This window comes from Pinus tabuliformis, chromosome 1_1 (assembly GCF_031772625.1).
Source record: "Pinus tabuliformis cultivar Carrire ecotype Pingquan chromosome 1_1, CPIR1, whole genome shotgun sequence".
In the NCBI taxonomy this organism is placed as follows: Eukaryota; Viridiplantae; Streptophyta; class Pinopsida; order Pinales; family Pinaceae; genus Pinus; species Pinus tabuliformis.
The window spans coordinates 124,410,026-124,482,114 of NC_142297.1; the positions used below are offsets into that span (position 1 = coordinate 124,410,026).

At 39.7% G+C, this 72,089-nt stretch overlaps 1 pseudogene across 1 annotated transcript; it reads left to right on the forward strand.

Annotated features, from left to right (window-relative positions):
* The first annotated feature begins 23,576 nt into the window (after positions 1 to 23,576).
* LOC149211954 (histidine--tRNA ligase, cytoplasmic-like) lies at positions 23,577 to 40,150 on the forward strand (annotated as a pseudogene). Its single transcript, XR_016250012.1, has 5 exons — positions 23,577 to 23,728; positions 24,597 to 26,262; positions 27,988 to 28,167; positions 39,598 to 39,854; positions 39,995 to 40,150. The product of XR_016250012.1 is annotated as a histidine--tRNA ligase, cytoplasmic-like (transcript).
* The last annotated feature ends 31,939 nt before the right edge of the window (positions 40,151 to 72,089 follow it).

The window sequence follows — 72,089 nt, forward strand, 5'->3', positions numbered from 1 at the left end:
TTCAAAAAGCAGAGAGTCAAATTCGGGATAAAAGCAGTTTAAAACAAAGGGAAATATTGCAAGGTAATCTCGTAAGGAGAAGCACATGGGAAATTCCTTATTTGGTTTTAGAAAAAGATGACAATTCAGCTATCCCTCTGTTTTCAGTTCTACCTGCTTTCTCACCTGAGTATTTTATTTAGAAAAAAACACTCAACACCACATGGAGGACAAGCTAAAGGAATTAAGAGAACAATTGGCCATGGTGAGACACATTGGAAGCATTAAAAAAATCCCAGCTACAGGAGGAAAATGCACTGCTGAAAAAACAGTTAGAGCAACACGAAGGCATAGAGGTTTCTACAGGAAGTGAAGGGAAAGAACAACAAAAAGAGAAATCCCCTGAAATGTTGGCAAGGGAGGCAGCAGCTGTGCATGCTGCATTAAGCACACCTACAAAACAAAAAGGAAAAAAGAAAAAGGCAGGCATCCATGTATTTTAAGGCCAGGAAAAGCATAAGAATTCAAACAAGCAGAATAGGAGGAGCAGTGGAAGGACATGGAAAAGAAACACAAGACAGACCACCACAGAAGGAACAAGAAGAATGAGTGAAATGCCAAGCTGCTGAGGCCAAAACTGTGGGAGGAATGAAGGCACAAACACCAAGGGAGAAATGGTTTCAAACACGGGCAGAGAGGACTAAAAATGTCAAAACAAGTAGGGACACACCCAAGGCAACCACAACATAGTCAAGGAGAAGGCACCCTCGGCCAAGCAGGCCAAAACAGTGAAGACTGTTTCTACAGGAAGACAGAAAACAGCCACTACAGGACTTTCTACAGGAAGTTTGGAAAAAGGGCAGCAAAAGGAGAAATCGGCCGAGATTTTAGCTAAGGAGGCAGCACCTGTGTTGGCCACCCTAAGCACATCCATCCCCTCTATGAACATTCATTCTTTTCAGGGTTCGGACACAATTTGGTCATGGCTCAACTTTCTACAGGAAGTTCTGTATTTTTACCAGAAACATCCTGTAGAAGCCTTTGGGTAGGCTAGAATCAATTATGGAGAGGGATTTGAAGATTGAAGACTGTTGAGGAGACATGCAACCACTCTTTTCTTCCATCCTCCACTGGTTTCATCTCCTTTCGCCACCATTGCTGCCATTAGATTGAATATACTTGCACACTCATATCAAGGCTGAGAATTCACTAGGAAAAGGAACAGGCAGTGGGAAGAAGCAAAGAAGCATGGTTTCATGACAGAGAAGAGGGCATCACTTCAGAAGCTTGGCATCACAGGGAAGCCACCAAGGCCATCAAAGATGAGGAGAGAGATTGGTTGCTCAGAGGATGAGCAACACTTTCAGTAGGGGGGTGATGATGAGCCCCAAAAATGGATAATTATTTGGGCTCATTCAACCTCCTAATTCGACTTAATCCACCATTCTCATTGGTTTATTGCATGTTTTTGATTATTTTTATGTTAATAGAGTGAATTTGGTTAGTCATTATGCCAACAAGTCTAATGGGTGCTTTGTGTAGCCTTTTTGGTCAACTTGGAGACAAAATTGAAGGTCTTAATGAGCACTTGGCAGCCAAATTCGTGGGAGAACAAGCTAGAGGATTTGTAGGAAGGTGTCCCCCTCATTTATGGGCCCTTACCTCGAATTCTCCACCATCAGCTCGGAGTTCAAAGGCCACCAAATCAATGAGCACAAGGGCAGCCAAGCAAGTCAAGTTGGACTGCTGTTAACTACAAGTCTTGGGCAGCCAAGTCCCTAAATTTTAGGAGGACTGTTGGGTCCTCAAATTGTATAAATAAGAGGGCTTAAGACCTCATTTCAGTTAGTCATTTTTGGGATTAGTAGTTAGTCAATTTGGTTAGCTAGTTAGTCATTTGGTTTTAGCCATTAGTTAGCTAGTTTGTAGTTCGATTTTTATGTAATAGATTAGCTTTGCTTTCAGCTCATTCTCAAGCTCTCCTTGTGGACAGTTTTGATGTAACTCTTCATTCTTGTTTAATAAAGATGAATCCAGCTTTGCACCAGCTCTAAATCTCTCTTGGGAGGCTGTAGCTCTTGGGGTTGGGCCCATCTCAAGCGCCCAGTACCTCCCTTGTTTATCTTTATGTGTTTTGCTGCATTCTGAGAATAAAATCTGCTATTTTGTTTTGTTATTTAGTTTGTCTTTTTGATGAGTAAAATAGCTTTTCATGTTCAGATTTACTTGATATGTTAATCACAGGGAATATATTCAGAAAAAGGCTACCAAGTACTTTGGATCTCACCTCCCCTTCAGTGGAATCATGAGCTGGGACCAATGTAACCTTGCTGCCCACAAAAACACATTCTTTGCTTCACCATGCAATTAATAGTGTTGGATTTTTAGTGGTCGAACTTGATATCAGTTTTGATTGCATGCTTCAGTTTATGATTGCTTAGTTGTAGAGTCATTTCACGTATTTCATTTCGAATAAACTTCCATCCATTTCCTTTTGCTGTTAGGTCAGATTAGATTAAATTCACTAGGTCATAGGTTTTATATGTGTGTGTTCGTTCAGTTTGGAAAACCATTTGCAGAGTACCTATTACCCTTCCTTACCTGCACATACCCCATCCAACCGACCTGTTTCATCCTTCACTCAGAACCCTTACCTTGCATTTACCTCATTCGCTTACTTTGCCATGATTCTCATCTTTTTGCACAACATTACTCTAGTCTTCTTGGAACAAGTCCAGCCATCCACACCTTCTCCTCAACTCCATCCTCCAAGTCCTAGACCTCTTCACACCCCTATTTCACCCCCATACTCATTCCATCATCTTTTTCCCTCCATCCATGCTCCAAAATCCTCTTTTCAGAACATCCTGTAGAAATCTCTGAACATCCTGTAGAAACCCCTGCAGACATCCTGTAGAAGCCTGCACACTTGGTTGCCGAGCATCTGAACGGTGTAGACTTCTGTGGACTGATGCTAGGGACCCTCTGGGACCTCCCCTAGCCATCCTGACCTTTCCCAAGCTTTCTCTCCCTTCGCACCACCTCTGCACAGCCAAACCCTAATAAGAAACAAAGTCATAATCACTCCATCCACTTAAGCAAAAATACGAAAACAATGTTCTCTTTCATAGAAGTAGTTTGAGTTCATGCATTTCACATCATTAGAGGTAATGGCATCCTTTTTAGACATTTGCACTTTCACTATTGCATCATAGAGGTCAAACTAGTCAAATTAGGGTTTACTAGGATTTCATGTTTTGGTTGGCTTTCAGTTCACTGTTGCAAAGTAGATCAATTTCCCTCGAGATAGCCTTTGTCCATCATTTAGAAAGCTTCTTCTGAAGAGCATATAGAAGTTGGCTTGAGCCCTAGCGAACTTGTGCCAGTTGACCAAGTGACAGCTGCGACAAGAGCTAGTACTTGTGCATACAGCACCGTCGCTTCCAAGTTTGTTACGGACTACCGGGTTGATAAAATTAAAGAAGGGAGTTCCAGGAGTTGTAGCATTATTGCTACAATACTGGGGCCCACCAGCCATATTGAAGATGTACAGCTCTGCCGCTAAGCTGAGTGAAGTGGTGGTGTGTCTCTGTTGGAAGATATCATCCTGATTATAGGTTATATATATATATATAAATAGGAAGAGAAGGAGAGTTATATGTTGATGAAGGAAGCTTGAAAACAGTTCTTGAAAGAAACTCATCATATATTTTCATGGGGTTTGTCGCCGCCCGATGTTGGATATACGTGAAGGAAGAAGTAGTGGATGAATGCTCTTTAAGTCTCCGTTGGTCTGCCTCCCTCTACTCATGGTGCTCCGCTCCCAAAACACCATATCTTCTGGAGGAGGCACTGGGCGGGCCTGTTCGTCACCTTTCCTTTTGGTAACTTCAGATTCAGATGCTAAAAGTCTCCGAGATTAGCAGCGGAGAAGCTTGTTTCAAGGAAGTTTTGACAAAATTTTGATAAAACCCATAAAGATTTTTATAAATCTAAGTTAAAGTCAAATATCTTATACTCTATTTTAAAATAGATAATATTTATTAATATTATTATATATACACCTTTTTTTTAAAGAATTTTAACTAGTAATTTATATAATAAATGCATTAGCTTAAGGGTTAGTTTAGCTGGTAGAATTTTCGTTGCTAAGTATTTCCCTAGTTGGGAGGTCACTAAGTCAAATCTCTTGGATGCCTTTGGGTTAGGCCTTACAAGTTGATCTCCAAGCATTTTTCGTGAATGTAGTGCCCTGGTTAGATCAACCTGAATCCCTTCAGGTTCATCTGCTTGGATTGCGGACATGTTAGATCCCTTCAAGTTGATCTGCTTAGATTGCAGACATGTTAGATCCCTTCAGGTTGATCTGCTAGGATTTTCCATGAATGTAGTGGCCAGGTTAGATCCATAGTGGTTAGGTTAGATCCCTTCAGGTTGATCTGCTTGGATTGCGGATAGGTTAGATCCCTTCAGGTTGATCTATTTGGATTACAGACAACTTAGATCTAGGATTTTCTGTGAATGTAGTGGCGAGGCTAGATCCCTTGAGGTTGATTTGCTTGGATTGCAAACAGATTAGATCCCTTTAGGTTGATCTGCTAGGATTTTCCGTGAATGTAGTGGCTAGGGTAGATCCCTTCAGGTTGATTTGCTTGGGTTGTAGACATGTTAGATCCCTTCAGGTTGATCTGCCTGTTTGCGGATATGTTAGATCCCTTTAGGTTGATCTCCTTGGATTGAAGACAGGTTTGATCCCTTCATATTGATCTGCGAGGATTTTCCAGTGAATATAGTAGCTAGGTTAGATCCCTTGAAGTTGATCTGCTTGGATTGCAGAAATGTTAGATCCCTTTAGGTTGACCTACTAGAATTTTCCCGTAAATATAGCAGCCACCAAGTATCCATAAACCACCCCTGAAAAAATAAAAATAATACATTAAAAATACAATCATAAGCATCATTTTTAATTTTATTCAAATATTTAATTAATTAACAATTTAAACAATTAAATATACAATCAAAAACCTCATAAACATCATTTTAATTCTATTTAAATATTTAATTAATTAATAATTTAAACAATTAAATATAAAATCATTTTTATTTGATTATTTTAAAATTAATTATCTTAATTAAATATAATAAAAAAATAACATAATTTTCCATTAAAAAATTATAATTCAATGTTTTTTTATTTTATTTTTACTGGGTTCCCTATTATTAAAATATTTTCCTCGTACCTATTACTTGAAAGATTTTGTTCATACTTATTGCCTGAAAGATTTTGTTCATACCTATTGCCTTTGAAATAATGACATAATTAGTTTAACCGCCATTTATGATTGCCTTTGAAATAATAACATAATTAGTTTAACCACCATTGATATATATCAATCCTAGAGGCAAATTCTAACAAGCAAAACTAAAGATAATAATAAAATTGCTTTACATGACTGGAATTCCTATCTTAAAAAGCTTTATGAATCTCCAAATGTCATGGATAACTTTGAAACCCTCCTCACAGTGAAAGAAGTTATCTCATTAAAAGACATTGATTTTGGGGTTAATTGCTTGGCTAATGGGAAAGCTAAGGACATTGAACATTACCAGGCGGAAATCTTAAAAATTGGAGGTCCTGTCCTCATCCTCCACATTGACAAGCTTTTCAATCAAGTGGTCAAGCAAGGGTTCCCTAAACCATGGGCTCAAAGCCTCATTATCCCTATTTTTAAAAGTGGGGATACAAATAACCCCTCTTATTATTGGACAATTATGATCAGCCTCTCCTAGCCAAGTTATATGGTATTATTTTGGAAAGGAAGTTGAGCATATGGTTTGAAAGTGAAGGTAAGCGGGCTAAAGGCCAAGCGGGTTATAGAAAGCAGCACTCAACAACATACCACCTCGTTACGCTTAGGATGATTGTGGAGGAATGCCGCAATGATAAATCCAATCTCTTTTGTTGCTTTGTGGACTTTAGAAAGGCTTTCAATACGGTTCCTAGAAACAACATTTGGAACAGATTAGAAGAGCTAAAGGTTCCTTTTGAGTTGAGAGATGCCGCTATAAGTTTATACAAGAATGTAATTGCCTTGTCAAGTTAAAGAGCAATGAGGGGTGGTCGAAATATATTAAGTGTAATATCGGAGTTAAACAAGGTTTCCTCCTCTCCCCTACCCTATTTTTCATTTACATCGACAAGCTAGAAGGTTGCCTAGAGGAAGCAGGATGTGTTGGCACGATCTTAGCTGGGATAGTCACCATCCTTCTTCTCTACGCTGACGATATTGTTCTTCTTGCAAGGTGCCCATCTGATCTTGATAAGAAACTTAGACTTCTTAAGGATTTCTACTCTACCATGGGTATGATTGTTAACAGTGACAAAACAAAAGTTATGATTATCAAATCCAAGAAGGACACTTATGCTAATTTTATGTATAACAATAGTAACTTGGAGGAAGTGTCTTCCTACAAGTACTTAGGAATTGATATTCATCACAAGCTCAACTGGAACTATAGCATTGAGAAAAGGATTAATAGGGGATGGAAATCTTATTTTGGTCTTGAAAATAATTGTAAAACGGAAAACCTCGTAATGTGGGCTAGAAAGAAGTTCCTCTTTGAAACTTTAGTCACTCTAGTTATCTTATATGGATGTGAGGTTTGGGGTTGTAGCATCTCTAGAGAATTTTGGAGAAAGATTGAGCAAATCCAGAAGCATTTTATAATGTATAACCTCAAAATTAAAAGCAACACACCCTATCCTATTCTCCTTATAGAAGTGGCTCTTTCCCCTATCGAGAGCCTAGCTATGACTAGGCTTCTGTTGTACAAGTACAAACTCAATAACATAGGAGACCATAGACTTCCTAAGCCAGCCTTAAATTCCAGCCAAAACCACCTAAGGCTCAAACGAGGTTGGTATAAAAACACCTGGGCCTGGTTATACCTTTGGGATATCGACGAGAATGTTGCATTGCAAAACATTAATAACATTAAAAATATTGTTACTTCTAAGTTCAAAGGAAAAAAGTTGCGTGAGAAAGATTTAGCAACTAAAATAAATTTAAGATATTATAAGGAGGTCATCAACCCCACCCTAGAAGATCAAAAGTATCTCTCTGTTTTAACTAGCTTAAAGAAGAAAATTAATATAGCCAAGATTAGAACAAACTCTCATGAGCTCCATAGTGAAACAGGTCGTTGAGCAGTTCCTAAAACACCATGGATGGAAAGGTTCTGCCATCTCTGTGAGAATACGAACATCGAGGATGAAAATCACTTGCTCTTAGAGTGCCCAGTGTACAACCACATTAGATCTTAGTTTCAAAATCTTTGTTGCAATACTGACCTTCCTAGCCTTTTACGATGTCAAAATTACAATGAGCCCGGGAGGTTTCTCTCCAAGCTTTTTGAGCATAGGAATAAAATCTTAAATCAAAGTAAATAATTCGTTTCTTTAGGTCCGATAGACCAAAGTTTGGTCTTAGTGGACGTTAACCATCATCATCATCAAAGTTAAAAAATTATAATTTTATTCAAATTTTTAATGATGGTAAAAATAATATATGAATTATATATATATATATATATATATATATATATATATATATATATATATATATATATGAATTATATATATATATATATATATATATATATATATTAAAAAATTATGTAATAAGATATTATATAATTAAAAAAATTATAATTATATTTTAAAAAATAAGAAAATTAATAAATGATTTAAATATATATACATTTAAAAAAACATATAACAAGATTTTTAACATGTAAATAAGATTTTTAGAACACTGTGGTTTATCAATACCACATACCCAAAAAGTCATAATTTATTTCATATGAATTTGTTATCAATAGGTATGCATATTATAAATAAAACTTCTAAGAGTTTAATTTAATTACCAATAATTAAATTTTAGGTGGGAGGTAGAGAATTAACCTCGTTCTTAGTAGTATTCACAAATAAAAAAGTTGAGATTTATTAACATATGAACATGAACATGAATTATTTTTTGAGCATGTGGTATTATTAAGCCATGGTATTGGCACATAATATTATAATAAAGTCTATTTACATCTTAAGAATCTCCATGGTAAAGTAGGGGTGAATCTCCAAGATTAAAATCTTGTTACATGTGTTTTTAAATCTATATGTTTAATTCATATATTAATTCATTTATAATTAATAATAATAATTTAAAATAAAGTTATTATTATTATCATCATTATAATCTTTGATAACGTGAGATATATTATGAGGTAAGTATTTTGATGCCTATAGGCATTTAACAACCATTTAATATATGGATGCATTAGTAGAATACTACTTCCATAATTTTAGTTTAATTATAAATTATTATTGGGGTTTTCTAATTATTATGGGTTTTGGAATTTTGGCTAGAATTTGACTAAACAATTTTTGGCCAAGTCTCTACCTTTTGTTGTTTAAAATGCATTTTTGTAAATATCGAGTAAATAACAAAGACATGCATAAAGCTACAACAATATAAATTTAAAACACCCATGCACTATCAAAAAATTAAATAAACTAGGGAAAAATGCTAAGCTATTTTATTAATAATGCTAAGAATAGAACAATAGATATTAGGATTTCCATTGCATGCATGCAAAAAGCAGGCGAAATGAAGTGGACCCAAAGTGATGGAAACTGGCCAAATAATTAAATTGCACTGCCCATAAATTATGTTGATGATGCTGAAGATGAACTAGTGTTTCTTCCTCGAACAATGCTCCAATTATTCTAAAAATTTGACCCAGAGCTCCTTATACCAAAACCATAAAAACCCATAAATGGTTTGGAAAGATCAAGCCCACCAAGTGGTGTGGATTACCTAGTTTACCAATGAAACACACTGCTAAAGGAATGTTTATTTGTAGCCTGAATAATGCCACTAAAATTATGAAATTTTAACCATAAACTCCTCTCACAAAACCTAGAAAAACCTAGAAAAATATTGAGTAGATTCTAGTTGATCCCTAATTTAGTGCGAGTTTCTGAGTTTGCCCAACTTTGTGTACTGCATGAGGAATATTGCTGGAATTAGCACAAATCTTTCGCCAAATTTCTTATGAAATCCCTCCAAAAACACCTCGAAGATAGCTTATTTCTCCATGCCCAAACTCCAGCAATCACTTCGACAATCTCTACAACCCAAAACCCATACACAACTCCTACCCAATGACCCCTCTACAATCCAAGAAATTGAAGACTTCGACCCAGTAAAAACACCCAGTTCTAGTTCTGCAAAATAACATCAATCTCTTCCTTTTTCCTAAAGGAAAACACCTACAAATACTCCTATGGAAGCCTTGAAGTTGACTCCCCAAAGTCTCACTAGGGAGACACTCGAAGTTCTTCGAAATGAGGGTTTCACTTGAAACCTTAGTGGTAACCAACACTTCTCTTCTTGTGCTCAACAACTCCAAGAGAGAACTCGATTTCATAATTTAAATGGACAAAAAGTGCTAAATGGTGGTCTCCTTGTTCTATTTATAATTATTGGTCATTCTCCCTCCAAGTAATTCAAATTCCTCCTTTGGGGGGTCCCACATTCCACTAACAACATGATTTTCCTCCCTTTTCTCTAATGTGTATAGTCTCTTATTTCTCCAAAAATTAAGTGGGGGTCAACTCACCCAGTTTTCCTAAGTCTTAACACACCAAAATATTTTCCTAACAACATAATTGTGCTATTATTATGTGTTCATGTGATGGCTTGGTTTGCTTATTACTTGTTGTTCACATATTCAATATGTTGGTCATTATTTGTGTAAGTTGCTCATGTAATGTTTCAAGAAAAGAATATTAATGTCAAGTTTTCATCAAATTGCAAAAATAAGAGTTTACTTAGAAACATTAAATTTAGTGTACAACTTTCTTGTCCTCAACCAACTGTAATGATGGATGCTGTAACACTTGTTCACCCTCCCATGTAGTGTCCTTCTTTGGAAAATCCTTCCATCATATTAGGAACTCCCTGATAATCATGTTTTTGAGCTTCCTCTCTCTAACCTCCAAAATAACCTCCAGAACCAAGGCTAATGGTCCCTCATCATCCAAAGGGGGCAACGCTAGGGTAGCTATAACCTGTTGTCCCAAGTCCTTTTTCAGGTAAGACACTTGGAACACACTGTGCACCTTGCTTCGAGGTGGGAGCTCCAACTCATACACTACCTCTCCAACATGCCCGGTCATCCTGTATGGCCCGTAGAAATGAGGCTCGAGCTTCTTGTCTGCCTTTTGCATGAGCGTAGAGTGTTTGTACGTTTGGAGGCATATGAAGACTAAGTCCCGAACCTAAAAACACCTCTCAACTTGGTGTTTATCTACATACATTTTCTGCTGGTTTTGAGATGTCTGCAGGTTTTTCTTGAGGGCTCTAAGGATCTCCTAGCTCTCTTGTATATAATCTTTGGCCTTAGGGGTCTAACTATCTCCAAAAACCATGTGAGAAAAAGATAAAGGATCATAACCATAAACTACATGAAAATGCGACATACATATGGACATATGGTAGGTGGTGTTGTAACAATACTCCCCGAGATGAAACCACTTCACCCATGTGTGTTGTTGCCCTTTGACATAGTTACTCAAGTAGCCTTCTAGCCACTTCTTCACTATCCCTTTTTGGTTGTCGATCTGCGGATGATAACTAGCACTAGGTGTGAGCTTAGTCCCCACCAAACGAAAAATATCCTACCAAAAAACTCCCATAAACTTGCTATCCCTATCACTGATGATGGTCTTAGGGAGATAATGCAGTTTAAAAACCTCCCAAAAATATAGCTCGACCACTTGAGAACCTAAATATCTAGCCAAAATAGTGAAGAAGTGGGAAAATTTGATCAATCTGCCCACCACCACTTAGATGCAACCACATCCATGTATTTCTGGAAGCTTGATAATGAAGTCCATTGAAATTCCCTCCCATTTCCTCTCGGGAATAAGGAGAGACTAAAGCAACCTAGCTAGATGTGTTTTCTCACTGTTGTTCCTTTGACAAGTACTACACTCCTGAACATGCCTCAAGACATCCTCCTTGAGGCCTCTCCAAGTGAAGCACCCGCTCATAGTCTTGTACATCTTAAGGAACCCCTGATGTCTTGTAATAGGTGAGTCATGGGATACATGCAAGAAATTCTTCCGTAGCTATGATCCCGACACTAAATAAATCCAGTCTTTGTAATAGATCACTTCATCTATCACTCGATACTGTCATCCCCAAAAGTGCCATCCAAGATCTTGCATTCCTACTACTTCTTGGAGTACTCTACCAATCACTGCGCCCTCCAATCCTGAGTAATGTCCATGAGTGGGAGTGTCGCAGGCCTCCTAGATATTGTTTCTACCACTACATTATGCTTTCGCTTAACATGCTTGATCTCAAAATTGTAGTCCTAGCTCTTACTGACCCACTTCTACGTCTCTCATTGAGATCCTTCTGCTTAAGGAAAATTTCAAGATTGTTATGATCAGTCTTCACCTGAAACCTGTTTCCCACCAAATACCATCAGAACTTGGCCGGGGCATGCCTAATGTACAACATTTTTTGTCGTATATATAATGCAACCTCTCATAATCCCAAATTTTCAGACTCTCATAAGCTATAGGATGTCCTCCCTTCATCAACACTACCCCAATTCCCTCTCCAGATGCATCACACTCCAAAATAAAAGGTTGCATATAATCAGGTAAAGATAACACTAGACACCTGCTCATATCCCTCATAAGTGTCCTATGCCATTGACATAATGTAAGGGCACAATAATAACAATAGTGGGCTTCTATGGGGCACAATATTAACAATATGGGAACTACATGGGTACATCAATATGATAAGTGGGTTGTACTAATAACAATAAGGGGTTACACTAGTAGTATAGGGGCTTAACATGCCCCTCTCCTTCAAAAAGCGTTGTCCTCAACGCTTGAGTAGTTCTTGATGCTTCTATATAAAATTCTTGTCCTCCCATGTGGAATCTTCAGCGGGTAAGTTCTTCCATTGTGGTCGCCAGCGGGTAAGTTCTTCCACTTGATGAGATACTCTGAAATTGATCAATTTCGTAGCTGTCGGGTTCTTGTTTTTGTGACTACTCCAGGTTCCAATATGATTTTTCCTTCCTCTTCAATTTATGGTAATATTATTTGAATTGAGATCTTTTGCAACTTTTGAATAAGTGGCCATACTTCTTCGTCCTTCTTCCATTCATCCCTTGCTTCGTTTATCCAATCTGGTTGGATAATAGAAATAGCACAAAACAATGCTTCCACATCCTCATCCTTGAAGAGTCTTCCCATTCGGTAAGGTTGCCATTTTTTAAGTGCATGTAGTATTTCCAACAGTTCCTTCTCATAAATAGCTTGCTTGAGATGTAGTAGTAAAAAATACCCAATCAAAACATTTTTCACTACGATGTTGATTTACTTGTTGTTTCGTTTGATTTTGCACCAAAGTGGCGTTATCCTTTAAAATTTGGAAAACTTGTTGTTGATGCTTGATGTGATATTTCACTGCTTGAACCTTTTTCTTCTTGATATGTCCTTCTATCTCTAGAGTTTGAGGAGTGGTAATTTCTTCCAATCCTTTACAAGATATGGTCGGATTCATTTCTTGATGCTCGATGTGATCTTTCACTTCTTGAACATTTTTCTTCTTGATATGTCCTTCTATCTTGATAGTTTGAGGAGTGGTAATTTTGACCAATGAATTACAAGATATGGTTGGATTCATTTCTTCTTTCTCGATGTGATATTTCACTTCTTGCACCTTTTTCTTCTTGATATGTCCTTCTATCTTAAGAGTTTGAGGAGTGGTAATTCTTGCCAATGCTTTACAAGATATGGTCAGATTCATTTATTCTTTCTCTGGGGTTGGGTCCTGGCATATATCCTTTTCTTTTGATGTTTCTTGATCCTTTTCTTCCTCCTCTTCATACTCTATGTAAAATAATTTCTTCTCAGCACACTTATGACCTTTAGTGCATTTGCTATCACAATTGTAACAAAGCCTTTTTTCTCTTTTTTCTTGCAATTGTTGTGGTGTAATCGTTGTAGGTTGTGGAAGGCTAGGGGAAACAACACTTCCATCTTTATTGTGAGGGGTAGACTTCCTTGTTGCCATAATTTTACTTTCCAATATGTCACAAAGCCCTTTTACTCTTTCCAATTGTTGTGGTGTTGCTCTAAAGAAGGTGTTTCTCTTTGTATCCTCATAATGTGCTATCATTTTCTCTGTGAGAATTGACCACGTAACAAGTTGTTTACGAGAACAAAACCCTTTTTACCATAAAAATTGATCTGGTTCTAAATATGAAGATGCAATACATACCTTTTGTAACAGTGGTACACCATGTAGATCAAAATATTGATCCATTGAAGCATCTAATTTACCGGATCCTTGCCATCAATCTTCCTTATCTTGCTTTTTCTTGATTTTAGGACCTCAATCTTGAAACAACTGTAACTCTGTACTTTCAAATATTTAAGTTTTGAATCGCTACATGTATTATCCCTTTGTGTCCTCTTTCCAATGCCACCAGTCTGATCCAAATTAGATTCTCCAAGAAAGAGTTATGCACAATCTCCCACAGTGACCTACTTATAGACTAGTTCAATAGAGCGAACTTGTACGACATGCCACGAGTCACTTTTTCAACCTTTGGCTCTAAAAAAATATATGCAAGAAACTACAGTCCGTCCTATTTCTGCACCTTCTGACGAAATTTCAATCCGATGCTCAGAGAGAAAGTTATGACGATTTTCCCCAGGTCACTTGTTTGGAATGTAATTCAGGAGTTTGCAAAAAGACCAACTTCCTCAGATCATATCTCCGCAAATATAGTGCTAAAAGCTCTGAAATTTGGACCCAAGATTCAGCGCAATTTCTTCGCAAATGGTTTTTTTTAGCTTCTGAAACGTCACAGAAAAAAGTTATAGCGAAAATGCCACGATGACCTGTTTGGAGCAGTGAAACCCTAGAATCCAAAGCTCTGATACCAAATGTTATGAAACTAGCTCAAGAAAAGATAGATCAATGCCTTAGAATTCAGCCTCTTCGAGGGGGCAACCTCTTTTACATTACATAAATGAACAATTCTTGGATGATACAAATGAAAAGACCTCCTTTTTATATATAGGAGTATAAGGGGTCATAACATAATTAGAGCCGACATAACAATAATAATGTAAGGGCACAATAATAACAATAGTGGGCTTCTATGGGGCACAATAGTAACAATATCAACACTACATAGGTACATCAATATAATAAGTGGGTTGTACTAATAACAATAAGGGGTTACACTAGTAGTATAAGGGCCTAACATATCATCTGAAGAGCAACAAAAGTGGGTCACAAAGATGTTGGGTTATGACTTTGAAATCATCTACAAAAAGGGAAGCAAAATGTGGTGGCATATGCACTCTCAAGAAAGGATGAGGATGTGGAAGCATTGTTGTGCGCCATGTCTATTATCCAACTAGATTGGATAAACGAACCAAGGGAGGAATGGAAGAATGATGAAGAAGTGTGGGCACTTATTCAAAAGTTACAACAAGATTCCAGTACATCTGATACATTTAGCTGGCAAAATGATTCGTTATGGTACAAAGATCGCTTATGCCTCTGTAAGAATTCCCAACTCAAACAAAAGTTTCTTATGGAATTGCACACATCTCCCTTAGGAGGGCACTCAAGATTTTTAAAAACTTACCACAGGGTTAAGAAGGAATTTTTTTGGGATGACCTTAAATCAAATATACAAAAGTTTGTGGCTGAATGTTTGGTTTTCCAACAAAATAAAGTTGAAACAATTAAGACCTCGGGTCTATTACAAGCTTTATCCATTCCAAGCCAACGTTGGGAGGAGGTTTCAATGGATTTTATCACAGGTTTACCCAAGTCTGAGGGAAAGAGTGTCATCATGGTGGTAGTTGATAGACTTACCAAGTATGCACACTCTTGTGCATTATCACATCCATTTAAAGCCAATACAGTTTCTATTACATTTATGGAAACAATTCTAAAGCTACACAGAAACCCAAAGATTATTGTAAGTGACAGAGATTCCATTTTCACCGGAAATTTTTGGACAGAATTATTTTCTTGTCTCGGTACTCAGTTAGCTCATAGCTCATCTTATCATCCTCAATTTGATGGCCAAATTGAGATAGTAAACAAATGTTTGGAAGGATATCTTCATTGCTTTGTATCTGATAAATAGACACAATGGGTCAAATGGTTGCCTCTGGCTGAATGGTGGTATAACACTTCCTTCCATACAACAACAAAAATGACCCCATTTATGACACTTTATGGATATCAGCCACCATCCATCACATCATATTTAACAGAAAATTATAAGGTTCAAGCAGTGGAAAATCACATCGAGCATCAACAACAAGTCCTCCAACTCTTGAAGGATAACCTCGTGTTGGCGCATAATATAATGAAAAAATAGGCAGATCAACATCGCAGTGAAAGAAGTTTTGATGTAGGTGATTGGGTATTCCTACGACTACAACCATATAAACAAATGTTCCTCAAGCAAGCTAAGAAGGATTGTTACGAAACCAGCTCAAGAAAAGATAGAAAAGATAGATCAACGCCTTAGAATTCAGCCTCTTCGAGGGGCAACCTCTTTTACATTACATAAATGAACAATTCTTAGATGATACAAATGAAAAGACCTCCTTTTTATATATAGGAGTATAAGGGGTCATAACATAATCAGAGCCGACATAACAATAATAATGTAAGGGCACAATAATAACAATAGTGGGCTTCTATGGGGCACAATAGTAACAATATGGGCACTACATGGGTACATCAATATAATAAGTGGGTTGTACTAATAACAATAAGGGGTCACACTAGTAGTATAGGGGCCTAACAAGGATAATAAATTATCACCAAAGTCTTATGGTCTGTATAAGGTGTTGCAAAATATTGGTACGATGGCATATAAATTGGAGTTTCCTGCGGCTTCTTGAGTGCACCCAGTTTTCCATGTTTCATGTTTAAAGAAGGTTATAGGCGACAAGCTCCCAGTTCAAACAATATTGCCAGAACTTGACGAGGAAGGAAAAATTATATTGGAACCGGAAGCAGTCACAGAAACAAGAACTCGATAGCTATGAAATCGATCAATTTTGGAGTATCTCATCAAGTGAAAGAACTTATCGGCTGAAGATTCCACATGGGAGGATGAGAATTTTATACAAAAGCATCCAGAACTACTCAAGCGTTGAGGACAACACTTTTTTGAAGGAGAGGGGCATGTTAGGTCCCTATAATACTAGTGATTACCCCATTACTATTGTAGTTGTATCCCTTATTAATATTGTTATGCACTTATTGCCCCCATATTGTTATTCCTGTGCCCCATAAAATCCCTATATTGTTATTTTTGTGGCTTTATATTATTATTGTTAGGTCGGCTGAGTTATATTGTGACTCCTTATACTCCTATATATAGAAAGGAGGTTTTGTCATTTGAATCATCCAAGAATTGTTCATTTATGTAATGTAAAGGAGATTGCCCCCTTGAAGAGGCTGAATTCTAAGGCGTTGATCTATCTTTTCTATCTTCTCTTGAGCTGGTTTGGATTCTAGGGTTTCGCTGCTCCAAATAGGTCATCATGGCATTTTCGCTATAACTTTTTTTCTGCAACGTTTCAGAAGCTAAAAAAAAACCCATTTGAGAAGAAATCGCGCTGAACCTCAGGTCTGAATTTCAAAACTTTTTGCGCTATATTTGTGGAGATATGATCTGAGGAAGTTGGTCTTTTTGTAGTGAGCTGGTTTCATAACAAACCAACTCAACCTTGGAGTCAGCGCATACATCCTTGAGTTCAGCCCAAGTGGGTTTATGCACCTGCAGGCCTTTTTAAGGCAGATTTTGTCCATGAAGGACATTAGAGTGGAATTTCAGTTTTCATGTGTAGGTTCTGGAGGTTAGAGGCAGATTTTGTTTTCTAATTTGCGGGAGCATCGAGAGTCGGATTTGAAAACCGTAAGCGGTGTTGGAAAGCTGGTTTAGAGAGCTAACTGATGGCAGAGGTCAGAATTGCTTGTGTGTAAGTTTAGTCTGACCAAATCACTGTGTAATCCACTTCTTCTTTCTCATTCCTGATAAAACGGTCGCCCATCTTAAAAGCGGACCCAGAGACGCAGTCCATTAGGGACGAACTCCGTAATCAATATCGCTGTCTGGTATATCTGTGGTTTCGCTGTTTATGCTTTTATTTTGCATCTTTCTTATGGTTTATCAGTTGTCATAAAGTGTTTTGCTCCAACAATTTTCCTCGTTTTCTGTGCTTTTGGTTTTCATTCAATTCACTAATGGCTAATCAACTCTACATCAGTATTTAGTATATGATCATATCAGATCATCTGGGTATGTTTGACTTCGGACACCCTCATCGAGTTCACCTGGGAGCGTCTAGATCTGTTCCAGATGCAGTCATCTAGTTCTGCAGAGAGCATCCAGAATTGCTATAGATGCTTGCACAACTCCTCCTCCCTGTGTCCAAGACTCAAAGATGAGATTTCAATATTTCGAAGATTCTGCTCAATGACAACAATGTTCAACAATATCCAACAGTTGACTACAGTTAGTGACAACACATTACAACCATCAGAATGAGGGTTTTGATTATAAGCATGATTAGATCTATTTCATGGATATCATAGTTGTCTTGTTGCATAGATAAAGTTATGGATCATTGTACTCTCTTTTGCTGAATCATTTGATGACGATCTAAGAAGAAAAAGGTTTACAAGGGTTTTCCCCAATAGTGGGTTTTGCCCGGGTCTCGGACCAATCTTGGTGCCTCTATGTGTGCATGCTTTTCTTCTATTGTTCCTTTATGTTCAGCTGCATTGATAATGATGATGTTGTTCTTTCTATATAGTTGCATATGCTGAAGAATAATGGAGTAGCCTTGAATAATGTAATGATGATATGAGGTGAACTTAATGTGTTAATGAAACAAAACAATTATCAAAGCAAAGAACAATGCAGCCCTATGAAAAAATAACATTCCTCGGACATAAGAAAACAGGTTAATGACCCAAGACCCAAAAGCATCTGGCATGAGTGAAAGTTTGACCCCTTTTGGACCACCAATGTGTTATTCCAGGGGGTGTGATTTTTCCTTAAATAACGGTAATAAGTTAACCTTCATTTGCAGTTAACAGCGAGAGATAAGTGTCCTCATTGCTCGTTTGACCACTAAATTATGATAAATTTTCTTACCTTCAAAAAATCTCTAAATATTAAAATATGTTTAAGTTTTTCCCTTCTTTCCAATAATTATTTAATCCCTTAACTTATTAAATGCTTTATAAATCAAAAAAAACAAAAATAAATAAATAAAAGGAAAAAAAATAAAATAAGAAAAATACCCAACCATAGAATCAAATACTTCGTACAAGAACGTGTGGGCTCGTTACAACGATCCAACAAATTAGGGCGTGGACCGTAAACACATCCTCAACCTGCCAAGCAACATTTAAAACTATATGACTAAATGATTATCGCTTAACTTAATCGAATATACTGTGCCAAAAGCTTCAAAATCTTCCCCTCGCTTGCAATAGTTTCACTTGCAATTTAACTATTCACTGATTTTTTTTTTAATGAGTTCACCTTGTCTCACAATTATTTTGTTCACCCACAGTAACATTTTTCGCTGGAGCTTGCGCATATAGTTACAGGTTCTAGTGTGGGCAACTTCGAAAAGCAGTGTTAGTTTGCCATTGATTGTCACAGTTTGCAGTCCGGGCAACCTCGAAAGACGGGGTTCTATTTTTTCATCAATGGCGACCGTTGTCGTGTTGAAAATATAATTTCAACGCAGCCGTACTGCGCTCTCCAAAACCGCCAGACTGAAAACCACAAAACCGCTCAGACCTCATCGCACCGCCTTCCCATGAAAAGTTGTTTCCGTATGTTGAGCTCTGATGCGATTTGGAGGCGACGCGTGTCACCCGCATGACATCAGCAAACGAAACCCATCGGAAGCTAAAGCTCGGTGACAAACTGCCCTCCGATGTCATCTCCGCCGTCCGATTGTCCTCTTCGTCCTCCATCGTGGATCTTCGAAGCTGCTCCCCGCCTGCATCAAATCAAATTTTTTGCGTGAAGTAAAAGTCAAGTTTTGGGTTGACCGCTGTCAAGTAATTAAGACTATTTACTCCGGTTGGCAAAGCATTTAAGTTTTTTTTATACGGCCTATATTATAATCGTTTTGTCATGTTAACATAGGTAAGGTGTATGTAATATGTTTTTGTGTGCGTTGACCATATTTTTTTTGTAAAACGAGAGCGCGCGGAGGTTGTATAAAGAACAAGAAAAAATGTGGAGTGTGTGGTAACATTTGAGCACACGAGAAGAAAAAGAACCTGGTTCGCTGCAGCGAAAAACAACCAGAGGAACAAAAAAAGGATGAGTGCATATGGTTGAAGTAAGTTTTTTTATGTTGACTAGTGTATTTCATATAACGCACAGTGCAACAAAAGGAACCAGGGAAGTGTAAAATTATTTTTACAGAAGGATGTGTAAAATTTTATTACACCATTAAATGAAAAAGGGAGCGCACGTGAAGCAGGTGAAGGCATTGCACACCAGTGCATAGATCAGTTTTTTTTTGTATTGGATTTGCATTGAAATGCAAAAGAAAAAGAAAAGAGTGCACAAGTTGTTTTTAATAGGAATGTAATGTAAAGTTTACTGTATGTGTAAAATATTTTTACAGCAGTATGTGTAAAAATAGTTTTACACCAGCAAATGTAAAAATGGGTTTTACTGCAGTAAACCCAGCACAGTAATTTCTCAGGTGAAAACAGAGTTTTGGTTGAATGTAAGTTTTTGGTAGATCCCTCTCAGCAAAGAGGATGAATGTTTGTATGAGGCTTCATATTTTAAGCAATAGAAATGTTTTTATGCTGTGTAATGGACTGTTGTGAGTCATTTGGTTTTATTAGCTTCGCTGTGCAAAGGTCCTGGAAGAAATGAAACAGAGCATTGGCTCTGTGGTATTTGCATGATTGGTTTTGGTATTTCCCATTGAAAAATGCCCAACAGTGGTATCAGAGCTAGTCCAGGCTCTTTGAAGACTCAAAGAAGCTGAAGGAAGGTGTTGCAGCAGCAGTAAAGCTTCTCCAGCAGTGTGAAGTTTCAGCCAAAGGGATTCAGGTATTTCTCAAGTTTTTGAGTTATTATTAAAGACAGTCAGTTGTTTCAAAAAAAAAACACAGTCAAGTATTTGAAGCCTAGATAAGAATGGCAAGGTCAAAGAAGAAAGCCTCCAAGCCTGTTAAAAATGTGTCCCCCCCCTCTACTAAATCAGAAGGCAATCCATTAGAATACATTCTATTTGAAACCCCAAAGTTTGATGGAAACTTTGATGTATGGGAAATAAAGATGAGGGTTTTTCTAATGTCTGAGGGGATTGAAGTCTGGGAGTCAGTGATTGATGACAGCCAGAAGGATAAATAATCCATGGAGTATGATGCACAAGCAGCAAAGACTATCTTGGATGGTCTCCCTGATTCAGTGAAGAAGAATCTAGGGAAATACACATCAGCAAAGGATATATGGGACAGACTGCATGACCTTCATGCAAAGGGAGCACTGACCATGACAATGAGTCAAGAAGAAAGTCATGAACCCATCATAGAAGCTGAGAATGAAAAGCTTGACCTCATCAAGCTTCAAGTAAGAGAAAGGGATGAAGAGCTTACCAAGCTGAAGAAGGAGCTTGATCAATGCAAGAGGAAACATCATGAAGAAGTCATATCCATGACAAATCAGCTGAATGAAGCAAAGAAGCAGGCAGATGCCTTGACAAGTCAACTTGAACAAAGACACAAGAGAGTGAATAAGCTTGTGGAAGAGATTGGACAGTACAAGGTGGAGGTCTCCTCCCTTAAGTCTGAACTACAAGAAGCCAGGAAGCAGGCACAAGAAGCTGAGAAGAAAATGGAGAGCAGTCAAGCAGAAATCTCCAAAATGAAGACAGACTTTATCTCCTTTAAAATAGCAGCAGCTGAAGCTACTCGTAGCAAGGAAGAAACTGAGGGACAGCTTGCAAAGAAAAATAATGAATGTGAAAAGTTAGAAGAAGAGATTGTTCTCCTCAGGAAGAAGGTTGAAGGGATGAACAAGATCATGAAGAGCTCTCAAGCTCTGGATGACATGCTCAGCTATCACAGATCTCCATTTGACAAATCAGGACTTGGGTATGTAGGTGAACCCTCAAACAAGGATGAGGATGCTTTAAGCAAAGGAGATGTGAAGAAGCCAGAAAGAAGTTGTGAAGCTCCTAGTTCCAGCAAAGGCAAGGAGAAAAATGAAGGTTGCAATAGAAGAAATCCCACTCCAAGAAGAAATCCAGCTCCAAGAAGAAATGTAGCTGATGGCAAAAAGGCAAGAGGCAATGGTGATCATCAAAGGATCTCAAGGCAGCAAGGCTTCAGAAGTACATCAAGGAAACCTCCATCTCACAGGTACCAAAGTTCATTTTATGGTTACTGTTATGCTTGTTCCTACTTTGGTCATATGGCAAAAGACTGTAGAGCATTTCATAGAGATAGATGTTATGGTGTCAGACAATCTCCAAGAAATAATTTTGCAAGAAGAAATCATGAGATCTTATTCATGAACAATGTAGAATGCTTTAAGTGTCATAACATTGGGCATATGGCACGAGATTGTAACTTGACATGGGCTCTTACACAAGCTAGACCCATGCAAAGGAAGAAAGTTACACAAGTATGGAGAAGGAAGGAAAGGCAATCTGAAAACCCCTTGAACTCCCCAACTGATCTAAATTTATTTTGAGAAGAGTCTGCCAAAAGAAGACAAGCACACATTAAAGGGGAGCTTGTAATTTTTGTTTGTTGAACTGTATTAACAGTCATTTGTTGATGGAGGATGTATTGCAACGCAGCAGTTGCAAATGAAATCTTTGTTAATCCCTCTAAAAGGTAATATGCAGTAGTGATGAAATCAACAATGTTTTTGCTTTGTGTTTATGCAATATGCACAGAAATGCATAAAGAAGAAAAGATGGCAGCGCTGAAATGTAAAGAGCAGCAGCGCAAGAAGAAAAGTATGCAGAGCTTGGAGACCCTCACAGCAGTGGGAGGACAAAACATAAAACAGCAGTTTGAAATTTTTTTATGGAGTACATGCATTGAAATGCATAGCAATGGAATGTAGCTTTCCTTCTATGTAATATGAAAGAACATACTCACAGCAGAGTGAGTATAATACACAGCAGTGAAAAATGTAATGTTTTTCTTCATATGCAATGCAGCATGCAAAGAAATACATAAAGAAAAACAAGGACAGCAGATTTTTAATGCACACTGGATGTATAAGAATGTGTGTGGCAGCAGAAGGCCAAAAGGAATTGCACAGTAGTGCATTGTGTAAAAAAAAATGAAGACTAAGATTGTGTGAAGCAAGGGTGCATGAGAAAAGGCAGCAGCCTGTGTTATTTTTTTTGTGTGGAGAATGAAGTGCCAAGACTATGGGCACAGCAGTATGATGAAACAAAAGGCAGCGACAGTGCAAATTGCAGAAGCAACGCAGCAGCAAATAAAACCCAGGGATGACAGTCTATGGTTATGGGTATGGACAACAGTGAATATAAAAAAAATTGCAGCAGCAAGTGTATGGACAGCAGCAGCTTGAAGAAAAGTTTTCCCATTGTGAAGAAGGGAAGCACGCATAAGTGCGCAAGTAAAGAATTCTCACACAACAGTGTGAATGTGAGAAAGGGAAGGCACAGCAATGCAGAGTTTGCAAAGAAAAGTAAGTGAAGTGCAGCAACACAACAGCAAGTGTAGACACAGCAGTGTGGAGTAGACGCAGTAAAGAAGATGGCACAACAGTGCAGCAGAGAATATGCATCAGCATAAGAGAACATTGTAATGAGTTTGCACACACAGCAGTGCAATGATTGTTTGTTTTGGAACTGCATTTGAAGCAGTCATTTGGTCAATCCCTCTATCAAGAGGATGATGCTTTTCAGCATAGTCATTGGTGAATCCCTCCGTGAGAGGAAGATGCTCTTTAGCATAGTTTGGTAAATCCCTCTGTCATGAGGAAGGTGCTCTTCAGCACATTGTAATGGTGAATCCCTCTGTCATGAGGAAGGTGCTCTTAAGCACAGTTTTAGGTGAATCCCTCTATTAAGAGGAAGACAACTTTGTTTGTTTATGAACTGCAGCAGAAGCAGTTGGTGAATCCCTCTATGCGAGGAAGATTGGTGAACCCCTCTATGTGAGGAAGATATTCTTGTAACAGCAGTTAGTGAATCCCTCCATGTGAGGAAGTGCTTGGGTAAGATTGAATGCCCAGCAGTTGAAATTAAAGGGGAGTGTTGAAAATATAATTTCAACGCAGCCGTACTGCGCTCTCCAAAACCGCCAGACTGAAAACCACAAAACCGCTCAGACCTCATCGCACCGCCTTCCCATGAAAAGTTGTTTCCGTATGTTGAGCTCCGATGCGATTTGGAGGCGACGCGTGTCACCCGCATGACATCAGCAAACGAAACCCATCGGAAGCTAAAGCTCGGTGACAAACTGCCCTCCGATGTCATCTCCGCCGTCCGATTGTCCTCTTCGTCCTCCATCGTGGATCTTCGAAGCTGCTCCCCGCCTGCATCAAATCAAATTTTTTGCGTGAAGTAAAAGTCAAGTTTTGGGTTGACCGCTGTCAAGTAATTAAGACTATTTACTCCGGTTGGCAAAGCATTTAAGTTTTTTTTATACGGCCTATATTATAATCGTTTTGTCATGTTAACATAGGTAAGGTGTATGTAATATGTTTTTGTGTGCGTTGACCACATTTTTTTTAAAAACGAGAGCGGGCGGAGGTTGTACAAAAAAAATGTGGAGAGTGTGGTAACATTTGAGCACACGAGAAGAAAAAGAACCTGGTTCGCTGCAGCGAAAAACAACCAGAGGAACAAAAAAAAGGATGAGTGCATATGGTTGAAGTAAGTTTTTTTTATGTTGACTAGTGTATTTCATATAACGCACAGTGCAACAAAAGGAACCAGGGAAGTGTAAAATTATTTTTACAGAAGGATGTGTAAAATTTTATTACACCATTAAATGAAAAAGGGAGCGCACGTGAAGCAGGTGAAGGCATTGCACACCAGTTCATAGATCAGTTTTTTTTGTATTGGATTTGCATTGAAATGCAAAAGAAAAAGAAAAGAGTGCACAAGTTGTTTTTAATAGGAATGTAATGTAAAGTTTACTGTATGTGTAAAATATTTTTACAGCAGTATGTGTAAAAATAGTTTTACACCAGCAAATGTAAAAATGGGTTTTACTGCAGTAAACCCAGCACAGTAATTTCTCAGGTGAAAACAGAGTTTTGGTTGAATGTAAGTTTTTGGTAGATCCCTCTCAGCAAAGAGGATGAATGTTTGTATGAGGCTTCATATTTTAAGCAATAGAAATGTTTTTATGCTGTGTAATGGACTGTTGTGAGTCATTTGGTTTTATTAGCTTCGTTGTGCAAAGGTCCTGGAAGAAATGAAACAGAGCATTGGCTCTGTGGTATTTGCATGATTGGTTTTGGTATTTCCCATTGAAAAATGCCCAACATGTCGTTGGCAGCAAGGGCTCGGCTTTGTCTGCAGAAGCGATTTACAGTGTCGCACACGAACTCTCTAAGCTACAGATAGATTCGTCCGCCCTGGAGAGACTCTTTCAACTATCAGGTAATTATTCTTCTAAATCAATCGCTCCTACATATGTATATTCAAGCGAGAATCTCACTGAAAATGCGAACGGAAACGGCCCGTATTTAACCTGCGTGGAAGCCAGAGCTGCACTCGTTGTGCTTGTAAACAAGCTGCTGCAAGCCAAGGCTCGAATCCGTCCAGTTATTCCACTCTTTATTGAATATATGTTGAATAATAACGATAATAAAGCTCTGGATTTGCCCCAGTCGGATTCTGAAATTGTCCACGCGGTTGTGGAAGCAATTTACAGATTTAAAGATGATCTCAGGGTCGAGTCTTTTACGAGAATTTCAAAGGAGGATTTCTTTGCCACGGCAGAGGAAATTGAGGTCATGGAGGCTTGTTTTCCGGCTACCATTGGAATTAGCGCGCTCGCCATTTATACTTCGTCAGCCTTGTGTGTAACTGTAGACGCTGTTGCGGGTTTGTCCTGTGAAGCAGTGCAAATTAACACGCAGGCTTTTGATCTAGAGGTTTCAAGCGAGGGCTTTTCAAACAAAGCAGACAACGACGTCGCCAGTGATATGCGCACGCTTTTATTCTGCTCGAAACTGGCAAACCCTAAGAATTTACGGTTTGATGGAGATTCTGCATTTTTTGCTATCCCTTACAATCACGGATGCCTCAGAGAAAATGTTAAATTGTCGCAGAACAAGATTAGGATTGAAGTTAACAGCACAGTATACGGTAAGAAGAAATCCGGCAGTACGCAGGGTTCAGGTGAAGCCGTGCAGCTTCAGGATTTAAAGCAGGCAGTTTTGTCACTTGCCGTTTCGTTGCAAGCGGTCGGAGTGAATAGTTTCAGCAGGGCTGAGCGCAGTGTCAGTGTTTTTAACAGCCTTGACAATGATGTGAAGCTGGATGACCATTTTCTTCGGCAGTATGAGTACTCAGATGCCTTAAATCATAAAGTGCAATCGATTTTCTCGAAGGTTGTTTCCGAACGTGAGTCGGATGGAGTTCTAGTGGCCAGTGACGTTCTTGCCTTGTTGCAAGAGACGAGACGAATTCTGGCTTGCGAGGCAGTTTGCGCACTCTCTTTGCTCAGTTTGCGTGAAAAGCTTATTGCAGGTGGAATTGCAGAGAAAAGCTTCCCGGGCGAAATTGTTGCCCAGGATGTTGCTGTTAAAGGGAGCCGCAATGAAGGGGGAAGCGTAGAGGAAAATGATATGAAGGCACATGAAACTAAGGGGAAGCCGAGAGGTGAAAAGAAGAAGAAAGGGAGCCAAGAAATTGGTTTGGGGAAGGGAACTGCTATTGTCAGGCAGATCATTGTTCAAATTATTCAAAAGAGATTACACCTAGGTAATACACCTACTTGGGTTTATTTGTCACCGGATGAATGGGCAAAGGAACTGGATTTGTTACTCGATCTAAAAGACTCAGAACTTCAGATGCTATTAGAGACTATGAAGACAATTTTAGAAAGCAATGAAACTAGAAGATTACCTAAAATTCCCAAGGTTTGTGACTGTTGTTTTTGTTTGATAAGTAAATATTTTTCTATCGACAAAGTATACGGAGCTATATAACTGTGCAACATATGAAGTTTTCCTCAGAAATCTCGATATTTGATCCTCACAGTCTCTGTCATTAAGACCAATAGTTACATGAAATCATTGAATCTGCTTGTTTTAGTTCATGGCAAATCTCTAGCCTATTCTGTCATCAAATTAAAATGCTGGCTTTCCAGTTTCCACTAGTAAGGAGGAGGTTCTTAAAATGCTAGCCTGACTATTAATGTTTTTATAAGCAAAGTCATGAAATATAAAACCATAATACTTATCTAGATTGGTCATGAAGTCAGTTGATTTGGTGGAAATACTCTGACATTTATGTGCTTCTCATTGGTCTCCATTGTTTTGGTTGTGGTTCGTCTCCATCTGCTTCTTAATTCTGAGCATTTTGAGAGTGAACTCTGGGATTATACCGTGGACTTCCAGTTGTTGCTTTAGCTTAGCCACTTGTTCTGTCAACCTTTGTTCTGCTGCTGCAAACCCCTCTATATAATCCTCTGCTATGCCTGCAATGACCTCTTTAACATGCAGTTGCATTCCCTCTGCTGTCTTATAGATGTTTCTTTTGGCCATTGTGTCTCCCTGTGCAAAGAACCATGGCTAGGTTTGTGACTACTGTCGATAGTCAAATGGTATCTGTTTTTACTTGAAAACTTAAGTTCAATCTTATAGTATTTAAGTCCTAGAAGCTTGACTCTGCAAGTTTTTTAGCTTCATTATTGGTAAATTGTATTTTATGATGCTTGAATGTTGTATTATCAATGTAATGAAATCTCTCTCTTTAAATCTCTTGGAGGTTCAGGGTTCTCATATTGGTCATATTTTTATTTTCATTTCTCAATCTCAGAGAAAGTACTCGAATTTTTTGTCTAGCAGTTTGACTTTGCATGAAGGTTTATTATCTCCATGATTTGTATTGTTTGCTTTTTAAATGCTTGTGAAACTTGTTTGAACTGTTTGTAGTACTTATTTTCTTTATTGCAGCTTAAGTTATTTCATCCTGAAATTATTGTTTTTCAATTGAGTAATATAAGAGTATTCTTATGCAGAGGGGTTCTTCCATGAGCTATGTAATGATATTGTCTCTAAATGGTGTACTTGTTGTGGGACATATCAATGTTCTTCTCGTTACGACTATATGCTTCCACATGCTTATTTGATAGCTTTCAGTTGATATGTTTATACTATGTAAGTCCCTGGTAAATTGTCTCTACGATGTTTGCAAACATGATTTGAATCTTTTACCATTTATGCAATAAAAATTCACTCTTTAAACCAATTGCAGTTTCTCAGGGTTCTCATATTGAGTCCCATTTTTAATTTTCATTTCTCAATCCTACCAAATAATACTAGAGTTATCTGTCTAGTGGTTTGAATTTAAAGAAAAGGTTATCAACTCCATGATTCACACTGTTAGATGCTTCTGAAATTTGGTTTGAGCTGTTTGCAGTAGATATTTCCTTTATTGCAGAAGAAGTTATCTCATTTTGAAATTGTTGTTTTTCCAGTGAGCAGTATGATAGTATTCTTACTCAGAGGTGTTTCTCCATGACTTATGTAATCATTTTCTCTTAATTGGGTACTTGTTATGGGGAATATTAATGTTCTTTCTTTACTGTCATATGCCTCCACATGCTTATTTTGGTAGCTTTGAATTGATAAATGTGACAGGGTACCCGTGATTTCACACCAGAACAGATGGCCATAAGAGAAAGAGCATTTTCGATAATTGTAGGGGTGTTCAAGCGTCATGGTGCTATGGCCCTTGATACTCTAGTTTTTGAGTTGAGAGAGACTCTGATGGGAAAGTACGGTGAAGATTCTAAGCTAATTTATGACCTTGCTGATCAGGTATTTAAGAAACATGGACTTGATATGAAGCTTGAGAATGTTGTTTGATGTATATGTATTTGTTGATATGGTTGAGATGTGTAATTTAATCTGGTAATCCTGAAGAAGATTCATTAGTGATGAAATGTAATGAATTTCTTTGAACTGTGATAGAGCACTTCCTGTTCACTATGTAAGATCTGAATGCTTTGAGTGAATAAATTGAGAAGTAATAACCAGGGAGCACCTGAATCAGATGAGAAAATGTTATGTCCCTGTTACTGCTCAAATCAGCAGGGGACTTAAAGGGGGTTCTTGAGAGGGCAACTGCTAGGTCAAGGGCAATGTTGGAGGCTTAGCCTACTGTCACCACAGCTAAGTCTCCTTATTTTATATGGACTTTCACCGATGGGAGGAGTCCCGGTCGTGTAGGGATTCACTTGTAAAGTATATGTCGATAGATAGGTGAGAAGTGACCTTAAAAACCCTTTCTCAAGGATGGAGATGAAGAATGGAGCTTGCTTGCTTTTTAAGCAAGGGACTTGGCCCTCCAGGGATAAGGGGGGAGGATTGGAGGGTTGAGTGAGAAAATATAGGCTTATGAACAAGTTTTTCAATCCCTATAATCCTTGGGAACTTGGACTTCCAAGTGGTCTTTGACAAATAGTCTTTATTGAGAAGTGGGACCACACAGGGCCAAGTGGACCCAACCCAAGTTCGGGGATGGAATAAAGAAACCAATGATGTTCCTATTGTGGACAAGGTGAGGGGAAAGGACCAAACAAGGATATTCACTTCGAAAGGTTGAATTGATCCTACTAAGGTCTAGCCTTGGGGATACCTAGGCAAAATTCGGTCCTAGAGCTAGGGCTTGGGATTCTCGGAGATTCCAACGTCAGAATGGCCTCAAATTTGGAGGAGAGGGAGGGTACCCACCAGTGCAGTAGCCTAGGGAAGATCAAATTTTTTCCTTGGCCCAATTGCCGGGAAATTGATGCCCTAGGTGACCTAATGGGGCTAGACTTAGGGAAAAGGGGAAAAATGGTAAAATGAGAGTTGAGATGATCACCCTTTTATGGAACCTGCGCCTAATTCACTTGGGGATATGGAGTCGAGGATGGTATTGAATAAGAACTTGGATTCTTGATCAAGGAGGCCCAGAAAGTCAACTTCATCCAATGTAGATAGTAAGAAAAGAAAAGCGACTTTCAAGCATTTATACTTTAAAGCAAATAATGCAAGCTTCTCGAGATAAAATAATCTCTAGGACATTTCATTCATATAACATTGGCCCATACATTAAATAACTAAAACATAGCTCAATTCCACATTACAATAATGTAGCAACTAGCCCTAATTTTAGTTGTATGCGGCAACAAGAATAACAATGATAAAAGCACTTACAACGTTATAGAGTATATCCAACCAACAATTTGTTTGCATAACAAAGCTCCAAGATAAGAAAGATAACCCAAATCCATACATCAAAATTCATCCATCTTCGGCAAATATCCTCCAAGGAAACAATACAAAAATTCTCTAAGGCTAGAGAGATCCCAAATCAAGTGATGATACAAATGAGTGTATCTAACATCAATATATAGCCTCCTAATGTAATTCGAATTAGCCTATGGGCCCCTAAAGATAAAATAATGTGCAAATAATAACTCCTAATGGTGACAAGCCCACCATACTAGCTCATAATGTAAAAATAAGCCTCATAAGGGGCCAAATAATGATGCATGCATGTCGTAGGGCCCTCCAAAGGCTCAATAACATCCTGAAGTGCCATACTGAGGAATAAATTCCTCAGAATATGATAGACAAGGGGGTGGCCCCTTGTTCTCCAAGTAGTGGACCCATTGTGCTCTCAGTGGGTTTGAGGGCACATCAATGACCCCATGGGTCTCCATATGAATAAGAGATGTCTGTAGATCCTCTGCAATGGTCTAGGTGGTGGAGTGAATGTGGCCATGACATCGTACAAGTGCTGTGGCACCTGCCAAGAGTGTGGGGCTCCTATGGGGGCTTGCTAGGCATAATGTACCAACCATATCACCATCGTCCCATAAGTGATCGCTACTAGTCTGTGAACATCCATGAAGATCTATGGAGTGTTGTTTGCTGCGGTGGAGGCCCATGGCTCTCTATGCACACCCTACATGTGCCAATGTGGACCTCTGGGGCTCAAGATCCCATATAGGGAGACCAAACCCAAATGGAAACCACTTGCAATCTTGCATAAGATCCAATGCATCCCCTAGGCTTCCAATACAATCAGTCACTAACATAATCGGGTAAAGGAGCTTACAAGCCATGGATAACAAATTGGGCATTTCATAATGGCACACCGGTTCGTAGTGGGATTTGGCATGTGCTAGTGTCTCCAAATTCAAAAGGGGGCTAGCCAAGGACCTTATTAGGTAGTTTCAACCCCTAGAGAGGATAGTATGTCCAAGGTACATCCTTCTAATGAGGGTGGCAAGTAACAAATAGGTGAAATGGAATAGGGAATGAGAGGGGCAGCCCTGGGCCACATAATGGGGCATGGGGGTAGCTAGATAAGGGGAGGCCCATACTTGGGCATATAATGTATAGGATGTAGAAATTTCTCATTTTCCACCCCAGTTTTTAGTTTCTCCTTATTTCTCCCATATAGTTAAATGCCCTTTCCCATAACCATACATTTAACAAGCTGGAAAAAATAAATTTACTGAAAACACAAATTCTGGAAATTTTACAGAATGCTGGGAATTGCAGAAATAAAAATCAGCAGTAATAAACAGCCATTAAAACACATTTAAATTTTAAACACTGAGATTTTTGGTCAATGTGACCCTGGAAAAACCCCCTACAACTCTTGGGGAAAACGAGTTTGAGAGCTCTTCTTTATTTCTGGAAAATGTCTTTTTACAGTAAGAGAAATATTCAACAAAAATCAGCAAGCAAACTTTTACAACTTATCTCAGCCTTGCTAAAACTCAGCCTTGCTGAAAACTGCCCTGCTGAAACTTCGCTGTACAGACTTGCTGAAACACCGCAGCTGAAACTCCGTTGCTGATACACCGTTGCTGAAACACCGCTGCTGCAACTCAGCTGCTGATACACCGCTGCTGAAACACGGTTGCTGAAACACGGCTGCTGCAACTCAGCTGCTGATACACCGCTGCTGAAACACGGCTGCTGCAACTCAGCTGCTGATACACCGCTGCTGAAACACCGTTGCTGTTACACCGCTGCTGATACTCCGCAGCTCACTGTCCAGAAATCTCCCTTGCTCTCTTGCTCTCCTTCTCTCAATCTGCTCATGAAAGAATTGAATCGAATGTGATCTTTTCCTCCTTTTTCTCCCTTAATATAACTCCAAGTGACTTTTGGGTGATTCAAGTGACTTTTGGGTGATCCCTAAATCCAATGGCTGAAATAGATTTAGATCAATGACTGAGATTAAATGCTCATTTAAATCTCACTTTCTATTTTTTAATTCACCCCACTTTAATAAAGACCCACTTAGTCATTTATTGCCAAAGTCACTTTTCCTTTCTAATTTTTCATTGACTTTATAAAAGTCACTTTAAAATTAGACTTAGTAATTTTATCACTTAAAGTCACTTTTAAATTAGATTTAACTTTATAAAATTATAAAGTCACTTTAGGAGAAAAATTAAATTCTTTTGGACACTTTTCCCTAGGCCAAAGATCAAAGCCTAAGTGAACCACCTGTCCTCCGGTACCAAATTTCAACACTCCCTCTTACCGAGGAAGGTGTTCCTCACCACTCCCATCTTGTCTCTCAAGTAGACATGCTTGCCCCGTGGTAAGGCTTTGGTAAGAATATCTGCAACCTACTCATCAGTGGAAATATACTCAAGCTTCACAGCTCCCTTCTGAACATAGTCTCTGATGAAATGATATCTGATCCCGATATGCTTTGACCTGTCATGAAATACTGGATTCTCCGTGAGTTTAATGTAGCTCTGATTATCACAGTAAATCACTGAAGGTTTCAACGGCTGACCAAATAAGCCAAACAACATCTTGCGAAGCCAGATAGCCTCACAACTAGCTAGACTGGCTGCCATATACTCTGCTTCCGCTGAACTCAGTGCTACTGACTGCTGCTTCAGGCTGAACCATGACACTACTGCTGAACCCAACCCAAAACAACACCCTGAAGTGCTCTTCCTATCAGAAGCACAACCTGCCCAATCAGAATCAGTGTATCCTGCCAATCTCACTCCATCTCCTTGCCTGTAGTCCAGACCATAATCCACTGTCCCTTGCAAGTACCGCAAAATGTGTTTTGCAGCCACCCAGTGAATCTTCCTAGGCTCACACATAAACTGACTCATCGTGTTGACTGCAAAACAGATGTCTGGTCTAGTGTTGACCAAATACATCAAGGAACCAATCAGCTGCCTGTACAATGTGGGATCCACCAACTTGGAATCCGAAGCATGAAGGTTCTTCCAGTTGGTGATCATCGGTGTCGACATGGGTCTACAATCCTCCATGTAGAATCTGCTAAGGATGTCCACAATATACTTCCCCTGCCCCAGGAAGAAATGCCCTTCCTCCTGCCACACCTCCAAGCCCAAAAAGTAATGCATCAAGCTGATGTCCTTCATCTCAAACTTCGTCGCAAGATCTCTCTTGCAGTGCTCTATGAGTCTCTCTGCATCTGTAATGATCAAGTCATCCACATACAACACCAGAATGAGAGGCTCCTCACCAATCACAATAAAGTAAAGATTCGGATCTGCCTCACTCTTTGTGAAACCCATCCCCTGCAAATATGTATCTATGTACCAAGCTCTGGGAGCTTGCTTCAGGCCATAAAGGGCCTTCTTCAGTCTGCACACATGGGACTCCTTCCCATGCACCTCAAAGCCCTGTGGCTGCTCAATGTACACCTCCTCCTGTATGAAGCCATTGAGAAATGCAGTCTTCACATCCATCTGGTGGATCTTCCAACCCATCTCTGCTGCTATCGATATAATGGAGCGGATCGAAGTATATCAAGCCACGGGAGCGAAGGTCTCCTCATAATCAACTCCCTCTACCTGGGAGAACCCTCTAGCCACAAACCTCACTTTTTTATTTCTCAATGCTACCATCTGCAGCATGCTTTACCTTGTAAAGCCATCTGGAAGTAACCACGGATTTGCCCTCAGGCCTCGGCACCACCTCCCAAACATCATTCTTCATGATAGAAGAATACTCCTCCTGCATGGCCTCTCTCCAGACCTGCTGGCTAGCTGCCTCCTCATAGCTAGAAGGCCCAGAGTCAAGGATGTTGGTAACCATCGCCATATAGCTACAAAACCTCTCAGGTGGTCTACTCTCTCTGACCGGCCTCTTCGGCTCAGCAATAGATGTGGCATCTCTCAAGGTGTCCTGAAGCCACTTGGGCTTCCTCTTCCCTGACTGCACTTCTCCACCGGAGAATGAAACTCCTCCTCCTCATCTTCATCAGGAGCTTGAACTCCTGATTGTCTGTCTGTTGTCCTCCTGCCTGCACTTGAACCTGTAGAAGCTGAGGTACTGTGTGAACTGTCCATTAGTGGACTCCCTAGTGAACTGCTTTGTGAACTGCTCTGCATGCTGCCCGGAGCACCACCCCTCTGGCTCGGTGAGCCACTGCTCACTGACGGACCTGACATCCTCATAGATGTACCTCCTGATCCTCCTGATCTCTGCCCACTGGATCCCTGCGACTGACTCAACTGCTGCTGAGGGTCTGGCTGATCTAGATACTCTAACTCCCGTGACCTCCTAAAGGCCCTGTCCTCCTCGAACTTCACATCATGTCTGACAATAACTCTCCTCTGTGCATGAATGTAAATCCGAAAGGCTTTTGAGGTCTCACTGTAGCCCACAAAGATACCCTTCTCTGCGGTGGGCTCTAGTTTGGTCCTCTTCTCCTTGGGTATATAGGAGTATGTGATGCACCCAAAGATACGAAGATGACCAATATCAGGCTTCTTCCTAGAAAAAGCCTCCTCTAGAATCATGTGCCCCAAGGCACGATGCGGACTCCTGTTCTGCAAGTAAACAACTGTGTTGCAGTCCTTTGCCCACAAGAACAATGGCAACCCCTGATCATGTAACATGGCTTTGGCAGCCCCTATGATGGATCTGTTCTTCCTCTCTGCAACCCCGTTCTGCTGGGGGTTGTAAGGAACAGTGAACTCCCTCCTAATGCCTGCCTCTGCACAATAGTCAACAAACTCTCCAAGGGTGTACTCTCCTCCATTGTCCGACCTCAGGGACTTGATCTTCCGACCTGTCTGTGTCTCCACAAGAGATCTGAACTCCTGAAACCGCTTGAAGACCTGACTCTTGGTCTTCAAAAAATAAATCCAGGTCCTCCTGGAGTGATCATCAATGAATAAAACATAGTACTCATATCCATTCAAGGAAACATGAGACATCCGACCGCTCACATCGGAATGAATCAAATCTAGTATCCCAGTCGCTCTGCTGTCACTGGTGGGAAAAGGGGATTTGGCAAACTTGCCCATCGCACAACCTCTACAAGTATCAAAGTGATCAGTACTGAAATCTGGCACACCTGTAGTGATCTCCCGCAATGTCCTCAAGGCTCCATGATACATATGTCCCATCCTGTGGTGCCAAATCTCACACAGCTCAGAACTGTTAGCTCTGCTGTCGGTACTACTTCTCAATGCCAAAAGGGGTTGGAATGCAAACTTGTACACCTTTGCATGGCGTACACCTATCACTCTAGCTGAATCAGCTGGAGTGCCCTTGGGATACATCGACACCTGTCCTCACCTGTCCTCCCCTGAACAGTACCTCATAACCTCTGTCCTCCAAAGCTGAGACGGATATGAGGTTCTTCCTTATCCCTGGCACATAAAGAACATCTAACACTTTCAAGGGAGGTTTGGACTCCCTCTGAAATGTCACTGTCCCCACCCTGACTGCTCTAACAACTCTGTCATCACCGAGTACTACCTCAATATCAGTGCCACTCTTTGAAAGCTCTGAGAAGTACTCACGGACTCCTGTCATGTGACGTGGAGCCCCACTGTCCACATACCAGATACCTGAAGATGCTCCACTAATCGAGGGAAAAGCATGATCCCTCTGAACCTGTGTGGCAGGTGATCCTGCACTAGAGGACCCACACGTAGTGAATGCAAACTCCCGGTCAAAACGACCTGCAAAGTCCTCAATTTCTGCTGAAGCTGCCACATCCTGGTTCTTCCCCTTCTTCTTCTTCTTCTCCGGACACACAATTGCATAGTGTCCCATCTTTTGACAATTCCAACACTTCACCTTGGAATAGTCCTTCTGTGTGTTCCCCTATTTACCTTTACCTTTGCCTTTGCCCCCACCACTGCTTGTGGAAGCCTGCTTCTTCCCTTTGCCTTTCTTTCCTCCTGCCACCAGTGCTACATCCTCATCCTGCTCAACTAGATTGGCTGCCCCAAGCTGACCTTTCTTGATCTCTGTCTGAATGCAATCATCCCAAAACCTCTCCCATGTGGGAAGGGTCTCACGTGCACAAACCCCATCAGCAAAGTTCATCCATGAACGGGGGAGGCCATTCACTGCAATCTGCACCAACTCAGTGGGTCGAATGGCCTCTCCAATCGCTGCCAACTCATCTCTCACATTAGTAATCTTTGTGAGATATCCAGCTGCACTATCATTACCCATCTTGATGTTCTTCAGCTTCTCCTTCAGGACCATCTTCCGGTTCTCATTAGTACTCTAGTAGAGATTGGACAATGCTATCCACATCTCATGGGCATTGCTCTTTCCTCTTACATGAGGAATGCAATGGCCTTTGATTCCGTCTAGAATCAACCTCTTACCCTTATTGTTCTTCTTATTATAAGCAGTCAACTGAATAGCATCAGTAGGCACAACAACAGGGTTCTGTGCGGTATGCACCATGATATCCCAGACTTCTGCCTCCTCAAAGATACTCTGCATTCTCTCCTTCCAAAAACTGAAAAATAGCACTGCTGTAGTAAAGGTAAAACTGCTGTTTATGAAAAAATCAGTTTGCTGGAATTTTCTGAGTGAAAAATCAGTAGCTGTAATTTTTCCTTTTGCTGTCCCAAACTGTCCTTTCAACACTCAAGCTTTGATACCATGTATAAATTTCTCATTTCCCACCCTGGTTTTTAGTTTCTCCTTATTTCTCCCATATAGTTAAATGCCCTTTCCCATAACCATACATTTAACAAGCTGGAAAAAATAAATTTGCTGAAAACACAAATTCTGGAAATTTTACAAAATGCTGGAAATTGCAGAAATAAAAATCACCAGTAATAAACAGCCATTAAAACACATTTAAACACTGAGATTTTTGGTCAATGTGACCCTGAAAAAACCCCCTACAACTCTTGGGGAAAACCAGTTTGAGATTTCTTCTTTATTTTTGGAAAATGTCTTTTTACAGTAAGAGAAATATTCAACAAAAATCAGCAAGCAAAATTTTACAACTTATCTCAGCCTTGCTAAAAACTGCCCTGCTGAAACTTCACTATACAGACTTGCTGAAACACCGCAGCTGAAACTCCGCTGCTGATACACCGTTGCTGAACCACCGCTGCTGCAACTCAGTTGCTGATACACCGCTGCTGAAACACGGTTGCTGAAACACGGCCACTGCAACTTAGTTGCTGATACACCACTGCTGAAACACGGTTGCTGAAACACCGCTACTGAAACACCGTTGCTGTTACACCGCTGTTGATACTCCGCAGATCACTGTCCAGAAATCTCCCTTGCTCTCTTGTTCTCCTTCTCTCAATCTGCTCATGAAAGAATTGAATCGAATGTGATCTTTTCCTCCTTTTCCTCCCTTAATATAACTCCAAGTGACTTTTGGGTGATCCAAGTGACTTTTGGGTGATCTCTAAATCCAATGGCTGAAATAGATTTAGATCAATGGATGAGATTAAATGCTCATTTAAATCTCACTTTCTATTTTTTAATTCACCCCACTTTAATAAAGACCCACTTAGTCATTTATTTTCAAAGTCACTTTTCCTTTCTAATTTTTCATTGACTTTATAAAAGTCACTTTAGAATCAGACTTAGTAATTTTATCACTTAAAGTCACTTTTAAATTAGATTTAACTTTATAAAATTATAAAGTCACTTTAGGAGAAAAATTAAATTATTTTGGACACTTTTCCCTAGGCCAAAGATCAAAGCCTAAGGGAACCACCTGTCCTCTGGTGCCAAATTTCAACATAGGAAGGAGCAGTCGTGGTACATGAGGTGCTCGACCTTGATTTTTCCACCCTTCTTTATATGGATTTTGCCTTTTATGAATTTTTCTTTAGTTAATTGCTCGGGGCTCAAAGGATAAGAGCACGATGTATATAATATATCAGTGATTAACCCTTTTAGGTAGGGCGGTTCATTGCCTTCCAGGGTTTGGGACAATCATGGGTTCCTGAATGATAGAGGAGACTCATCTAGGGCCTATGGAACCAGGGTGATGGTCATGGTTGGGGTAGAGGTCATGTAATGGCTTTTGCCCACGTGCTAATTATTTTGTCCCGACCATCTTTTGCATTTTGTGGTACAATTCTTTATTAGATGTGGCCATTTATGCTTTTCACTTTTTCTTTTAATTGCTTCAACCTTCGGGGCATCATTCTAGGCCTAACCCCAAGGTGGGGGCAACGGGATAGGGAGGCTAGCCCTATGTGGACCCAGGTGGGAGAAAATATGAATGGGGGTATAGTGAGTGAAAAAAGGGGGTGATATGTGCCGATAAAGGAGCAGGACCACGCACCCATACTCGGGGTTTCCCAAGTAGTACCACCCTAGAACCAAATGGTCAATAAAGGAGATCTCACGAGACTAAGATCCAAGGGTAACAACCAAAAGAGATCAAGGGGAGAGGAGCACAAACTAAGTTCACTCTTTCCGCCAAAACCCCCCATCAATCCATACCCAGAAGTATCCATGATAAGTAAACCCAATACTCAATTACCAAATGACAAGACATACCTTTGGATTTTGGAGGCCCACCTTCAAACATACAATCAATATAGGTGGGTGAAGGATCACATGGCTGTCTCAGTTGTCAGAGAAATGACACAACGAGTTAGTAGGAGGCATCAAGGGGATGCTGGCTGCCGGCTGAGGCTCATCATGGAGAAAAATTTCTCCTGGGGATATCGCTCACCAAGTGGTGGGTAACAGTCCCTAATCTTAATACACAATAATAAAAACAAATATTGTAAAGAGAAAGAGTATAGTCATAAATTTACAGAGTGAGAAATTGACTAGAGATAATGCAGCAAAATATGACGGTGTTCATATATCTTTTCCATGAAGAATATTATTGTGTTTCAACAGGAAAAGAGATTAATATTTTGAATGAGTAATAGAATTTAAGGAAACAGCCTTGCTCTCATGCTTCTTCTGAGAACACACACAATATTTTTAGTCTGTGCTACAAGTTTTTGTTGTCTTTTCACAAGATCCTTGCCTCACTGTTCTTCAAAACTCTGTGAGGTGCACTTTTGTATCTTTTTAGGATACTTAATTCCAAGGTTAACTCATTTTTGGAAAAGGTTGACAAAATCAGGGTTAAGGTTTCTCAATCAGATTCACTATATTCTGGTAAAAAATGAGTTTTCATAAGGGACAAACTGGAACTTCTTAGGAATCCCATATCATAAATGATCATCCAAGGGCACTTATAATTAATATTCAACTGATAATATATGGTTTTAGTGCAGGCAAGTTTCTGTCCTACTTTCTGGAGATCCATTATACTAGAATATTTGCTATGGCTTTTTGATAAAACTCATTTTTTACCAGAATATAGCTCTATTCACTCTTAAATAATGTGTTAGCTTCTTTTACAAAGCCACTAGGCACATTCAGTTCTCAGGCACATGCTGTTCAGTTTATTAGTTCATTGGCTTTGATAGGAGCCTAGTGGACAAATTTCTACTCCAGTGCTTAGAATTGATCAAACAGGGGCTAATCATTCCTAATGTTCAACTACTAATATATGGTTTTAGTGCAGGCAAATTTCTGCCCTACATTCTGGAATCTGGAGATCCATTATACTAGGTTATTGGCTATGGCCATATAAGAACAAGAAATTCAGTTCTCAGGCACATACTATTCATGTCCTTAGTTTATGGGCTTTAATATGGGCCTAGTGGACTAATTTCGACCTCAGCACTCACGGTGTTAACATCTTTCGATTATGACTCTATGTTTTATTGTTATATATGGGATCCATCAGGCCTTCCTTGGAGCCTTTAATTGTGTCATTATCAGTACATATATATTTAGGCACAGTTCATAAGTTATTTTATTTATATTTTCATGCTTCTATGGTGGATTTTTGGGGTTATCCATATTGATTATTTTGATGATAAATGGGTGTAGTTCATGTCCACTATGTTTACCTTTTATATTGTTTATTTCCAGGGTGGTGAAATATGCTCTTTGAGATACGATTTGACTGTGCCTTTTGCACGATATTTGGCTATGCATGGTATCAATAATTTGAAAAGATATCACATAGCAAGGGTCTACAGGAGGGATAACCCTTCTAAGGGACGTTACCGTGAATTCTATCAGTGTGATTTTGATATTGCTGGGCAGTATTCCCCAATGGTACCTGATTTGAAGTGATGAAGGTTTTGACTGAGCTCTTAGATGAACTAAACATCGGGCACTACGAGGTAATTGTCAAAAGTTGATGTGCAATCCGCTTAATTTAGGGGTGAATGATCTTATCTGTTGTATCCACGTTTTAAATTGTTTTTTGTGCAGTAACATCTTGTCACTATGTGCAGAGATTGTTCAAGTTCTAATCTGGCAGGTGAAGCTGAACCATCAAAAATTGTTGGATGGAATGTTAGAGATATGTGGAGTACCTCAGGGAAAATTCAGAAGTATTTGCTCTGCAATTGATAAACTGGATAAGCAGCCATGGGAGCAAGTTCGAAAAGAAATGGTAAGCAGCAGTCAAATTTGAAGGGTTGGTCTGAATTTCTATTTGAAAGGTTTTTCTGTAGTTTTTCCTTCCACATTGAAATTTAAAATTAAGCTTACCTTTCAATTGTTGTTTGAAAGAAAACATACATTTATAATGTGTACATAGCATATTATGTGATTTGGTAATGTTTGAACAATTCCAAAAATTTACATGTATAATTTTTACATATGCTCATCTTAAATATACTATCTCAGCTTTATTGTATTTGTTGATTTGTTGTAGCATTGGATGTGTTCTAGCTACGAAATTTGGTGGAGAGGTTGGGGCACATGAGATCTCTAATGCCTAGAAAGGGTTTGGTCAGATTCTAAACAATTCAGGAGATATTAAAATAATTAATATTTTTAATGGAGTCTTGAACTCTAAATTTAAAGAAATTATAATATTAATGTGGATTAATATAAAACTGTGTTAAAATGGTCCAAAAGACATGGACCAAGCCAGATCTAATCTTAGTCATTGATTAGGGACTTAATCGCGGTTGTTGATGTGTCAACGAGAAAAGTATAAGAGGGGGCTTGAGGGTCACTTGGAGAGTACACCAGATGATTAGTCATTCTATTCTCTAGAATGGGGTTTGCTAAGAGAGATAGAATTAGTGATCGGAGTTGCAGCTGAGGGGCATTGAGTACAAATAGACAAAGAGGCAAAGATAGTGCTGGGAGAGTAGCGTAGGAGCCATAGAGAGTGAAGCAGTAGCAGTCAGAGCCCATGCAGGGGCACGCAGAGGCAGCCAGGAGTTGCGCAGTGCTTCAGAGAGGCCAGTGTTGCTGATGTAGAGGACCAGAAGGCTGACGTAGGGTCTCCTGAGGTTGACGCAGACCCATTCAGGGTGATGTAGGGCCAGCGTTGGGCAGAGAGATGTTGACGCAGTCTAGAAAGGCAGATGCTCGGGTTTTTGGGGCAGATTAGAGTTGAGGAGCTGTCGGAAGGTTTATCCAGGGTTTCAACTGGGACTTTTGTCTCAAACTGAGAGGTATTACTGCCAAGGAAATTCTCTGTTGGGCAAAGCCGGATTTGGCACCTAGATTGTACTCTGAAATTGCTTAATAAGAAAACCCTTAGATAGCTGCACCGGTTTTCCCACATTGGGTTTTTTTGGGGACATTGATCCAAAAATAACAGTGTCATTTGGTGTGATTGTTTCTGTTTCCTTTAGTTGATGATCTGTAATATGTTGAGCATGCACTAGTGTTTATTTTCAGTATTTACATTGTAAATAACTTGTTAAGTGACAAAACAAGTAGGTAGGAATAAAGCAGTAAAGTGCATGGAGGGTTTCTCATTGGTGGACTTAGAAACTTCAACATGGTATTAGAGCATGGTTGCAGATCACAGGAGAATTGAGGACATTAGCCGAGCGGAGCAATAGCAGCAAAAAACAGTTGTCACGAGTGATAGAAGCTGTTTCTAGCAGAGCAGCAACAAGGGAAGGGTGACGCAGTGCCTGAATCATCAAGGGCGAGCCAGGAAGAGGCAACGCAGAGGCTAAGGGAGGCAAAAGGAGCTTCATGCAGAGCCATGCAAGAGCTAGGAGGGCTGACGCAGTTGGATGAGGATGCCAGGTTGCTAGTGCCCGGATTGCGCAGAGCCTATGAGCTCTCACCTTCAGGTCGCTGGGGGAATGTTGTAGAGTAGAGCTGGTGAGGTACTGTAGCTAGAACAGTCCCTGACAGGGCAAGGCCAAGAGGAGGGAGTTGCTACCAAGGGTTTCTGGCCGAGAAATCCGGATCAATGGTGCGGTTGCACAGACAATCAGAGTAGGGGGCATCTCGACATTGGAAGAAGGATTTCCAGGAGGGAAATCGAGACTCAAAGGGAGTCATATCGAGATCTTTCCGGAGGGAAGTAGAAGAACATCATGGCACTACACAAAGTAAGACACCAGGATAGGCTAGACAGAGCATCAAACTTCGCAGTCTGGAAGGCCAAAATCTTATTCGTACTTGATAGAAATCGTGTCAAGCACTTCACCTTGAAGACGATAACTATCCCAGTCGACCCAAATGATAATGACAAGTACGAGGAGGCAATTTTGAGGGCCAAGAGCATCATCCTTGATGGGGTCAAGGACCATGTAGTACCACACATTACTGAGAAGGAAACAACATATGAGATGTGGGAGGCCCTAAAGAAATTGTACCAGCATACTTTTGTGCAGAGAAGAATGTTATTAGAAAATCAGCTAAGGTCGTGTCGGATAAAGAAGGGAGAACCAATTGACACCTTCCTCGGAGGACTGAATGAGATCTGAGATCAGTTGACTGCTATAGAAGCCACGTCGGATCATGAATTGATGGTGAGGACAACCCTGAATGTTGTCTCAGAAGATTGGGAGGTATTTGTCCAGAGAATATTGGGTAGAGGGACACTTCCACCTTGGGATGAGATGTGGGTGGCTCTTTGTCAAGAAGAGATTAGACGGCAGTCAAAGGCGGGTAGTAGCAGTAAGGGGATTAGAGTCAAAAAGGAAGAGGAGGAAGATGTTGCTCTAGCATCTGAGCGAAAGCAAGAAAAGCGGAAGAAGAAAGATCTCTCCAAGATCAAGTGCTTCCACTGTGAGGAGCTAGGTCATTATGCGACCCAGTGTCCAAGGAAGAAGAGCAAGGGAGAATCTTCTGAGACTAAGGCAGCACCAGCAAGGGCAGAGAAGGAAGTGGAGACAGATGATGACTATGCCATGAGTGCACACACGCCACTTGAGTGGAAGTGGAGAGACATTGAGATGTAGTCAGGCGGACTACAGGAAATGAGGGGCAGGATCTTCGAGGTACCCAACCTCTTGGATTAGACCGTGCTTGGGAGCCCCGAAGAGGAGTGGCAGGACTAATGTTTTAAAAAATGGCCGAATCGAATCCGAAATGACCGAGTTGATCCGAGTCATTGGGATTTTTTGTGACTGACTTAGTTAAATGCTATTTGGGGTCCATTCCCCTCTCCTCGTATTGATATGCTATTCATTTTCATCCTTTTACTTAAATTTTTAAGATTACCATGAAATGACTTAGGAAGTTTGAGAGTGGTTCCGGCCTCATTGGATTTCATATGGAGAAAGTAAAATTTTAGATTTCATTCAAAATCCAGCAGACTTATCAGCTTTTAAGGGTTTTTGGATTGGAGGATTGCAATGTTTCCATTGAATTTTGTCATGTATTATGGTATGGAACTCGTATTTAATCAAGAGCACCAATCCCTCTATGTACCTTGATGTTAGTGACACTGGTTGTCGAACTCCTCTGGGATTCGCTCCCAAACTAGGAGCTTCTGAAAATGTCGCTCCCGCTCCCATTTTCGCTCTCGCTCCCGACTTTCGCTCCCGCTCCCAAGTAACACTAAGCCAGATGATGTTGGCAACTCTAGCAGTAGCTAGTAGTACTGGTCACAGACTTTTGTTGTAGAGGCCATTTATAGCCTCCTTGGTTATGTGTTTTTGTTTTGATATCTATATCATCATCGTGTATGTATTGGATAGTGCACTAGGTGCCATTTTGATATAATGGTCCTGGATATATTCATGAGCCTACTTTGATCATATGTTGTATTCTATCTATATTCTCATGCTGTGTGTTTGGAAACATGAATGAAAATATTTAAAATTATGTGTCTTTATAAAAAATAAATATTTAATGAATTTTTTTTACAATGACCGAGTCATTGAAATCGAGCCGGCTGAGTCGATACCGAGTCAGAGTCAGAGTCGGAGTTTTAAAACATTGGGTAGGGCTGGCTGATATGGGTAGAGATGGATGCAGATGGACAAACAGAGAGAGCTACAATGCAGGATTCCTGAGACAGCGCGAGGCTAGCAGGTTGTAGCAATGTGAGAGGCATGGGAGTGTTGCACCAGTGCAGGATGGCATAGAGAGGTGTGCAACGATGCGAGATGCAGGAAGTTGTTGTAGCAACGCAAAGGTCAGAGAGGAAGCACTTGTCAGCGATAGAGGGAGCTTCAACATCAGGAGGGTCTCTTGCCCAACAGAGAGGTCAGAGTTGGGAGATTAGTTACTTCTCAGTAACCGAGTTACAGTGCAGCAGTGGGCAGTATGATGCAACATGATGAGAGGAGTTGCAGTGCGGATGCAGTGTTGGGAGAAAGGACCAACAGAAGAATGGATGTAGAGAGAGCTGTTGTACAGATACAACAGTGGCAGTGGCAGAACCATGGGAAGCAGTATCAGATACAATAGTGTAGAGGATGGTGGGCAACAGGCCTAGCATCAGCACAGGGACTGACGCCGGATAATCAGAGTAATACTCAGTGAGGAGTATTGCTAGAGCACAATCCTCGCTAAGAGGGAGTGTTGATTTGTGGTAGAATTGGATGTGATCTAGCCACGAAATTTGGTGAAGAGGTTGGGGCACATGAGATCTCTAATACTCAGAAAGGGTTTGGGCAGATTTTAAACAGTTCAGGAGATATTAATATAATTAATATTTTTAATGGAGTCCCCAAGTCTAAACTTAGGAAAATTAAAATATTAATGTGGATTAATATAAAACTATGTTAGAATGGTCCAAAAGACATGGATCAAGCTAGATCTAATCTTAGTCGTTGATTAGGGACTTAATCTCGATCGTTGATATGTCAACGAGAAAAGTATAAGAGGGGGCTTGAGAGTCACTTCGAGAATACACCAGATGATTAGAGTTGCAACTGAGGGGCATTGAGTACAAAGAGAGAGAGGCAAAGATAGTGATGGGAGAGTAGCACAGGAGCCAGAGAGAGTGGCGCAGTAGCAGCCATAGCTCACGCAGGGCCATGCAGATGTAGCCAGGAGTTGTGCAGTGTTTTAGAGAGGCCAGCGTTGTTGACGCAGAGGGCCAGAAGGCTGACACAGGGCCTCCTAAGGCTGATGTAAACCCATTCAGGGTGACGTAGAGCCAGTGCTGAATAGAGAGCCTGACGCAGTCCAAAAAGGTATATGTTGGGGTTTTTGGGACATATTGGAGTTGAGGAGCTGCCGGAAGGTTTATCCGGGGTTTCAGCCGGGACATTTGTCTCAAACTGAGAGGTATTATTGCCAAGGAAATTCTCTGTTGGGTAAAGGCGGATTTGGTACCTAGATTATACTCTGAAATTGCTTAATAAGAAAACCCTTAGATAGCTGCACCAGTTTTCCGATATTGGGTTTTTCCGGGACATTGGTCCAAAAACAATGGTGTCATTTGGTGTGATTGTTTATGTTTCCTTCAGTTGATGATCTGTAATATGTTGAGCATGCACTAGTGCTTATTTTCAGTATTTACATTGTAAATAACTTGTTAAGTAACAAAAGAAGTAGGTAGGAATAAATCAGTAAAGTGCATGGAGAGTTTCTAACTGGTAGACTTAGAAACTTCAACAATATTTACACATGAATACATGATGTTAATGTTAAAATAACCTTGGAAGCAATTTTTGTATTGTAGTTATTTGTTTGTGCTACATGTAAGGTGTTTAAAATATACCGAAGACCTTGTTTAGACATGAGATCTGTAATGTTAGATATACTAAGGATGGAAAATCTTAGGGAATGATTTTAATGTAAGATACCATTACAATGGGAGTTGGTTCTTTAATGTTAGATATAGGAAGCATGGAGGTACCAAGGGAGTGATTTTAATGTAAGATACTATTACAATGTGACATGGACAACAACTCTAGAATAGAAAATAATGTACAAAATCTTTTTTGGATATTCATTCAAAAGCACATTTTATTTATATTAGGAAACTATTAAGGATTCAAATGTATATTATAATTTCCCATAGCCATGTTAGAATTGCGTAAGCAAGAGGAACTCATTTAAAGAGTTTTCGGGAATAGCTCTTGGAGCATCGAGAATGGTCAAGGAGCTTCTAGTTTGAACCTCCATTGCTTTAAATGACACTCCCTACCAATTCTCGATGGTTGATAGATCCTAGATAAGGTAAATATTTCTATTAATGTGAAGAAATGACCCAAAAGGTAGGCTAGTTGAACTCAAAAGTACAATAGTAGTGATAAGTAGTGTGAGTGCAAATACAACTCCTAAAACTAAAAGCTAAAAGAGTAAGGAAAGAAGCTACATGGTAACAACATTAAATGCATGAATACATGACTATATCCATAAACACAATGCAAGAGAGGCCTACTTGACATTCATGTATGTATAGATTTTACTAGAATACATTGGGAACACTAGGGTTGGACTATGCCCTCCCACAATATTCATAGCAGTAGCACTCATTTAATGCGCTCACATGCTTGCACAACTCCTAGGAGTCAGTGTGCCCCACTCATGCAATGCACCCTTACTCAGGGAATTGTGCCATCTAAAGATAGTGCATGCATGCATCTACTCACATATTGAATGGCTACATAATAACTATTGTGCCTCCACTAGATCCCTATAATGTGCCTCAATCAATGTGCTCCTCTCATTAATGCAATTTGCATGTTGCTACACATAGACCCCGGATGGAAAATTTTGTCGGAATGCGACATTGTTGGGGAAGAACAACTCAGCAAGAAGTAATCTCTAACACTCCCTTTCTACAAGGAAGGTGTCCTCCACCAAAGCATATCTCTCCATCAACATTCCAAAGTTCCCCTTAGCAAGGCTTAGTCAAAATATTTGCCATGCGCAAATTTGAAGGAAGCACTGCTCCCCTTTGAACTTTGTTTTTGAGGAAATGATACTGAATGTTGATGTGCTTGGAGCGATAATAAAATATTGGATTCTTAGAGATCTTGATGTAGCTTTCATTGTCACGGTAGACAATAATTGGCTCCAACATTTGATCAACCAATTCTACGATCAACTTGTGAAGCTAGACGAGCTCACAACTAGCAAAATTGGCTGCGTTATACTTTGCTTTTGCTGAACTAAGTGCAATTGCTACTTTCTTGTTATCGAACTAGGATATCATACTTGATCCTAAGTTGAAACAAAACCTTGAAGTGTTCTTCCTAGCACTCGCATCACCTGCATAATTAGAATCAACAAAACCATGCAACACCAACTCACAACATATATATATATCTATATATATATATATATATATATATATATATATATAGATAGATAGAGAGAGAGAGAGAGAGAGAGAGAGAGAGAGAGAATGGTGATGACAGAACATATGGCTGTTTAACTTGATGTCAGAAATTTTGGTTTTGATACCAATGTAGCAAACAATAATTGCTGAGATAATTAACACAATATGTATAATGTTATATATATTAAAAATGATTGAATTAACAAGGTGAGATACATTGAAGTGGCCCCAACTATAAATATGGCCTATGGTGCCTTTTTATGAAGAGTCGTGACTTTTTGGTCATGGCTTATTTTTTTTTTTGCACAGAAAAAGCGGTAACCTTTTATTTAAAAAATGAAAAGTTACACAAGCATATGCATTGAAGCATTTCCATAAGTTGCCCATTGGGCTCGAGTGCTTTCGCACACAATGCAGCATAGCGCGGCTAGCGTGCATTTAGAAAGAATGAAAGAGAAGAAAAAAGAAAGGATGAGAGGAAGAAAAAAACTAGGTCCCGGTAGTGAGTAGAGGACTCACACCTCATGTTTTTCTCCCCTTCTTCTTTTCGACCTTACGCCACTCTCCCTGAGTGGGCTCGATCAAAACTAGGACTAACTATGTTTCTGCTTTCTGTGGAGCTGTTTCCTTGTCTGAGTCTAAAGTATCTGAGGGGTGATGCCGTTTTGTCCTTCCCATACTCAGATCCTCGCTTGTCTTCTCTGCCTGATTTGAATGGAGCTGTGAGTCCTTGTTGACTGATGTGTTTTCCTTTTGAGTCTCCTTTCCTTGGGAAGGCTCAGAATTCTCTGTGGGGGTAACTTCCTCCTCTGCTTTTGATTCGTCGTCCTCTGAGCCGAGAGGGAGAAATTGCCATCCTTTCCTCTGCTTCCCTTTCTGCTTCTTTTTACTGTTTGATTTCTTGACTTCTGGGCATGTACTTTGCAAGTGTCCTATCAGCCTACAGTTCTTGCATCTGAAAGCAGTGTTTTCATAGTCTAGTCCTTGCAGCCAGTTTTGCTGTTTGTATACCAGCCTTATACTTTCCGGCAGTCCTTTACTTACATCTACTTCCACGCAAATACGTGCAAAGGTGTAGATCCTCTCATCCGTCCTTTCCAGATCCGTTTTGATATACTTCCCTATGTTGTTCCCAATTCCTTCCAAAACTCGTCGACTCCAAAAGTGAAGGGGAAGGTTATATAGGCGGACCAAGACCGGCACTTTGGAGACAGTCATTTTGTTTGGATCGAAATCTGGAAACCATGGGGTCATAAAAAGACCCGATGTTCCCCAAAACCAAGGCCTAACACTGATGATTGTATCTCTGACTTCTGTGGATGCAAATTTAACTATGAAAAACCCCTTGGAGCATAAATGTATATCACATTCCATGGTCCAATTGGTGAAGATCCAGTGAAATAGATCAAATGGCTTTGGCCAAAAACTGTTAAAACGGCAGATTAGGGCCTGTGTTTCATATGAACTAACTAAATCTTCAAGTCCTGTAGAATCAAAATTGAGGGCTGGGGTTTGCCCTAGCTGTTCTACTATGTATGGCCTAGGTGTGTATCCACCTTGATTTTGAAGGGGCACTGGATCTCTGTTACCCTGTAATATGTTTTTGTAAGAGGAACCCCCCTTGGGTTGGTGCTGGGATGCTGTCTTTTTCCCCTTGTCTCCTCCTGAGGAGCTTGGATGTCCCTGGGGCGGAGCCCCTCCTCTCAGCCTAAGGTTTAAAGCAATGGTTGTTTCTGGGCTAATATCATAGTTTTTCAGGGTTCTGTTATCCTGAAGGGACCACCTACCACTGACCAAATGTTGGATCTGAACAGGGTATCCCATCAAAGCCCATATTTGCTGTTTCAACTGCAAAATGGTGCTTTCTGCATGTACCCATACTAGACTGGTTTTCCCCACAGGGGGTTTAATAAAAATCTGAAAACAAGTTAATGTTACCTGTTGCTTGGGTTCTGGTTGTTCTTGATTATTGGCCAGATCAGTTAGATCCAGGCCGAATCTGCAATGTTTGGGCCAATCCGTTCTTTGATTCCAGCGACCGATCCAGTGTGAAAACCTGCATATCCCAATCTTGCCGCGTCCTGGATTTCTTTTCTTCTTCTCCCCCTGCCGTTGCTCCGCGCGTTCTGGGGATGGCACGACCTGGCCTCTAAAACCGCTACAGCGACATTTGTTTTCACTTTTAGGGATTTGACGAAACCATCATAGTCAGGCACGCCTAAAGAAATATGATGGCCACGTGGGAGAAATTCCAGATCCTTCTTGACATCAAGACTTGTGCTGTGAGGGCTTTCAGATAGACTTGAGATGGGATTCAAAGAAAACGAGGGCGGAACAGTACTGAGCCATACAACCTCGAACCCGAAATTGGGCACATCGATTCTCTGAAACCCGAAAACCTCCTCGTAAAACCGCGCAAGGCGTTGGACGTCCGTTGTTGACCTCGCCACATGATCCAGATGAATTCCTGCCATGGAGACGGAGCTGCTCATCTTCTTCTCTCTTCCCACTTGGCTACCACAAATCCTGATAGTTCAGTCATGGCTTATTATTCATCTTTTAGTATTAAATTTTAATTTATTATTTTTACGATGTTTTACCATTGGTGGTTTATGGGCCCGCGTTTTGCTAACCCTTGATATTTGGTAAAACCTATTTCAACTTTATGTGTTATTGTTATTATTTATATAACGCTCATCCACCACATGTTAAGAGCAACAACCTGCCAATTGTCATTTTTAGGTTACTTGTCAAAAATTGCTTTTTGGAAAGTTGAGAATTTGTAATTTAATGGCTTTGTGGGAGGGCTAAGTAGCTAGTTGTTGTTATGTGCTTTCCTCTCCCTCAAGAATTGACCAACTTTGTGCCTCGGCCTACCCTCACTTTGTTGAGACAATAAGGATAGGGTATAGGGGGCTTGAGGGGGTAGCAAGTGATTCTTTGTTCATGGTGTAGTGAATTCATTTCTAGTAATTCTAAGTCAGTGCGAGTGCACTAGATCAATACTAGATTAAGGCATTCCATAGTGCTTTCTTCTCCTCAAGGATAGTTAAGAAGGAATCTGTTGGAAACGCTGAGGCGGGTGGGGGGCAGGGTGGAGTGAATCAATATTTCTTATCAATTAGTAACTTATTAATCTTTTCAGAGTATTAGTTAATCTTCATCAATATTTAAAATCATAAATAAACAGTAGATAGTGAACACAAAGATTTTTAGGTGGGAAAACCCCCTCTGGGTCAAAAACCACCGAACACTTTTCTAATAAGTTCTTTTAAATCTTCAGCTCCAATTGAAAAGAAAGCTTCAACTCCCTAGAACTCTAGAATCCAATGGAAGGATGCCCCAATGCCCTGGGTTTTATCAGCAGTTAGCTGAAAGGATTCTCCAACACCCTAGCAAGCACCAACTTGACCTAGCACCACCCTACCACCTTGAAAAGACAAAAATTTAAATACAAAATTGTGGACTCCCATACTAGGGACAATGATCCACTTTACAATGATATACAATGATTTTTCTTCAACTGACCAACAACCCTAGGACCTAAACCCTTGTCCCAACAACAAACCCTAGGACCCCAACAACAGTGACTAATGACTTCTACAAACATGTACAATCCCTTTACAAAATATTCACAAGACTTTTAATCACATACCATAAATATACAATGATTTGGGCTGCTGTACACAATGCCTTTGATGTTGCTGATGATACTGATGTGGCTGTTCTTCCTTCAACACTATGAAATGGTGAAGAATTTTTGCTTTTGATGATGTAACCACCTTGTCCTTGATGATAAGGCTGTACGGTAGTGAAACAGTCCTGTAGGTGCTACTGTTTATTTTTGGAACTGCTGTAGATCACTTTCTCTAAACAACACTGCTGCTTAACCGAGGAAACTCTTCCTCAAGTGACCACTTTGATGAAGTTCTGGACACCCAACTGCAAGACCACTTCTGAACTGCTGTCAACAGTCTCTAACTCTAATAACTGCTTCACTGTTTTCCATCTTATGTCAACAAGTCGGCTTGGAGAGGCTGACCTTCAAACTAGATAGATGTGTATATATGTGGATGTTGTTCACGAGTGTGCTTCTTTAAGAACTGACCAAAATTCATACATGATGGCAGTGGAAGCCATACAATTTTTTATTGCCCACAAAGTGATGCAAGGATTCATCAAGAGGTATTCATCTCCTCAAATTTGATGGTGATCAATTGGTTAAAGGGTACTTCATTAATGGTTTTGTTGATAAGTGGTTGTCATTGATGTCAACCCAAGCAGCACCAGAAGATGCCCCGCTTTCGTTGACCAATATGCCATGGAAAATCATTGGTTCCTGCATCCGCACCACCCTAGATGGATTCTCCTCATCTAAATGTTTCCGATGGTATGTGGCATGCCACATAGCTCTTCACAGTTTGAGAAATATAAGAATTTGAAATTAATGACCCTAATGAGTGGGCAAAAACACCAAGGGGTGATGACATGGCCCTCTTTCATTGGATGTTGATCATTAGCATGAATGCTATTTATCATATTTCATGGAAAAATCATCTTAAGGGCGGGCATCATTAGTGTTTTGCATGAAAGGTCTAATCCATCCACCAAAACGTCAAATTCATCCACCAAATGGGCAGCGGCCTTCTTTGCTTAGACAACAAAGACATGAACAATTCAAATTTTAGTTCCTAAGTCTCCTCCAACATTCACCTATTGAAACCCCTCATAGCCTAAACCTATGTCTATGAATATAGACCTAATATCCTCACCAAAAGTATGCACTTGAATGAATGATCTTGTGAAGAGACTGTCTGAACTTTTCAAGCCCTAGTGGATTTAACCTAGGAATCATAAGTTGGTTACAGTTTTGGTGATGGTTCTTTTGGTTTGAAGGTTCAAACTTCAGTCTTTACGAAAGCGAAGCCTTTTGGCTTGCAAGCAGCTAGAGTCATAACTGTGGTTACTTACCTATAATTTTGGACCTGTTTCATCACTTGTGCTGTCTATAAAAGTTCGGACCTATTGTGATTATATGCGGCCCTGTGTAATAGTGGGGTAGGCCATATTGCAGACCTTCGACCCTCATCTGGGGGTCAAAAATTATAGGAATTTACAGGGTAAGTTCCTCAGACAGAACACCAAAGGACACCCTTCACAACCAGATCACAGATCAATATACCAGTATTTTTGACGTGGTTAAAACCCTCAAAGAGGGAAATAGTCCACGGCCTGAGCCAACGCGGCCAATTCAGGCAATTTATTAATAAAAGAATGAAATTTTACATAAGCTTCTCTCATTGACGGATTTCCCTACAAATGACCCTCCATGCGCTTTAAATAGAAATCATGGACCAATCAGGTTTCAAGCCACAGATCAAGTGTCGGTAATATCGAAGAGAGAATGAACCGTCGGATCACTACATATTGTGACCGTCAGATTGTAAGTTACAAAATGTACATAGTAAAGAAACACACTTTACCTAACTCTATACTAGACCAAGTTACACTTAACTATTTCCTATGTGTCGGAATATCCTAACATGGCCATCGATTCCAACTCTACAACAATGCCCCCAGTGTTGAGAAATCTAGGACATAACAATTAGGTGATTTCTCTTCTAATGATAACTGCTTGTGAATGCTTTTTACTTCTTTAGATTAGGATCTTCTCTTTACTTAGATTATTATTGTGTTCTTCTTCATCAAACAACTACCAATGCATAAACAATAAAGAGACAAGAGACACAAAATGTAGGCGATCAGCCAGGGCCAAAACCTCTCCAACTTGAGAGGAAAACCCAAACAAATTCTTCTTCTTATAGAGACTTCAATTGATGAATACCAAGACCAAGACCCTTGACCTATTTACCTCTCTAATACCAAGACCCTTGACCTATTTAGTGTCTGAGTCTCTGAAAGATATGACTCTATGAAGGAATGAAACCAAACAGAAAATGAACGTGAGGCAAAATGGGTGAACTCTACCTAAATAGTGGGCTATGGAATTGTTTGCTTACAATGGATTATGCATCTGAGAAGCAGGATATGGACTCTTCCCAGGCTAGCCCAATCTGTCAGCAACAAGCTTGTTCATTAGACATCAGAGCCATAATGAATTATGGGTCTAATAATTATGTCCATGGGGTGAAGTTGGACGAGATTTCCTAAACCAGACTCTGAAATTTCTGGTCTCTCAATGAGGGCTAGGGAACCATATCCGTTATTGAGTTGAGCGTGGAGTGCTTGTTGCATGCGGAAATGAGATCCTGTGAATTGTACCCCTAAGTAGGTGTAAGCGGTGGTGATATCAATCTCAATCCCCCAATATTAGAAATGTAAGTCCGTGAGAGATTTTTTCCAATGCATTAAAGAACATAACCTTGGTTTTACTGAGGTTGGTCGTCAATTGTGGAAGATCATAAACATTGGATAGCACATCGATTTTTCTTTGTAATCCCTTAGTATAAGAAGCCAACAAGACCAAGTATTGGCAAAAAGGAGGAGCAAAGTCAACATCAAATGTAGAAGACAACCATCCCTCTCCTAGGGATGATCATGTAGGAAAGACAACTACTTATCAATATAAATCTCAAAGAGGTTAGGCAAGAGGGGGCAACCTTGTTTGACTCCTGTTAACCACCAGTTTGTGGGTGATATCCATAGGAGAAATTTTTTATGCGAGATGGTCCTTAGTCGATAGCCCACAACCCCTTACAGCCACCAACTAGCTCCTTGTGCCATTTCTCCGCCACCTGAGCCAATGATTTGGTCCCTCACCCATTTGCCATGATTGTATGTTTGATGATGGGCCTCCCGAATCTAAAGGTATGCCTTGTCATTTGGCAATTGAGTATTATAGTTTGCTTATCATGGATACTTATGGGAATGGATTAATGGGGGGATTTGGTGGAAAGAATGTGCTAGGTTTGTGCTCATATCCCCTAGACCTATTTTGGATGTTAACTTTGTACTCGAGTCTCGTGGAATCTCTTTCACCGACCCTTGGGATTTAGGGATGGTATTACATAGGAAACCCTGATTTTGGTTGTGTGGTCCCGCTCCCTCATCCATGTATATTACTCCCTTTTCACTCATTGTAGCCCCATTTATCATTTCTCCCACCTGGATCCACATTCCTCAACTGGGTACACATAGGGTTAGCTTTTACCCTCCCCTTGCCCACACCTTGGGTTGGGCCTGGAATGATGCCCCGGAGGTTGATGCAGTTGAAAAGAAAAGTAAAAGCATAATTGGCCACATTCAACAAGAAATACCACAAAATGCAGAAGGTGGCCGGGAAAAACACATTTAGCACGTGGGCAAAAGCCAATACATGAGACATACCCCATCATCATGGCCATCTCCCTGGTTCCTACAGGCCTTAGATGAGCCTCCTTTATCATTTAGGATCCATGATTGGCCCAACCCCTGGTGGACAATAAACTGCCCTACCATAAAGGGGGTATCCACTGCTATATCTCACACATCATGCTCTTACCCCTTGAGTCCCGAGCAGTTAATTAAAGAAAAATCATAAAAAGCAAAAGACATATAAAGAAGGGTGGAAAAATCAAGGCCGGGGCACCTCATGTACCACGATTTATCCCTCCTATACATTAAATACCCAAGTGTGGGCTTCCCTTTTATTAACTACCCTTGTACCCCAACATGTGGCCTAGGGCTGCCCCTTTCATCCCCTACTTCATTTATCCCTCTATTTCATACCACCACCCTTTAAAGGATATTCTTTGGACATACTATCCCCTTTAGAATAGAAACCACCTAATAGGATACTTGGTTAACCCCATTTGGAGTTTGAAGACATCAGCACATGTCAAAGCCCACTATGGAAGGGCATGTCATTATGAAGTGTCCACCTGTTGTCGATGGTTTGTAAGCTCTTTCACTCAATTTCCTTTGATGACTTGTTATACTGGAAGGCTAAGGGAGGCATTGGATCTTATATGGGATTGCATATTGTCGCAATTTTGGGTTTTTTCTCCCTATACGGGGTCCTAACCCTCTAGAGGGTTACTGTTAATCTAGGTTGTCATTGATGTCAATAGTTGATGTTAGTGGTCGGGATGGCAAATATTCTTGAAGATGCGAGAGGATGATTACAACTCTTGTTTAAGATGTCAAGACACAAATGAAGTGTCAATCATTCATCTTGATGATCGTAATGGAAGACTACCATATCACTGATCTTGATGATAGCACTACATGATGACATGTCCTACCTCCGATAATTTGATGATGACATGACAAATCTCCAATGATGTGAAGCTTGATGTCCTTATAATGAAGACTACATAATGATGTTGCATTTGATTGATGAAGTAGCTCTGCACTAGGGACCTTATGTTGAAGAAGGCAAGGACATGATGATGGTGATTCTATGTTGAAGAAGGCTAGGACATGATTATGAAGACAATCAACGAAGAAATCAAACCATGAAGAAGCCCTACACTCAAAGGCATTCTGCCCTGCCTCCATTTCTGCACTCAATAAATGACCAGTCACATTAAAAAATATTTTTTACTACCTTAGAGGTAGAATTTCTCTATGAGACCTTCACCATTCTTTAGAGCATATTTTTAGCTTTCCGATGAGCTCTTACTTGGCCCGAAACTCCAAATAGTTTGGGAGATATTAATTTTTTAAGTTAGGAATATTAATCTGGTCCTTGAGCCAACCTGTGCTAGGCCTCTCAATCACTATAAATAGAAGTCTGTCTCCTCATTCTAGCTATCAAAATTTGGTGAAGATTTCAGAGAGGAAGAAAAAAAGGAGACAGAAGCCGAGAAGGACATTAGAGATTACAGTTTGGGCAAATTTCTATTAGGTTATCCATTACAGCTTGGACCTCCTTTCTTTTTCAGAACTCAGATCTCCTGTTGCAGTCTTATATAGGAGCAGGGTCACCAAATCTGAGATCTGCACCTAGTCTCCTGTCTAAGCTTGGACTGTGGGCAGTGATAAGTATAGTCATATTCTCGGACTAGTGTGAACAGTCATCTGCAAAAAGGGTCAGATTGCAGACCTAGCCTCAGTGGCACCTCAGAACAGAGAATTGTCATTGTTTGTAAAACTCGGATTGCAGATTACAGTTCACCTGTGGGCAGCAGACCAATGATCTTTAGAGATTGAACAAGATATTGAACTTGCTAAGGGTTTGGGCAGATCTCAGATTTGCATTTAAAAGGTTCAATATTGAAGAAACTCTTTTGAAACCTCGACAGTGAATAGAGCTTGGAACAAAGAACAGTGAAGAATTTGGTCAAGGACATACAAGTAAGTGCATCACTAATCAAGGCTAGTGAAGGGTTTTGGAGACTTTGATTGAAGTATTTGTGTCGTGACCTTGATGAAGATTGAAGATATTTTGAGAAGCCTTAAGAGATCTTGGAGATAACATTGAAGACCATGATGCATCACTGATGTCATCATGAGGTGACTTGGAAAAGTTGCTTGGGTATGATGAAGAGCAGTGGTGACACCTTCTATATGATAAGGTTGTCATTGATGATGTAGCGTAAAGACTATAGTGAAGCTGAAGATTGACAGGGCTCGGTGAAGAAGACCTTGGGAGCCGTGAAGTACAACCTAACATACCTTGACAAAGTGAAGCTATAGGGTTGGAGCCCTTGGGGTTGGTGCCTCAGAATTGACAAGGTTGGTGCCTTGGAAAGTCCAAGTTGGTGCATGGAAAATATAAGATTGGTGTCCTTGGAGTTGGTGCTCCTAAACTCAAGGTTGGTGCTTTGGATAAGATAGGGTTGGAGCCTTAGAGGATTGAAGTCCTCAGGAAACCAGATCAGAGTTTGTACTAGAGAAGGGTTGGTGCCCTAGGGGTTGGAGCCTCTAAACACGAGGTTGGTGCCTTGAGAAGATAGAGTCGATGCCTTAGATGTTGGAGCCTCACAAAAGTACAAGTTGGTGCTTAGCAACAAATTGGATCCTAGAAGATTGAAGATCGGTGTTTTCATCTAGGGTTGGAGCCCTATATACATTGTACTTGATTTAATGTGAAAAATAAATTAATAAAAGAATTTATTCTTATTGTTCATTTTGTGTTCTAAATATAAGTGATCTAACTGGTAAAAGTAACAATTGAAAAGGAATACTGATTCACCCCCCTCTCAGTATTTCCAACAATTGGTATCAGAGCCAGTACCTTCACTCAAAGCCTAACAGCTTGAAGGTTGATCATTAGAACACAAATGGTGAAGGCAAGGAAGAAAGTCTCCAATCCTTCTAAAGATGTGCCTCCCTCAACCACCGAAATTGAAGTCAATCAATTTGTGAAGGCTCCATTGTTCAATGGAAACTTTGATATATGGGAGGCAAGAATGAGGAATTTCTTAAAGACTCAAGGCATTGAAGTCTGGAAATCGATGATTGCTGATAGCATGATGGATGGAGAATCCAAGGAACATAATACAAGAGCAATGAAAGCAATCTTGAATGGGCTACCTGATTCTATGAAGGCCAATTTTGAAAGATGTTCGTTAGAAAAAGGCATATGGGATAAACTTCATGATCTTCACTCAAAAGGAGCGTTGACACTGATCTCTAGTCAAGAAAATGATGGAAAACAAGAAGGAAATCCAGAGCCCATCAAGGACGCTAAAGATGAGAGTGATAACATCAAGGCTAAAGAAGACCTAGAAAATGAAGAGAATGAAGACGATTTTGAAGAAGATCTCCTCACTAAACTTATGGCTTCCATAGAAGAGATTAACAATTTGAAAAACGAAAATGAGGAACTTAAGAAGAATGCGCAAGTTGGTGACTAGGACAAGACAAGGAAGGAAGTTGACCTTGTCAAACTTCAAGTACAAGAAAGAGATGAGGAGCTCACCAAGATTAAGGAAGAATTTCATCAAAACAAAATAAAGCATTATGAAGAAGTCATATCCATGACAATCAATTGGATAAGGCAAAGAAAAGGGAAGAAACTTTGTCAAGCTACCTTGAATAAAGACTCAAGAGCTTGAACAAACTTGAAGTAGAGATTGGTTAATACAAGGAAGAGGTCTCCTCCCTTAGATCTCAACTAGAAGAAGCAAGGAAACAAACACAAGGAGTTGAGAAGGTGATGGAAGCTTTGGCATTCATAGAAGGATAAGTTGATGAAGCAGAAAAGGAGAGAAACACCATGATATGCCAACTAGAAGAAAGGGATGATGACATCACCAAGTTAAGATTAGAAATCACTTCTCTTAAGGCCCAATCATGTGAAGCAACCAAGATGAAGGAAGAAACGGAGATCATTCTATCAAAGAGGGATGAAGAATGCAAGAAAATGAAGGAAGAAATTGCCTTTCTTAAAAAGGAAGTTGACTTGCTGAATAAGAACTTGAAAAGTTCTCAAACCCTAGATGACATCCTAAGTCATGAAAGGTCTCCCATTGATAAATCAGGTCTTGGCTATGCAGGTGAATCCTCAAGCAAGTATGATAATGCTTCAAACAACAAGGATGTGAGGAGTCCAGAAAGAAATTTTGATGCTCCCAGTTCCAGCAAAGGCAAGGAGAAGAGTAAAGACAACTATGGAAGAAATCCTACTCCAAGGAGACTTGCAGATGGTGTCAAGAATACAAAAGACAATGGGTATCATTAAAGAATCCCAAGTCAAAAAGACTTTAGAATTACAAGGAAATCTTTATCTCTTAGGTACCAAAGTATATTTCTTGGTTATTGCTATTCTTGTACAAACTTTGGGCACATGGCAAAGGATTGTAGGGCATATCACAAAGACACATATAATGGTCCCCGTAAATCTCCTAGAAGCAATTTTGCAAGAAGAAGTCGTGATTACTCATTTATAAAAAAGATGGAGTGCTTCAATTTCCATAACATTGGACATATGGCACGTGATTATAACTTAACTTGGCCCCCCACACAAGTATGGAGAAAGAAACAAATTGGATCTGAAAGTCTCTTGAACACTCTAGCCACCAACACATGATGTTGATTTGATGAAGATATCCTTGATATTCCAAGTGTTTGATGATGAGATTCTGCCAAAAAGAGACCATGCATACAGTTAGGGGGAGCTTGTGATTCTTGATCATTATTGCAGAAGCTATTCGTGAAAGGGTCCTTATGAAATCCTTGATGAGCTATATTGACAATCATTCTTTGATAGATCATTTCTCAGGAACACTCCATTGAAGAACATGATCTCTTATCTATCCAATGGAATATTGTTGAAGATGTTTTCCTCTTGATTACTAAGTAGGTAATCTTTTTTGAGCTAGAGGAGGTTGTGCAAACAGGGGGAGTTGTTTCATCACATAAAGGAATGTAAGCACATCTATCATGAACTACATTGCCAGAAAGAAGAGCACTGTGACAAGGAGAGTAACATACTTATGAAGAACTACTATTCATGAAGAAAAGAAGCAACTTGACAGGGGGAGTACTTGGGCACCTCGTTTTCCATTGATGTCAAAGGGGTAGAGAATGTTGAAAGGGCAAGAATATTGCCATCAATGACAAAGGGGGAGATTGTGAATCTAGGTTGTCATTGATGTCAACAACTGATGTCAATCGTTGATGTCAGTGGTCGGGATGGCAAATATTCTTGAAATTTCCAGAGGATGATTACAGCTCTTGTTTAAGATGTCAAGACACAAATGAAGTGTCAATCATGTATCTTGATTATCATAACAGAAGACTACCATATCACTGATCTTGATGATAACACTACATGATGACATGTCCTACCTCCGATAATTTGATGATGACATGACAAATCTCCAATGGTGTGAAGCTTGATGTCCTTATAATGAAGACTACAAAATGATGCTGCATTTGATTGATGAAGTATCTCTGCACTAGTGACCTTATGTTGAAGAAGGCAAGGACATGATGATGGTGATCCTATGTTGAAGAAAGCTAGGACATGATTATGAAGACAATCAGCGAAGAAATCGAACCATGAAGAAGCCCTACACTCAAAGGCATTTTGCCCTGCCTCCATTTCCGCACTCAATAAATGACCAATCACATATAAAAAATGTTTTTTACTACCTTAGAGGCAAAATTTCTTTGTGAGACCTTCACCATTCTTTAGAGCATATTTTGAGCTTTCTAATGAGCTCTTACTTGGCCTGAAAGTCCAAATAGTTTGGGAGATATTGATTTTTTAAGTTAGGAATATTAATCTGGTCCTTGAGCCAACCCGTGCTAGGCCTCTCAAGTCTATCGGCTCCCAGAAGATGTGTCGCTTCATTTGGAAGACGAAATCACAATAAGTAGAAGTCTGTCTCCTGATTCTAGCTATCAAATTTCAGTGAATATTTCAGAGAGGAAGATGCACCTAGTTCACCTTTGCCCAGACAACCCCATAGTTGTACCATGCACTTGGAAGATGACCTCAGACTTGTATGTTGATGTGGCATCACTTGCACAATCCATTGAGCCCTTACATATGATTTATAAACATCTTCGACTTACTTGTAGACCCATGAGGTCACTTGTGTGCCCTCACACCCATTGGGAGCACCATAGGTTTATTATGTGGGGAACAAGGGGTCAACCCCTTGTCCATTACTTTTGGAAGTCCTATTCATCATTATGGTAGTGATGGACTTCATTAGGCTTCTTTGAGAGCCAAATGATATGTATTATTGATCACTTGACCTCTTGAGAGGCCTCTTATTTTGTTTATGATCTAGTTTGATGGGCTTGTCACCAAAAGTTAGTTATTTGCACATTATATCTATTTTAGGGGTGAATGTAGGCTCAAATAACTAAATTGAACTCCTTAGAGGTGTATAAATACAAATGATGAGAGTTCATTTCTCATCATCTCTTGTTTTGGACTTGTATCTCTCTTGAGATTTTCACTATTCCTTCTTAGTGGAGGAAATTTTGGAGCATGGATGAATTTTGATGTATGGATTGTCCTTTCTTGTCTTGGAGCTTCATGATTGGCAAGTTTATTGGTGGTTGGATATATTCTCTTACATTTAAGTACTAATTTAATGATATTATTCTTTTACTTTGTCACATGCATTTATGATGAGATTTTCGCTATACTAGGGCTAGTTGTTGCATGCATTTACTGCGAAATTGTGGAATGATGTTTCTATATAGCATATCTCTATGTATGGGCCATGTATGTTGAATGAATTATCCTAGGGATAATTCTATGATCAAATTTATCTTGACAAGCCACTTCACCTTGCAAATGAAGTATAAAAGCTTTTAATGTCACTCTCCGTTGTCCTAAATGACAAGTGAAGTTTATCTTAAAGCCTTCTTGACCTAGAAATGAAGTCTATCTTCATATTCTTCTTGAATCCAATCTCCCCAAAGGGCTAGGCACTGGTCTACCATAAGGTGATCACTCAAAGAATCATTTTTCTTCACCTTTCCTTTATTCTAAGTTTAGCCACATTAGGGCTCCTAGGCATCATTTTCCCGACAAACCACCCATAAGGAAAAATCGATCTCTTGGCCTTTATTATGCTGATGTATCTCTAAGTCCTCCAAATTTGAGGAAATTCCGACGAGCCACTTCACCTTGCAAACGAAATATAAAAGCTTTTAATGTCACTCTCCGTTGTCCTAAATGACAAGCAGAGTTTATCTTATAGCCTCCTTGACCTAGAAATGAAGTCTATCTTCATATTCTTCTTGAATCCAATCTCCCCAAAGGGTTAGGCGCTAGTCTACCATAAGGTGATCACTCAAAGAATCATTTTTCTTCACCTTTCCTTTATTCTAAGTTTAGCCACATTAGGGCTCCTGAGTCCTAGGACATCATTTTCCCGACACACCACCCATAAGAAAAATTTGATCTCTTGGCCTTTACTACGCTGGTGTATCTCTTAGTCCTCCAAATTTGAGGAAATTCCAATGATGTATTTGTGAGATATCCTAAGCCCTAGCCTCGAGATTGGTTTTTTCCCTAAGCTTCCCTAGGCTAGTTCCTCATAGGGATCATTTTGCACCTTCAACTGAAAATCAATTCGTTGATCCCTTTTTCCTCTTTGTTTAGGTCAAGTCTATCCTTGGTTGCTAAACTCCTTCCTCTTGACCTAACCGGGTCTACTTGGTCATGTGTGGTCCCATACCTTTGAAAAGTCAACTATTCAAAAAACACTTGGGAAACCAAGTTCAACAAGGATTTTAGGGTTTTGGAATCTCCTTTACAATTCACACTCCTCAAACCTAACCCTTAAATCCTCATCCCCTTCTCCTATAAAACCTTGTACCTTGCCTTAAGAGCAAACAAGTCCGATTCTTGAGCCTCCCTTGGGAAAGGGTTCTCGAGATCACTTTACACCCATCTTAGTTGATCTATCCTTTTGATCTATTGGGTCTCCTCCCATCGGTGAAAATCCGTAAAGAGTAGGAAGCTTTAGCTGTGGTGATAGTGGGCTTTAGCTTCATTGTTGCTCATGACCTGGCAAGTGCCCCTCTAGTTTGAACGGTAAAAACTTTGATGGTTCTCTTAATGAAATTGGAAAGGTTGTTTTCCATCTGGAGTTGTCCTAAAATTGACTCATACAGTTTCATAATCGCTGCCAAGAGGGTCTTAGATATGCCAATGTCATGGAGCCTTTGGAACAAGGCCTCCCTTGGAGTTGTGTCAAATGCTTTTCCGAAGTCTACAAAGCAACTGTAGACCTTTGAAGAGTGATGACGAGTCTCCTCAACAATGGCTCAAAGAGTGAGAATGTGGTCAATTGTCTAGACTAGTTTGGCCAAAAACATGCTTGTCCTTGAGCCCTAAGATGGCGACTCTCTTATTCCTTAGAGAGCCACTGGTGTAAGACTGTGGCATAAAGCTTGGGGAATGTATGAGCCACCTTCGTAGTTCAGTGGTTGTTTGGATCAGAACTACTCCTTGATTTGTGGATTTGGTGAATAATGCTCCCCCTCCCCCTCCTTGAATCCACTCTCGAAGCGTGCTTTCTTTGGGAGTGAGCTCCCTAAAAAAAACTTCTCTCCATAGTTTTTTTTTTTGCAAACACGTTCCATGAAATTTTTAACATTACCATGAAATGACTTAGGATGTTTGAGAGTGGTTCCGTCCTCGTTTGATTTTATATTGAGAAAGTAGAGTTTTATATCTCACTCTGTTAAGTTATGGTATGTTCTATGCTTAGAGCAATTTACTTTTATTTCTTATCATTATTCATAGATTAGCAATCATATGTGCATAAGTAAAGTGCAGATAGAACATTAAATGATCAACAGAAAACAAGCCAAGACAAGAGACACAAGATGTGGCAGCTAGCCAGGGACAAACCCCACAATGTGTGGGGAAACCCTTTGATCAAATCTTCTTTTATCTTCAATAATTCAGCAGAGAGATATAGTACAAAAAATCTGATTTATATCAGCAGTAGCAAACCCTAGATCAGCAACATCAGCATTAGCAACTTCATCATCAAAACTAGGGCAGTCGATATCTTGCAAACCGACCATCAGATCGACTTGATTCCACCACCTAAAGTTGCGGCCTTCAGAGGAGTTCCAGATGAACCTACAATGCAGTTCAGAAGAGGAGGTTTGATGGTCCACGCTGGTCAAAGTTTGGATCTGCAGTTGTAGCTTCAGTTTCAGTTGCTTCCTTCAAACTAGGGCAATCGATATCTTGCAAATCAACCGTCGGATCGGCTTGATTCCACCACGAAAAGTTGCGGCCTTCAGAGGAGGTCTAGATGAACCTAAAACACAATTCATAAGAGAATGTTTGATGGTCCACACTGCTCAAAGTTTGGATCTGCAGTTGCAGCTTCAGTTTCAGCAGCTTCCTTCAACATGTGTGAGAGAGAGACTCTTTTCTGCGCAGTAGAGAAGAGCCTCTTTTCTGCGCAGGAGAGAGAGAGAGATGTGATGAGATGAGTGAGTTAAATGAGGAAAAGTCCTCCTGTATTTATAAACAACTATTGATGTTTGAATAGATGCGACTGTTGGGCTTCTGAGCCTACATGAGTTGTAGGTTGGCTTGATAATAATTCTATAATCAAAATAAATTCATATCTCCATGAATACTTATTGGAATCGAATGATCTTTAGATCAATCTTACACCTCTCAACAAGAGGAATCTAATGAACATATTATCAACGATGCATAAGATGACCCACATGAAGTTTGGCCCTAGTTTCCAATTTTAACACTCCCTCTCAACTAGGGAGAACTTCATCTGCAATTTTTCTGTCCGTTGCTACTATTCATCCATCAAATGCACTGCCCTGTATAGCTTGACCCTTGCCCTGCTCTACTCTATTCTGCCTATTTTGCTTTGTCTTGTTCTGCCCTGTATTTATCTGTATGGCTCTGCTTTGTTTAGTTCTGTTCTGCTTTTGTCTGAATTATGAAGAAGAAGAAATGATCGAGGATGTATCATACTGACTCAAAGTCAGTCTCAGAGTATGTACCATTGGTCCCAATTTAGTCTCAACCAACCCGAAGTCAGCGTCATAGTGAGTACAACTCCTACCACTGGTCCCAGACCAGTATCATCCTCCACTCACTCAAAGTCAGTCTTAGAGTGCGTACCACTGCTCCCAGACCAGTCTCAACCGACCCGAAGTTAGCGTCATAGTAGGTACCACTCCTACCACTGGTCCCAGACCAATATTGCAAGCTCAGACTATAATGTAAGGGCACAATAATAACAATAGTGGGCTTCTATGGGGCACAATAGTAACAATATGGGCACTACATGGGTACATCAATATGATAAGTGGGTTGTACTAATAACAATAAGGGGTTATACTAGTAGTATAGGGGCTTAACATGCCCCTCTCCTTCAAAAAGCGTTGTCCTCTACACTTGAGTAGTTCTTGATGCTTCTGTATAAAATTCTTGTCCTCCCATGTGGAATCTTCAGCGGGTAAGTTCTTCCATTGTGGTCGCCAAGGGGTAAGTTCTTCCACTTGATGAGATACTCTGAAATTGATTAATTTCGTAGCTGTCGGGTTCTTGTTTTTGTGACTGCTCCAGGGTCCAATATGATTTTTCCTTCCTCTTCAATTTATGGTAATATTATTTGAATTGAGATCTTTTACAACTTTTGAATAAGTGGCCATACTTCTTCGTCCTTCTTCCATTCATCCCTTGCTTCGTTTATCCAATCTGGTTGGATAATAGAAATAGCACAAAACAATGCTTCCACATCCTCATCCTTGAAGAGTCTTCCCATTCGGTAAGGTTGCCATTTTTTAAGTGCATGTAGTATTGCCAACAGTTCCTTCTCATAAATAGCTTGCTTGAGATGTAGTAGTAAAAAATACCCAATCAAAACATTTTTCACTACGATGTTGATTTACCTGTTGTTTCGTTTGATTTTGCACCAAAGTGGCATTATCCTTTAAAATTTGGAAAACTTGTTGTTGATGCTTGATGTGATATTTCACTGCTTGAACCTTTTTCTTCTTGATATGTCCTTCTATCTCTAGAGTTTGAGGAGTGGTAATTTCTTCCAATCCTTTACAAGATATGGTCGGATTCATTTCTTGATGCTCGATGTGATCTTTCACTTCTTGAACATTTTTTTTCTTGATATGTCCTTCTATCTTGATAGTTTGAGGAGTGGTAATTTCGACCAATGAATTACAAGATATGGTTGGATTCATTTCTTCTTTCTCGATGTGATCTTTCACTTCTTGCACCTTTTTCTTCTTGATATGTCCTTCTATCTTGAGAGTTTGAGGAGTGGTAATTCTCGCCAATGCTTTACAAGATATGGTCAGATTCATTTATTCTTTCTCTGGGGTTGGGTCCTGGCATATATCCTTTTCTTTTGATGTTTCTTGATCCTTTTCTTCCTCCTCTTCATACTCTATGTAAAATAATTTCTTCTCAGCACACTTATGACCTTTAGTGCATTTGCTATCACAATTGTAACAAATCCCTTTTTCTCTTTTTGCTTGCAATTGTTGTGGTGTAATCGTTGTAGGTTGTGGAAGGCTAGGAGAAACAACACTTCCATCTTTACTGTGAGGGGTAGACTTCCTTGTTGCCATAATTTTACTTTCCAATATGTCACAAAGCCCTTTTACTCTTTCCAATTGTTGTGGTGTTGCTCTAAAGAAGGTGTTTCTCTTTGTATCCTCATAATGTGCTATCATTTTCTCTGTGAGAATTGACCACGTAACAAGTTGTTTACGAGAACAAAGCCCTTTATACCATAAAAATTGATCTGGTTCTAAATATGAAGATGCAATACATACCTTTTGTAACAGTGGTACACCATGTAGATCAAAATATTGATCCATTGAAGCATCTAATTTACCAGATCCTTGCCATCAAACTTCCTTATCTTGCTTTTTCTTGATTTTAGGACCTCAATCTTGAAACAACTGTAACTCTGTACTTTCAGATATTTAAGTTCTGATCACTACATGTATTAGCCCTTTGTGTCCTCTTTCCAATGCCACCAGTCTGATCCAAATTAGATTCTCCAAGAAAGAGTTATGCACAATCTCCCACAGGGACCTACTTATAGACTAGTTCAATAGAGCAAACTTGTACGACATGCCACGAGTCACTGTTTCAACCTTTGGCTCTAAAAAAATATATGCAAGAAACTACAGTCCGTCCTCTTTCTGCAGCTTCTGACGAAATTTCAATCCGATGCTCAGAGAGAAAGTTATGACGATTTTCCCCAGGTCACTTGTTTGGAATGTAATTCAGGAGTTTGCAAAAAGACCAACTTCCTCAGATCATATCTATGCAAATATAGTGCTAAAAGCTCTGAAATTTGGACCCAAGATTCAGCGCAATTTCTTCGCAAATGTTTTTTTTTAGCTTCCGAAACGTCACAGAAAAAAGTTATAGTGAAAATGCCACGATGACCTGTTTGGAGCAGTGAAACCCTAGAATCCAAAGCTCTGATGCCAAATGTTATGAAACTAGCTCAAGAAAAGATAGATCAACGCCTTAGAATTCAGCCTCTTCGAGGGGGCAACCTCTTTTACATTACATAAATGAACAATTCTTGGATGATACAAATGAAAAGACCTCCTTTTTATATATAGGAGTATAAGGGGTCATAACATAATTAGAGCCGACATAACAATAATAATGTAAGGGCACAATAATAACAATAGTGGGCTTCTATGGGGCACAATAGTAACAATATCAACACTACATAGGTACATCAATATAATAAGTGGGTTGTACTAATAACAATAAGGGGTTACACTAGTAGTATAAGGGCCTAACATATCATCTGAAGAGCAACAAAAGTGGGTCACAAAGATGTTGGGTTATGACTTTGAAATCATCTACAAAAAGGGAAGCAAAATGTGGTGGCATATGCACTCTCAAGAAAGGATGAGGATGTGGAAGCATTGTTGTGCGCCATGTCTATTATCCAACTAGATTGGATAAATGAAGCAAGGGAGGAATGGAAGAATGATGAAGAAGTGTGGGCACTTATTCAAAAGTTACAACAAGATTCCAGTACATCTGATACATTTAGCTGGAAAAATGATTCGTTATGGTACAAAGATAGCTTATGCCTCTGTAAGAATTCCCAACTCAAACAAAAGTTTCTTATGGAATTGCTCACATCTCCCTTAGGAGGGCACTCAAGATTTTTAAAAACTTACCACAGGGTTAAGAAGGAATTTTTTTGGGATGGCCTTAAATCAAATATACAAAAGTTTGTGGCTGAATGTTTGGTTTTCCAACAAAATAAAGTTGAAACAATTAAGACCCCGGGTCTATTACAAGCTTTATCCATTCCAAGCCAACGTTGGGAGGAGGTTTCAATGGCTTTTATCACAGGTTTACCCAAGTCTGAGGGAAAGAGTGTCATCATGGTGGTAGTTGATAGACTTACCAATTATGCACACTTTTGTGCATTATCACATCCATTTAAATCCAATACAGTTTCTATTACATTTATGGAAACAATTCTAAAGCTACACGGAAACCCAAAGATTATTGTAAGTGACAGAGATTCCATTTTCACTGGAAATTTTTGGACAGAATTATTTTCTTGTCTCAGTACTCAGTTAGCTCATAGCTCATCTTATCATCCTCAATTTGATGGCCAAATTGAGATAGTAAACAAATGTTTGGAAGGATATCTTCGTTGCTTTGTATCTGATAAATAGACAGAATGGGTCAAATGGTTGCCTCTGGCTGAATGGTGGTATAACACTTCCTTCCATACAACAACAAAAATGACCCCATTTATGACACTTTATGGATATCAGCCACCATCCATCACATCATATTTAAGAGAAAATTCTAAGGTTCAAGCAGTGGAAAATCACATCGAGCATCAACAACAAGTCCTCCAACTCTTGAAGGATAACCTCGTGTTGGCGCATAATAGAATGAAAAAATAGGCAGATCAACATTGCAGTGAAAGAAGTTTTGATGTAGGTGATTGGGTATTCCTACGGCTACAACCATATAAACAAATGTTCCTCAAGCAAGCTAAGAAGGATTGTTATGAAACCAGCTCAAGAAAAGATAGAAAAGATAGATCAACGCCTTAGAATTCAGCCTCTTCGAGGGGAAAGCTCCTTTACATTACATAAATGAACAATTCTTAGATGATACAAATGAAAAGACCTCCTTTTTATATATAGGAGTATAAGGGGTCATAACATAATCAGAGCCGACATAACAATAATAATGTAAGGGCACAATAATAACAATAGTGTGCTTCTATGGGGCACAATAGTAACAATATGGGCACTACATGGGTACATCAATATAATAAGTGGGTTGTACTAATAACAATAAGGGGTCACACTAGTAGTATAGGGGCCTAACAAGGATAATAAATTATCACCAAAGTCTTATGGTCTGTATAAGGTGTTGCAAAATATTGGTACGATGGCATATAAATTGGAGTTTCCTGCAGCTTCTTGAGTGCACCCAGTTTTCCATGTTTCATGTTTAAAGAAGGTTATAGGCGACAAGCTCCCAGTTCAAACAATATTGCCAGAACTTGACGAGGAAGGAAAATTTATATTGGAACTGGAAGCAGTCACAGAAACAAGAACTCGATAGCTACGAAATCGATCAATTTCGGAGTATCTCATCAAGTGAAAGAACTTATCAGCTGAAGATTCCACATGGGAGGATGAGAATTTTATACAAAAGCATCCAGAACTACTCAAGCGTTGAGAACAACACTTTTTTGAAGGAGAGGGGCATGTTAGGTCCCTATAATACTAGTGATTACCCCATTACTATTGTAGTTGTATCCCTTATTAATATTGTTATGCCCCTATTGCCCCCATATTGTTATTCCTGTGCCCCATAAAATCCCTATATTGTTATTTTTGTGGCTTTATATTATTATTGTTAGGTCGGTTGAGTTATATTGTGACTCCTTAGACTCCTATATATAGAAAGGAGGTTTTGTCATTTGAATCATCCAAGAATTGTTCATTTATGTAATGTAAAGGAGGTTGCCCCCTTGAAGAGGCTGAATTCTAAGGCGTTGATCTATCTTTTCTATCTTCTCTTGAGCTGGTTTGGATTCTAGGGTTTCGCTGCTCCAAATAGGTCATCGTGGCATTTTCACTATAACTTTTTTTCTGCAACGTTTCAGAAGCTAAAAAAAAAACCCATTTGAGAAGAAATCGCGCTAAACCTCAGGTCTGAATTTCAAAACTTTTTGCGCTATATTTGTGGAGATATGATCTGAGGAAGTTGGTCTTTTTGTAGTGAGCTGGTTTCATAACAAACCAACTCAACCTTGGAGTCAGCGCATACATCCTTGAGTTCAGCCCAAGTGGGTTTATGCACCTGCAGGCCTTTTTAAGGTAGATTTTGTCCATGATGAACATTAGAGTGGAATTTCAGTTTTCATGTGTAGGTTCTGGAGGTTAGAGGCAGATTTTGTTTTCTGAGTTGCGGGAGCATCGAGAGTCGGATTTGGAAACCGTAAGCGGTGTTGTAAAGCTGGTTTAGAGAGCTAACTGATGGCAGAGGTCAGAATTGCTTGTGTGTAAGTTCAGTCTGACCAAATCACTGTGTAATCCACTTCTTCTTTCTCATTCCTAATAAAACGGTCGCCCATCTTAAAAGCGGACCCAGAGACGTAGTCCATTAGGGACGAACTCCGTAATCAATATCGCTGTCTGGTATATCTGTGGTTTCGCTGTTTATGCTTTTATTTTGCATCTTTCTTATGGTTTATCAGTTGTCATAAAGTGTTTTTCTCCAAAAATTTTCCTCGTTTTCTGTGCTTTGGTTTTCATTCAATTCACTAATGGCTAATCAACTCTACATCAGTATTTAGTATATGATCATATCAGATCATCTGGGTATGTTTGACTTCGGACACCCTCATCGAGTTCACCTGGGAGCGTCTAGATCTGTTCCAGATGCAGTCATCTAGTTCTGTAGAGAGCACCCAGAATTGCTATAGATGCTTGCACAACTCCTCCTCCCTCTGTCCAAGACTCAAAGATGAGATTTCAATATTTCGAAGATTCTGCTCAATGACAACAATGTTCAACAATATCCAACAGTTGACTACAGTTAGTGACAACACATTACAACCATCAGAATGAGGGTTTTGATTATAAGCATGATTAGATCTATTTCATGGATATCATCTGTTGGTAAAGGATTGGTAAAGCTCATCGGGAGTGGTTAGAGAATTTGCAGGAAGTGATCTGAACCAAGTTCTTACATCACCTGTTAAACTTTGGACAAAAATTTTCATTCTCACGCTATCATCATCTATTTCATAGTTCTCAAAGTAAACTTGCATCTTCTTGGTATGCTGAAGGGCTATGCAAGTACCAGTTCCATCAAAATATGTGATTTTAGTTTGATAATCCTGAGGCATAGCCCCAGGGTTTACAGGTAATTGCAGGGGTGCATATCTATTAGCCATATTCACAGGAATAAGTGGAACAACAGGAACAACAGGGACAACTGGAACAACAGTAGTGGTAATGGGAGTATGTGCAGTGAATGGAGGTGTGGAAGGAGTGCTTTGAGAGGTGGACGATGAACAAGGGGAAGCAGGGGTTGAACGAAATAAAACTTTGATAGGGGTTGGAACACTGCTTGGGTGAACTGCTTCAGGACTATTATCGGCAAAATCTTCTCTTTGTTCTTGCTTCCTAAGGATCTTTGGGATTAAGTTCGGATTTTCAAAAGCAGCTGGGGGATCTGGGTCTGGATTTGACCTAGTATAACGAGAATTCTTTTTGGGAGCCAGATTCTGAATTTGTTTTGGTATTTTCTGTGAATGTTTTTAGAATTAGCAAGGAACTGATCAAATTTTTGGAACAGCTATCTGTAGTTTAAAACTAGCATGAAGATTGACTGAAGCAACATTTATTTACTCCTGTAAATGCAAAGCAAGAACAGTTTCAAAGGCTTCCTGGCCGACATTCAGACTTCATCTGTAGTTTTAGGGAATAGACAGCACTTGAACAACTGATTTTTGTTTCTATGGAGTTTTCCAACTTGATTTGTGAAATTAACTGAGGATGGTCCCCAGTGGAGTCGCCATTATGTTATCACTCAGGTTGTCCTTTTGGTCAGCTCAAAAGGATACGGTCGAGGTAACCACAGACCAATCTTTTGACTGCAGGTTCTAGCCCACCTGCAACCAGAGAGGGCTCTCTCTTTCTGATTTAACTTTGTTGATATGGTTTTAGGTTAGTTATTGAACTCAAGGGGTTTTGTTTTGATTTTTGGTGGGAAGGATGATGCTTTCAAGTAAAGAGGTAGGGATAGCATGAATGTTTTAGAACCATTGGGCATGGAGTCAAGGAGTAGGACTGCTGGTGCATTTTCTTGGTCATAAGAAGGAATTATGGAGCAAGACAGCTGCATATGAAACAATCATTCAAGGTAAAAGAGATGGATTAAAGGCTAAGGAATGAGGGGCAATTAAGAATCTCTCATTCAGGTTAGTAGAAAGAGGAT